Below are 72,089 nucleotides of genomic sequence, written 5' to 3'. Positions count from 1 at the left end.
TTAGTCTATTTGACATCAAAATTAAATATTAATAAAGGGTAGGCTGAAAAGGTACTGACTAATAGTATTGAATGCCATCTTTGCTTGGTACATAGCTTAAATTTGACTTTCTGGCTGGAAATGCATACCACGCCTGTTAACCCTTAGAGAAACACAACCTGCCAAACTTGATTGATCAGCGGAGTTTATATAAAATTCACAAATTAATGGGCCAGCAATCAGCCTGGGTCAGCAAGTAGCACTACACACTGCACTACATTACAGTCCACTAACTTGCACTGATAGAATAGTTTGAAACAACAATATAAACAAAAAAAAGACACATACTTTTTTTTTCCATGTAAAAATGTGTGGATTTTGTCATGTGTCCTTGGTGTACTTTTATTTGAAAAGACAGTTTTCATAGAGACAGTTTTCTCTCGTATAGGCATACAAACTATCTGTTGACTTATCACATGAGACCTATCACATACCTAAAATGTGTCAGATGCCATACTATATATTTGATGGTATTATTTCAAGATGCATATAAGGTTTTCAAGGTAGGCATTATCATTGAAGAAAAAGGAAAATGCTCAGATATTAAGTAACTTGTTCATGTTTACATATCTGGTAACTTGTGGTGTGAAGTATTAGCTTTTTTCTTTACTCACATTCCTTTTCTTCACCATCATCTCTTGATTTTTCTTTCCCTCAACATTATTTCTGTTCTTTTTTGGAAAAGAAGTAAATATGAGTGGCTGCCCGTATCAGAGGATGTAAAATCTATTACAGGTTCTTTGTATTACAGGTAATAAAGTGGATTTTGAAGCTAAACTAACAGGCTTGGAATCCCGTCTTCACCACTTATAACCTCTGTGGTCTTGATTAAGTTACTACTTAACCTCTTTGTGCCTCCAGTTACTGGACTGTAGAGTGGAGATAGTAATAATATTACCCTGAGAGCATTTTCATGAGGATACATTGAAAATATGTGAAGCAATTAGGACTATGCCTTACATGTAGGGAGTACTATATGATTATTGCTTATTATTATTGCTGTTGTTGCTATAGTGCTTCTTAATATTATAACAATCAGTAGTGATGTATGTTGGTACATGTGGCTAAGAATGCATCTGTATTTCTTTAGAGTGTGAAAAGAAGAGCCCCTTATGACATATTCTGCTCTGAGATTTTCAGCTCCAGTATTTGTCCCAGCAAACACCAAAGAGTAACTGGCTCAACAACATGAGAAAAATAAAATATCGTATAAAGCAGAGTTAATTAACCTTCTAATTTATTATCAGCTAACTAAAAAAGATACTAGAAAATCTTCTTTTTGAAGTAAATATTTTCTATAATTAATGTGTACAGCAAATCTGGAATTTGAAAGCAAAATAAGATAAAAGCCTCAAAATAATATCCTAAAGTACCTTTGAATAAATAGAATACATATAGGCTTCCTTTTTTTTGAAGGCATTCTATAGCTTCTTATTGCTCTTATGCCAAAAAACAATTTTCTAAAATTTGTTCCAAATTCCAAACTCAAGCTCTTACATAGCCTCTCCCTTCAATGCTCTTTCTCCCAATCTGTGCTGGTGTTTTTAAGCATTGTTTAAACAAAAACTGGATAATTTGGCACCAAACGTAAACCAACATGTACAACTTATGTTTCATTCATGAAAGATATATACTATTGTGGGTGTGACTGTGAGGAAGGAAATGTTTTTTTGGTTTTTTGTTTTTCTGTAAAGTTTGCAGAAGGGGCATGGTATAGGTTATAGTCAGCACCCAGTGTCCCATCCAAGACAAAGAAATACTGCATTTACTGTATAGTAACCTAAAACATTTTTTGCTGTGAGTATGTAAGAGGTCATGATCAGAGCATATGAAACAGTATTTAACCTTAACCAATAGACTGGTATGGTAGAGGTGTATTCAACTTAAAATTTTCAGTTATTGCAAATAAATAACAGTATTGTGCTATACACACAAAAATTCTGAAAATTGTAATTCTTTTATTTGAGTCTAAGAAAATTTATTTTAATTCCTCAAATATGGCTTGTCATCTCTCAGTTAGGTCTGTGTCTTAAGCTGTTTCCTTTACCAGAACTTCACGTCCTTCCTACCATGTTTTTCCCCAGTGATCCATGGGATCTGAGTTTAACTATTATTTCTTGTTGCGTATCTTCCTGTCTGCTTATTTCCTTTTTTCACAGTGCAGTATCAGGGTATACACTTTATTAATCTGTGTATTTTCTTGTGTTTTCTGCTGGACTGCATTATGTGTAATGAGAAAGTCTTGTTCACTTCTGTTTCCCCTTGATTATTATGTAACTGGTGCTCAGAAATTGTTAAAAGTCTACTATAAAAAAGGAATTATTTCACATATAGAAACATAAAGTAATATGCTAAAAACTTCTACATGGAAGCAAATATTTACAAATTTAATATGTGTATGTCCTATACATGCCTTCTAATTTATACATGCTTCACAACATAGTGCTGCCTCATAGTAATTTCAGTTGTCTAATATTTGCTAATGTTGTCAATATAATTAAAGAAAGTATGTAGATAAATTGTTCTATAATAATTTTCTTCAAACCGTTGTATTCATGTATACAAAAAATGAACTTTATTTCTATAATCAAATTTAACTCATAGGTGATTAGATTTCCTATGATTCAGATGTTTTCTCTTTTCACACTTCATTCTTGTATAGACCCGTATACATGGCCATAGCTCTACCAAGGAGTATTCAAGTCCTTAGCTATTTATTTTGTATGTGCAGGCTTAACTGTGGCATTTGTATTTCCTAATCTCTTCAATGTTAGGAAACTATTCATGTGAGTGCTTAGTAATAAACAGATATTTACATCAACCCATGGATCCATAAGATGTTTTCAGATATAGAAAAGCTAAAAGAATTGATCACAAGAGATCTACACTGCAAGAAGCGTTTACCAAAATCCATCAGGCAGAAGGAAAATTATATTGTATGGAATATGTATCTACACAAAGGAATGTGGAGTGATGAAAATGGAAAGTACATAATTAAATATGTAAATTTTTTTCTTATAATCTAAAACTCAAAGAAAATTTCTATTTAAAATTAAAATGACTGACAGCATTAGTAAAACTATCAAGAGGGCAAAAATAGAAATGAAATATTTTAAGTTCTTACACTATATATGAAGTCATCTAATAAGTTAGAGTACCTTCTAAAATATCTACTTTTTTTTTTTTTTTTTTTTTTTTTTGCGGTACGCGGGCCTCTCACTGTTGTGGCCTCTCCCGTTGCGGAACACAGGCTCCAGACGCTCAGGCTGAGTGGCCATGGCTTACGGGCCCAGCCGCTCTGCGGCGTGTGGAATCTTCCCCAACCAGGGCACGAACCCGTGTCCCCTGCATCGGCAGGCGGACTCTGAACCACTGCGCCACCAGTAAGCCCTAAAATATCTACATTTTTACTCTCCCTCCCACATTTTATGTTTTTGACATATTTTGCATCTTTTTATTTTGTGTACCACTTTTCTAATTACTTTAGATATAGGTGATTTCACTACTCTTGTCTTTTGACCTTCATACTAGCTTTATGGGTGGTGACCTGCTACCTTTACTATACGTTTTTCCTTACCAGTGAGATTTTTTTTCTTTTGTGATTACTTTTGTTTGTTTGTTTCTAGTTATGACCTTTTCTCTTGCATTAAAGAAGTTCCTTTAACATTTCTTGTAAGATCAATATAGTCATCCTGAACTCCTTTAGCTTTGCTTGTCTGGGAAATTGTTTATCTCTCCTTCATTCTGAATTATAACCTTGCTGGTTAGAGTATTCTTGGTTGTAAGGTTTTTTGTTTTTGTTTATATTTTTTCTTTTAGCACTTTGAATGTATCCTGCCAGTCCCTTCTGGACTGTAAACTTTCTGCTGAAAATCAGCAGATAATATTATGGTAGTACCCTTGTTCGTAACTAGTTGTTTTCTCTTGCTGCTTTTAAGATTCTCTCTTTATCGTTGACTTTTAGCATTTTAATTATAAAGTGTCTTGTTATGGGTCTCTTTGGGTTCATCTTGCTTGGGACTCTCTGTGCTTACTGGACTTGGATATATGTCTCCTTCACCAAGTTAAGGAAATTTTCAACCATTGTTTCTTCAAATAGGTTTTGTGTCCTTTTCTCTTTTTGTTTTCCTTCTGAGACCCCTGTAATTTAAATCGTAGTATGCTTGATGTTGTCCCAGAGGTCTTTTAAACGATGCTCATTTTTCTTGTTCTTTTTGCTTTTTGCTTTTCTGATTGGGTGATTTCCACTCCCCTGTCTTCCAGGTCATTGATCCATTCTTCTGTATCCTCTAATTTCTTATTGATTCCCTCTAATGTATTTCTTATTTCAGTTTCTGTATTCTTTTGTTTTGATTACTTCTTTTTTATATTTTCTGTCTTTTTGTAAGTTCCCACAGAGTTACTCCATTACTTTCAGAGTTTGATGAGCATCTTTATGACTATTACTTTGAACTCTTTATATGGTAAATTGCTTATTATCTCCTTTTTCTTTAGTTCTTTCTTCTGAGGTTTTGTCTTTTTTTTTTTCATTTTGAAGGTATTCCTTTATCTCTTCATTTTGTCTAACTCTCTGTGTGTTTGTTTCTATGTATTAGGTATATCAGCTACATCTCCTGGTCTTAAAGGAGTGGCCTTATGTAGAAGGTGTCCTGTGGGGCCCAGTGGTGCAATACCCCCAGTCACCAGTTTCAGGTGCTCCAGGGGTATCTTTTTTGTGGGTTGCATGTGCCCTCCTGTTGTGGTTGAAGCACACTGGGACGTGAGGCTGGCCCCCTGGAGGCTGAAGCTGGTTTGTAGGGGAGTGGATGCCAGCCAGGACTGCCTGCTGGGTAGGATGACACGGCCAGCTAGGGTGGGCAGGCTAGGCTAGGCAGAGCAGGTCCTCAAGGGAATACTGAGGCAGGGCACAGTGTTACCTAAGGTGATGGAGAGTGACAGAACTGGTGTCCATTAGCACTTAGCCAGCTAGGTGGAAGAATTTTTTTTAAATGACCCCCACCAGTGCTTCTATCCCTAGAAAAAGTTCCACCAGATTCCTACCCCTCTAGCATGAAACTTAAAATTAGTCAATGGACTTCTCATATAACTCAGGCACTTTTCAAGATGCTGCCTCTGCATTGGTACTTGGAGCTGGTGAGTTTGTGCATGAGTCCTTCAAGGGCAGAGTCTCAGTTTCTCACAGACCTCCAGCTCTCCTGGATGGAAAGCCCCTGCTTTCAAAGCCAGATGTTGTGGGGGCTTGTCTCCCTGGTGTAAACCCATCAAGCTAGGGAGCTCTGTGTGGGGCTCAGACCCCTTGCTCCTTACGGGGACTTCTGTGGTTGTGATACCGCTCTTGCTTGTGGGTCATCATACCAGGGATGTGGGTTCTGACTAGGTTGTATCTGTGCTTCTGTCCATCTCAATGTGGCCTTTTCTTTATATCCTTTTTTTTTTTTAACATCTTTATTGGAGTATAATTGCTTTACAATGGTGTGTTAGTTTCTGCTGTATAACAATGTGAGTCAGCTGTACATATACATATATCCCCATATCTCCTCCCTCTTGCATCTCCCTCCCACCCTCCCTATCCTACCCCTCTGGGTGGTCACAGAGCACCGAGCTGATATCCCTGTGCTATGTGGCTGCTTCCCACTAGCTATCTATTTTACATTTGGTAGTGTATATATGTCCATGCCACTCTCTTACTTTGTCCCAGCTTACCCTTCCCCCTCCCCGTGTCCTCAGGTCTGTTCTCTAGTAGGTCTGCATCTTTATTCCATCCTACCCCTAGGTTCTTCATGACCATTTTTTTTCTTTATATCCTTAATTGTAGAAAATCTGTTCTGATAGTCTTCCGGTTCTTCTCCAAGTTAGTTGTTCTACATGTAGCTGTAGTTCTGGTGTGTCCATGGGATCTCTGAATCTTCCTACTCTGCTATCTTGATCTGGGCTCTGACCTGTATCTTATATTTTGATAGATTAAATATGAAAGCTAAAATTTATAGGGTTATCACTGAAGTATAAAAACATTCCAGGGCTTCCCTGGTGGCGCAGTGGTTGAGAGTCCGCCTGCCGATGCAGGGGACATGGGTTCGTGCCCCGGTCCAGGAGGATCCCACATGCCATGGAGCGGCTGGGCCCGTGAGCCATGGCCACTGAGCCTGCGTGTCCGGAGCCTGTGCTCCACAACGGGAGAGGCCACAACAGTGAGAGGCCCGCATACCGCAAAAAAAAAAAAGTTCCATATTTGTAGAGAAGGGAAAAAAAGAATAATTAGGAAATATTCCCTGCAATAAGAAAAAAACACAGAAAGACATAAAAATGCACTATAAATAGGACAAACAGGTAATGCAAAAGTAGGTAGCATAAATAATGTTGTATAGATAATGGTCTTTATTTGAGGTTCGTGGTTTAAATATTAATCTTTTAGTAATTCATTTTTGACAATTAAGCTCTAAGAAAGAAGTCACTACAACCAATTCAATGGCAAGTCATTGAGTAATTCTAAACATAATAATAATAAGCCACCATATCACAGTGGTCAGCAACTGCTTCACATCCTCAGCAGGGAGATCAAGGACTGAATGAGCATTAACACTGAATACCACAATTATTCCTAAAATTGGTCCCTCATTTTTAGAGTTGACTGAGCTTTAAATTGCCTGCATTCTGTTGACTATTCAATTCTCTCAGCCAATTGATAAATAAAATACTTTAATCATCAGAATTAATCCACTTTCATGACGCTTTTATTGAAACATTAGATTAGCTCTTTTTATTTTCTGAATTTAAGATTCAGGTCAAGTTAAATGGAGTTTATATCAATACAAATTGTCAGGCATAGCCCCTCCTGGGAAATTTGAGGATTTTTGTAGAATTAAAGTCTTTCTAAAATCAGCAGAGAATAATATAATTTATGTCAGCATGTTGAAATAGTTATTTTTTTCTATAGAAAATAATTATATCAAAATAAAATATTTGAAAGTTACTATTTTATAAATATCAATAATTAGTTGAATTTAGCATGGCTGCATCATTTCTGTACAGTGACTAAAAGCATGTGTATGTATGTCATATTTACATTTAATATAGGTTACTTTATTGTGTTTGAATGTATATATGTATTTTTGGTTTACATTTTTCTCCTCCACCCCAGTAATTTAATCTGGAGGAATAATCAAATCATTCTGTTTGAAAGTCGGTAAATTATAAATTCTCTTAGTTTTCCTTCATCTGTGAATATGTTGATTCTTTCTTCATTCCTGAAGGATATTTTCACTCAGTATGGATTCTGGGTTTAGAGGGGTGTTTTGTTTATTTGTTTGCTTTCCCCAGCACTTGAAAAATGTTCTGCCACTTCCTTCTGACCTTCAGAAATACTTCTTATGAGAAATCCTTTACCATTTTTTTTTTTCCCTATAGGTACAATGTTTTCTTCTCTCTCACGGCTCTCCAGATATTCCGATTGTTTTTAGTTTTCAGAAATTTGACTATAATGTGTCTTGTTTTGTATTTCTATAGGTTCATTTGGTTGGGGAGTTCACTGAAATTTTGGGGATATAGATTTATGGGGTTTCAGCTAAGTTTGGGGAGTTATTCTATTATTTCTTAAAGTGCTTTAAGCCATCCTTCTTTTCAACTCTGATGACAGGATATTTAATATTTTTTGTATTCTCATCATTCCTAATGTTCTATTCATTTTTACATCCTATTTTCTCTTTGTTGTTCAGATTAAGTAATTTTTATTTTTTCTATGTTTAATTTCACTGATTTCTCTGCCCTTCCATTCAGCTTCTGTGTCTATCCATTAAGGGTTTAAAAATTTGTTTTTTGGTTATTGTATTTTTCAAGGCTAAAATTTCCATTGGTTTCTTCTCTATATTTTCTGTTTCTTTGCTGAGAGTCTTTATTTTCTCATTTGGCATGATCACTGAAGCAGGTTTATGATGACTGCTTTAAAATATGTGTCATAATTCTAACATTTCTGTCATCATTTTGTTGGCATCTCTTGATTGACTGTTTTCATTCAGTTTGAAGTCTCCCTGGTTCTTGGAAGGTTGAATGATTTTTAATTGAAACCTGACATTTTGGGTATCATGTGGCAAGACTCTGAAAGTTAAAATTTTGCCTTAGTTTGCTTTCTTCTGACTTGGTTCTAGTAGGATGGGTTTGGAGCCTCATTAAGCCTTTTTTTTTTTTTTTTTTTTTTTTGCGGTACACGGGCCTCTCACTGTTGTGGCCTCTCCCGTTGCGGAGCACAGGCTCCGGACGCGCAGGCTCAGCGGCCATGGCTCACGGGCCCAGCCACTCTGCAGCATGTGGGATCTTCCCGGACCAGGGCACGAACTCGTGTCCCCTGCATCGGCAGGCGGACTCTCAACCACTGCGCCACCAGGGAAGCCCTCATTAAGCCTTTTGAGGGTGGACATTTGGACTTGGTGCTCAGCCTTTGCTGGCATGGATGGAGGTGGGGCTACAGTTTTATTCCGTGGGGTTTGAATGTGCTTTTCTGAAAGTTTTCTTTCTAGGCTTTCCTTCTCCTAGTTTTTTGGCTATAGAGGACAGGCATTTGTGGGGGTCTTTTGCTGCCTCACCTCTTAGCATTTCCAGATTGCTGGGTCCTCTGGCATCCTTTCTGAGATGTAAGAGGCAGTAAGAAAACTCTGGAACTTACTACCATGTTGTTCTTCTGGTCACATGAGCCCTAGCTGGTTCACTCTAGAAGTAGAAAAAAAGTGCAAGTACTCCATTTTCCTGAAAGTAGAAACTCTTCTCTTTCTAACTTCTTTCCCTTTAGTGCAATTTTCTTTTTACTTTAGGTTCAAGAAAATGTGCAATTAATTGCTGAGGGATTTATATGGTAGCTGATTCTAAATCCTTACCAAATAATACATCATCTTCTTTTGGGTACTAGTGTCAGTTTACTGTCTTTCTCATTCAAACTGAAGTTTTCCTGACTCTTCATGTGACAAGTGTTTTCAGTTTGGACATTTTGGTTTTGATGTTAGGGGAATCTTGGTCCTATCTGAATCATCTATTTTAGCACGCAGTTGCCTTGTTTAGGTTCAGCATATAGGTTCTGGCCAATTTTATGGGATAGAGTTTGTATGATTGTTTAGTTTCCTCCCCTTGCAGTGCTATTCTCTTCTTCATTTGTCTGGTGCTCTAGGGTCTCCTACTTAGTCCTACTGGTGCCATCTGCAGAGATGGAAGGAACTTCCATGAGCCTCCTGCTGTCACTGAGCAACTTTTGGAGGGACGTGGACAAAGCCACTGGGTCTGTGTGTCCTTATGCCACTGTGTAGAGGGCAGGAAGTGGTAGGACTTTGCTGCTGCTGCTGCTGTCAGCAAATTGGTCTGCCTGCTGGTACCCCAGTTGTTGAGCCAGGTCTGGGATGGCCCACTAGGACTTTGTTGCTTGAGCTGCTGATAGATTGATCCACCCACTGGGTCTGGGTTATGAAACTTGGCCTGGGAAAGCCAGGTCTTCACTGTGAGCTCTGCTGCAGCAAGTCAGATTGCCCAGGGATGCCCTGAATTTTGAGAAGAGCTGGAATGAATTCGGTCTTTGCAGCTACCACTGCCACCAGTGGATTAGGTCGTCAGCAGCAGCCAGGTGGTGAGTCAGTGTTGGGGCTCTCTACAGGTCTTTGTTGGGCTTATGCTTTCTAGGTCTCTTAACCAGGGAAGACAGTCTTTTCTTGTTGGTTTGCTTGTTTTATTATTGTTTTGCTATGCCTGTTGGTGGTTTGGTATTACAGGCTTCTCCATCACCTGGTCCAGAGATATATCGGAAATAAAAAGAAAACCTAGGGAACTCACGATGTTGTACTTTCTCATGTCCTGGGTTCCCAACCAGCCTGCCAGCTTTCAGAATCCTTTTATCATTGTCAGTTTAATACTTTCCAAAGTATTTAGTTGTATTAAGAGGGGGAAGAGCAGGGAAAAATAAGTCTATACTGTCTCGTTCAGCACCTGAAGTAGACCAAATCATATTTTGATATATCTTTGTGGGTAATGTAACTTCAATTCTTGTAAAATCTTTACTTTGATTGTTATGACACTACTATTTTCTCCCAGGGCTGCTATTTACCCCCCAGTAAGGTAGGTATATCTTTTTTTTTTTCTTTCCTTGTTTCACATAGATTTAACCCTTAGTATTTGAAGTTGATTGTTTTGTACATGTGATAAAGGAGCTCATTAATCCATTTTCTTTCTTTTCTTCCTGCCTTCCTCCCTCCCTCCCTCCCTCCCTTCCTTCCTTCCTCCCTCCCTCCCTTCCTCCCTCCCTCCCTCCCTCCCTCCCTTCCTTCCTCCCTCCCTCCCTCCCTCCCTCCCTTCCTTCCTTCCTTCCTTCCTCCCTTCCTTCCTTCCTCATCCTGATTGTTTTCAACTTCTGTATTTCATTCCGGCTCCCTTAGGTTGTAATTATGTCCTGCACTAGGATAAGGGCCTCCCAAGTTTGGGAGATAGTCACTTTCATAATAAGGCAAGTAAGCATGAAGAACAATTATAATGTATTTAATAGATTGTAGTATGCTCTTCTCTTCACAACCTTCTCTTTTTCAGTCCGTCAATGACATCTCAATATTTCAACTTCACTGTTTAGAAAATAGAATCAGAGCGAGAGAAAATAAAAGATCTGGTTGGCCAGGGGTTAATGTTTGAGCCAGTATTTCCTCCCCATCTGCAGTAGCTGCCTCTCTTCCAAGATATGTTAAGTCTCCTGTCATTTGGCCATCAAGTCCTTTGGGGTTTTTTTCCCTTTAGGCAATTGAAGTGAGGCCCTTTGGAATTTCCTTCAATTAGTCCTGGCCACACCACACTCTTATCACAAACTAAGAAGTATTTTTTTAAAGCCCCTGGTATGATCTTTTTTGTTTTTGTGGCAAGTAGAAATTATCCTCTGTTATTTAGGGTGTTTATAATATTTATTTAAACCTTTTCCATTTACTGTAGATACAGATTTCTATTTTATATGTGTTTCTCTGTTCTTCATGTTAGGTGTCAAGGAGAAGGTCATTTTGTGAACGTAGTACAGTGTTGCATTCAGCGCTCATTTGCAACTAGTATTTATTGAGCACCCTTTATGTTCATCACTAGTGTATGGTATTAGAGTGATAGAAATTAAAACACTTGTTTGAGAGAGACATACAATGACTAAGCACTGAAAAAACATAATTACACCTACTCTTAATTGCTACTTAGGCTAGGATGAAAAATGATAACAGATAAAAATACCTGCCTTAATGAGAATAATCTGGAAAGACATCTCTGGTGGGGGGGGTTGGTGTTTGAGTAGAAAATGTGTAATGAGCCAATGTGAAGAGCTGGGTGGAAAGCTCTCAGGTAGTGGAGACAGTATGTGCAAAGTCTCTGTGCTAGGAAAGAACATGACTGGTGCCAGGATCTGCAGGTTGAAGACAGCAGAGCATTCAGGGGGATACAGTTTTAAAGATGGCCTGGGAGAGAGAACATAGGGCTCATAGACCATGATAAAGATTTGAAATTTATTTTACTAGAATTTCTACTATGCTTATTTTTGTGTATTTTTAATCTTGTACTTTATACAATATATAGGTTACATTAAAATATTTCCTGAAAGAAGGCAGAATTTTTAAAATGGCTAATGCACTAGTTAAATCACTATCTAAAATCGATATGAACCAATATTTCTTTTATTATATTTGCCTGCACAGAAGGTAGGTTTTTCTCACCAGGTTGATATTTCCATAAGGATAATTATGTCATATTCCAGAGACTAGCATGCTAATGATATACATGGTCATTATGCAGTAAAATTAAGGTATTTTAAATACCAATAAAACATTAGCAAAAATTACATTTTTTGTCATTAGTCAGATGCTGTGGTAGATGAAATGGATAAAAGATAGGATATAATCTGCACAAAACTATGATATATCAGATGTAGTATTCCTATTTCTAGCACTGTGGTTAAAATTGCTACTGAAAGCAAATATAAATCCAAATTAAATATTAAGAAAGGACTTTTTAAAATGCATCTGTGAACTGGCAAAACAGTAAGGAATACCAAGGCCAAAATCTAAATGAAGGCTATAACTCAGAGATACAAAATAAGCCATGAGGCTGACATTCACCTTGAAGGCATCTGTCAAATTTAATGAACTCATGAATAGTTTTTCACAGTATCTCAAACCTTGGGGGCTAGCAGACAAAGCTCAGGACCCATACACAGTGGGAAAACTAAGAGGAAACCCTGAAACTCAAGGACTCCAGGGAATGCCTCCTTAATAAATTTGAATTAACTCCTTATGCAAACCCCTCATCTCTACTCCCCCAACCTTCAGTGGATCACTAGAATTCTATCTTTGGCACTGACTGTGAAATGAAAAAGGAAATGAAAAAAAAATCGCTCACAAGAAATTTTCAACACAAACCTCTGTTCTTACACTAAATCCCTATAATTTATGTGGTCTAAAAAAAAAAAGAGTCCAAGTATGTTTTTTTTTTTTTTGCTTAGTTTTTTTTTTGACTTGAATTTTATATATATATATATATATATATATATATATATATACACACACACACACACACAGCAGGTTCTTATTAGTCATCAATTTTATACATATCACTGTATACATGTCAATCCCAATTGCCCAGTTCATCACACCACCATCCCCACACCCTCACGGCTTTCCCTGCTTGGTGTCCATATGTTTCTTCTCTACGTCTGTGTCTCAACTTCTGCCCTGCAAACCGGTTCATCTGCACCATTTTTCTAGGTTCCACATACATGCATTAATATACGATATTTGTTTTTTTCTTTCTGACTTACTTCATTCTGTATGACAGTCTCTAGATCCATCCACGTCTCAACAAATGACCCAATTTCGTTCCTTTTGATGGCTGAGTAATATTCCATTGTATAAATGTACCACATCTTCTTTATCCATTCGTCTGTCGATGAGCATTTAGGTTGCTTCCATGACCTGGCTATTGTAAATAGTGCTGCAATGAACATTGGGGTGCATGTGTCTTTTTGAATTATGGTTTTCTCTGGGTATATGCTCAGTAGTGGGATTGCTGGGTTATATGGTAGTTCTATTTTTAGTTTTTTAAGGAACCTCCATACTGTTCTCCATAGTGGCTGTATCAATTTACATTCCCACCAACAGTGCAAGAGGGTTCCTTTTCTCCACACCCTCTCCAGCATTTGTTGTTTGTAGATTTTCTGATGACGCCCATTCTAACTGGTGTGAGGTGGTACCTCGTTGTTGTTTTGATTTGCATTTCTCTAATAATTAGTGATGTTGAGCAGCTTTTCATGTACTTCTTGTCCATCTGTATGTCTTCTTTGGAGAAATGTCTATTTAGGTCTTCTGCCCATTTTTGGAATGGGTTGTTTGTTTTTTTAATATTGAGCTGCATGACCTGTTTATATATTTTGGATATTAATCCTTTGTCCATTGATTCGTTTGCAAATATTTTCTCCCATTCTGAGGGTTGTCTTTTCATCTTGTTTGTAGTTTCCTTTGCTGTGTAAAAGCTTTGAAGTTTCATTAGGTCCCATTTCTTTATTTTAGTTTTTATTTCCATTACTCTAGGAGGTGGATCAAAAAAGATCTTGCTGTGATTTACGTCAAAGAGTATTCTTCCTATGTTTTCCTCTAAGAGTTTTATAGTGTCCGGTCTTACATTTAGGTGTCTAATCCATTTTGAGTTTATTTTTCTGTATGGTGTTAGGGAGTGTTCTAATTTCATTCTTTTACATGTAACTGTCCAGTTTTCCTAGCACCACTAAATGAAGAGACTGTCTTTTCTCCATTGTATATCCTTGCCCCTCCTTTGTCATAGATTAGTTGACCATAGGTGCATGGGTTTATCTCTGAGCTTTCTATCTTGTTCCATTGATCTATGTTCCTGTTTTTGTGCCAGTACCATATTGTCTTGATTACTGTAGCTTTATAGTATAGTCTTAAGTCAAGGAGTCTGATTCCTCCAGCTCCATCTTTTTCCCTCAAGACTGCTTTGGCTATTTGGGGTCTTTTGTGTCTCCATACAAATTTTAAGATTTTTTGTTCTAGTTCTGTAAAAAAGGCCATTGGTAATTTGATAGGAATTGCATTGAATCTGTAGATTGCTTTGGGTAGTAGAGTCATTTTCACATTATTGATTCTTCCAATCCAAGAACATGGTCTATCTCTCCATCTGCTTGTATCATCTTTAATTTCTTTCATCAGTGTCTTATAGTTTTCTGCATACAGGCCTTTTGTCTCCCCAGGTAGGTTTATTCCCAGGTATTTTATCCTTTTTGTTGCAGTGGTAAATGGGAGTGTTTCCTTAATTTCTCTTTCAGATATTTCATCATTAGTGTATAGGAATGCAAGAGATGTCTGTGCATTAATTTTGTATCCTGCAACTTTACCAAATTCATTGATTAGCTCTAGGAGTTTTCTGGTGGCATATTAGAGATTCTCTATGTACAGTATCATGTCATCTGCAAACAGTGACAGTTTTACTTCTTTTACAATTTGTATTCCTTTTATTTCTTTTTCTTCTCTGATTGCCGTGGCTAGGACTTCCAAAACTATGTTGAATAATAGTGGTGAGAGTGTATATCCTTGTCTTCTTCCTGATCTTAGAGGAAATGCTTTCAGTTTTTCACCATTGAGAATGATGTTTGCTGTGGGTTTGTCATATATGGCCTTTATTATGTTGAGGTAGGTTCCCTCTAGGCCCACTTTCTGGAGAGTTTTTATCGTACATTGGTGTTGAATTTTGTCAAAAGCTTTTTCTGTATCTATTGAGATGATCATATGGTTTTTCTTCTTCAATTTGTTAATATGGTGTATCACATTGATTGATTTGCATATATTGAAGAATCCTTGCATCCCTGGGATAAACCCCACTTGATCATGGTGTATGATCCTTATAATGTGTTGTTGGATTCTGTTTGCTCGTATTTTGTTGAGGATTTTTGCATCTATATTCATCAGTGATATTGGTCTGTAATTTTCTGTTTTTGTAGTATCTTTTTCTCGTTTTGGTATCAGGGTGATGGTGGCCTCATAGAATGAGTTTGGGAATGTTCCTTCCTCTGCAATTTTTTGGAAGAGTTTGAGAAGGATGGGTGTTAGCTCTTCTGTAAATGTTTGATAGAATTCACCTGTGAAGCCATCTGCTCCTGGACTTTTGTTTCTTGGAAGATTTTTAATCACAGTTTCAATTTCATTACTTGTGATTGGTCTCTTCATATTATCTGTTCTTTCCTGTTTCAGTCTTGGGAGGTTATTCCTTTCTAAGAATTTGTCCATTTCTTCCAGGTTGTCCATTTTATTGGCATACAGTGCTTGTAGTAATCTCTTAGGATACTTTGTATTCCTGCGATGTCTGTTGTAACTTCTACTGTTTCATTTCTAATTTTATTGATTTGAGTCCTCTCCCTCTTTCTCTTGATGAGTCTGGCTAATGATTTATCAATTTTGTTTATCTTCTCAAAGAAGCAGCTTTTAGTTTTACTGATCTTTGCTATTGTTTTCTTTGTTTCTATTTCATTTATTTCTGCTCTGATCTTTATGATTTCTCTCCTACTGCTAACTTTGGGTTTTGTTTGTTCTTCTTTCCCTATTTCATTTAGGTGTAAGTTTAGATTGTTTATTTGAGATTTTTCTTGTTTCTTGAGGTAGGCTTGTATAGCTGTAAACGTCCCTCTTAGAACTGCTTTTGCTGCATCCCATAAGTTTTGAATCATCATGTTTTCATTGTCATTTGTCTCTAGGTTTTTTTTCTTTCCCCTTTGATTTCTTCAGTTATCCCTTGGTTATTTAGTCACATATTGTTTAGCCTCCATGTGTTTGTGTTTTTTATATTTTTTCCCCTGTAATTCATTTCTAATCTCAAAGCGTTGTTGTCAGAAAAGATGCTTGATATGATTTCAGTTTTCTTAAATTTACTGAGGCTAGATTTGTGACCCAAGTTGTGATCTATCCAGGAGAATGTTCCATGCGCACTTGAGAAGAAAGTGTAATGTGCTGTTTTTGGATGGAATGTCCTATAAATATCAATTAAATCAATCTGGTTTATTGTGTCATTTAAAGCTTCTGCGTCCTTATTTATTTTCATTTTGGATGATCTGTCCATTGGTGTAAGTGAGGTGTTAAAGTCCCCCACTATTATCGTGTTACTGTTGATTTCCTCTTTTATAGCTGTTAGCAGTTGCCTTATGTATTGAGGTGCTCCTATGTTCAGTGCATATATACTTATAATTGTTATATCTTCTTCTTGGATTGATCCCCTGATCATTATGTAGTGTCCTTCCTTGTCTCCTGTAACGTTCTTTATTTTAACGTCTATTTTATCTGATGAGTATTGCTACTCCAGCTTTCTTTTGATTTCCATTTGCATGGAATATGTTTTTCCATCCCCTCACTTTCAGTCTGAATGTGTCCCTAGATCTGAAATGGGTCTCTTGTAGACAACATATATATGGGTCTTGTTTGTCTATCCATTCAGCAAGCCTGTGTCTTTTGGTTGGAGCATTTAATCCATTCACATTTAGGGTAATTATCAATATGTGTGTTCCTATGACAATTTTCTTAATTGTTTTGGGTTTGTTTTTGTAGGTCCTTTTCTTCTCTTGTGTTTCCCACTTATAGAATTTCCTTTAGCATTTGTTGTAGAGCTGGTTTGGTGGTGCTGAATTCTCTTAGCTTTTGCTTGTCTGTGAAGCTTTTGATTTTCCATCAAATCTGAATGAGATCCTTGCTGGGTAGAGTAATCTTGGTTATAGTTTCTTCTCTTTCATCACTTTAATTATATCATGTCACTCCTTTCTGGCTTGTAGAATTTCTGCTGAGAAATCAGCTGTTAACCTTATGGGAGTTCGCTTGTATGTTATTTGTTGTTTTTCCCTGGCTGCTTATAATAATATTTCTTTGTCTTTAATTTTTGCTAATTTGATTACTACGTGTCTCAGTGTGTTTCTCTTTGGGTTTATCCTGTATGGGACTCTCTGTGCTTCCTGGACTTGGGTGGCTATTTCCTTTCCCATGTTAGGGAAGTTTTCAACTATAATCTCTTCAAATATTTTCTCTGGTCGTTTCGCTCTCTCTTCTCCTTCTGGGACCCCTATAATGCAAATGTTTTTGCATTTAATGTTGTCCCAAAGGTCTCTTAGGCTGTCTTCATTTCTTTTCATTCTTTTTTCTTTATTTTGTTCCTCAGCAGTGAATTCCACCGTTTTGTCTTCCAGGTCACTTATCCATTCTTCTCCCTCAGTTATTCTGCTATTTTTTCCTTCTAGCGTAGTTTTCATTTCAGTTATTGTTCATCTCTGTTTATTTGTTCTTTAATTCTTCTAGGTCTTTGTTAAACATTTCTTGCATCTTCTCTATCTTTGCCTCTATTCTTTTTCCGAGGTCCTGGATCATCTTCACTATCATTATTCGGAATTCTTTTTCTGGAAGGTTGCCTATCTCCACTTCATTTAGTTGTTTTTCTGGGATTTTATCTTGTTCCTTCATCTGGGACATAGCCCTCTGCCTTTTCATCTTGTCTATCTTCTGTGAATGTGGTTTTTGTTCCACAGGCTGCAGGACTGTAGTTCTTCTTGCTTCTGCTTCCTGCCCTCTGGTGGATGAGGCTATCTAAGAGGCTTGTGCAAGTTTCCTGATGGGAGGGACTGGTGGTGGGTAGAGCTGATTGTTGCTCTGGTGGGCAGAGCTCAGTAAAACTTTAATCTGCTTGACTGCTGATGAGTGGGGCTGGGTTCCCTCTCTGTTGGTTGTTTGGCCTGAGGCAACCCAACACTGGAACCTACCTGGGCTTTGGTGGGGCTAATGGTGGACTCTGGGGGGCTCAAACCAAGGAGTACTTCCCAGAACTTCTGCTGCCAGTGTCCTTGTCCCCATGGTCAGCCACAGCCACACCCCACCTCTGCAGGAGACCCTCCAACACTAGCAGGTAGGTCTGGTTCAGTGTCCCCTGGGGTCACTGCTCTTTTCCCTGGGTCCCGATGCACACATCACTTTGTGTGTGCCCTCAAGAGTGGAGTCTCCGTTTCTCCAAGTCCTGTCGAAGTCCTGCAATCAAATCCCAGTAGGCTTCAAAGTCTGATTCTCTAGGAATTCCTCCTCCCGTTGCTAGACCCCCAGTTTGAGAAGCCTGACGTGGGGCCCAGAACCTTCACTCCAGTGGGTGGACTTCTGTGGTATAAGTGTTCTCTAGTCTGTGAGTCACCCACCCAGCAGTTATGGGACTTGATTTTACTGTGATTGCGCCCCTCCTACCGTCTCAGTGTGGCTTCTCCTTTGTCCTTGGACCTGGGTATCTTTTCTGGTGAGTTCCAGTGTCCTCCTGTCGATGATTGTCCAGCAGGTAGTTGTGATTCTGGTGCTCTCACAAGAGGGAGTGAGAGCACGTCCTTCTACTCCGCCATCTTGGTTCCAATCTCCCAAGTATGTTTTTTAATATAACCTTACACTGGTGAGTTCTTGAAAGAAGCAAATACAAATCACTTTTGGAAGAAATCATTATCAAGTCAGTCATCCAAAAAAAAAAGACATAAACAAAATAACCTAAATAATTACTGAATTAATTATTATTTAGTTCATAAGGAAAAAAACCTATGACTAAAAGCATAGTGTTTTGTTTTTTTAAGATATACAATGTGATTATTTAACATATGAATACATTGTGAAACAATGAACACAAGATAATTCACCATCTATCACCTCACATAGGTATTTTTGTGTGTATGAGAACACTTATGGTCGTCTCTCTTAGCAAATTTCAGTATATAATACAATGATATTGACTATACTCACCATGATGTACATTAGATCCCCAGAACTTATTTCTTATAAAAGAAGGAAATCTTGCATTTGCAACAGTTTGTATGAGTTTGGAGGACATTATGTTAAGTGAAATAAGCCAGACACAGAAAGACAAATATTGCATGTTATCACTTATATATTGAATCTATAGAAAAGTCAACCTTAGAGAAATATAGAGTAGAATGTTGGTTCCTAGGGGCCATACATGTGGTAAATAGGGAGATGTTGGTAAAAGGGTACAGATTTTCAGTTATCAGGTAAATATGTTCTAGAGATCTAAGGCACAGCATTTGACTACAGTTAATATCAATATATTGTATACTTGAAAAAAATAAAAGCATAGTCTTATTTTATATGTAAAGCCATAGACAAATGCATTGCCACAATGAGAAATCTTATTACATCTCTAACTAATCAGGTCAATCTAATTAAAAAACAACAGAGGTATACAGCAAATGTGAAGAGTGGAATTAAATTTTTTGACCTCTTAATATATGCAAAACTCTGAAACCAACAATTAAAGAAGAATACATGAAACATTTGTGAAAATTATTTGAGCAAAGTTTAGGATTTATATGCTATAAAACATACTCCCTTACCATAATGCAATTAAATTATATGTTAAAAAATATAACAAGAAATGGTACACAGTGTAGGTTATCCATTTTCGTAACCCAAAAGTCAAATAGAAAATCATATGGGAATTAGAAAATGTTTAAAACTAAAAAGTTATGAAAATATTACATACTATAACCTTTGAAAAAGGGCAAAATAATCTAATATCTGTGGTCTTAAATGCTTGTGTTAACAAAGGAAACAGAAAGGCTAAAATTAGTCAACAAAACATCCATCTCAGGGAGTCAGTGAATGGAACAGTAAAATTAATTTCATAAGCAATAAAATTCCGTTATCTGGATTTGGTTCTGGGTAGGTGCTCCTGGGTGGGAGGAGGCCTCCTGCCAGATGGTGGCTCCAGAATTCTCTTGGTCCATGTGTCACTGCATCCAGCCAGTGGAGAGGAAAAGAAAGTACGTGGAAAGCAGATGCCCTTCATAAGTACCTTGGCCTAAAGGGGACACAGAAACATTTGTTCACCAGTTTCTGACAAGAGCTGGTCCCAATTTCCTCTCTGGACAGTTGCTCACAAGTGTTAACTCTATACTTTGGCATTTATTTGTCAGCTCTGCCACATTCTAAGGATGCAAGTTCTGTTTCTCAATATAAAATCAATTCTGAGAAACCAAATGTGAATGGATTATAAATTTCTTTATTATAATCTCTGGGTTACTATAGCAATAATTAGGAAGCTCAGGGTGAAGAAAAGGTGACTGCCCCAAATTCATGATAAATGACAGGTGCTTACGTAGAGATTCCTCTGTGCTGAGGCTGAATGTGAGTGTCTGCTTTACCTACACAGCAAACTGTAGGAGATTCTGGTACTTCCTTGACAAAGTAATAGAATGTGAAGAAATCCAGCAATATTTTGTTGAAATTTACAAGTTTATTAATAGTCAAGTTACTTGGAAAAAAGAAAAATTGGGAAGTTTACGCTAGTGGTTATTGAGACTTATAATAATAAGTTGTGGTTGTTAAAGTTAATAAAGGTTAGTGTCATATTGGCTCAAAAGAGACAAGATGAAGGATGGAATAAAACTGAGTACAAATGGACCCATGCATATGAAGACATTGGATGTAATAACAAAGGTGGACATCAGAGCAAAAAGAGAGATACTTTTCAGTGAATGTTGCTAAATCTGTTGGATATACATATAGGTGAAAGTAAGCAAACAACAAAAACAATGACTCCTACCCCACCACATATGAAAACATTAATTTTAGCAAGACTGAGAATGAAATAAGAAAAATAAAGCAATGAACCTCTTTAGAGATGATTGTTAGATATCATCTTTGTTAGATGATTGTTAGATACGACTTCAGCATAGAAAAAAGTTTACTTACGCAAGACCCAAAAAGCTAACCATTAAAAAAAAAGATAAATTAGACTCCCTTAAAACTATGAACACAGTGGGGCTTCCCTGGTGGTGGAGTAGTTGAGAGTCCGCCTGCCGATGCAGGGGACACGGGTTCGTGCCCCAGTCTGGGAAGATCCCACATGCCGCGGAGTGGCTGGGCCTGTGAGATATGGCCGCTGAGCCTGTGTGTCCAGAGCCTGTGCTCCACAATGGGAGAGGCCACAACAGTGAGAGGCCCACATACCGCAAAAAAAAAAAACAAAAACTATGAACACTGTTTTTCATGAGAAGAATTAAGAGAATGAAAAAATAGACACAAAATCACAAGGAGATAATATATATGTGACATATATAGTAATAAAGGGCCATAAGTTTGTTACAGTCAGAAATGGAATACTCTACAGCAGTGAAAATGAATGAATTAATGCTAAATATGGATAAACCTTATAAGCATAATTTTGAGAGAAAGAAGCTAAACACAAATGAATGCAAAGTGTATGCATTTAGGCATTTACAGTTCAGAAATAGGCAAAACCACTCACTCATATAAAAACCCAGTATATCGTTTGCTTCTGTATAGAAAGTAAAGGATAGAGATTCACAGAGGGCATCAATGAGCTTTGAGGGTGTTGATCACATTATATTTCTCGACCTGGATAGTATTTCCATAGGTGACTATTTATTGTGCCATAAATTTATTTTTAGATACTTTCATATATGTGTATTTTCTTAATAAAAAATATTGTTAACTTGTTTATGCAACTGAAAATTAGAGAAGTAAAGTCTGACTGCAGGCTGCTTTTGATTAGTAAATCAGTGGTGTTATAGAAGGAACACTTTTTTCCTTTTCTAATCTCCACCTGTTAATTACTGCTGTATCCTAAAAATTCATGATTCTCATATTTCTGTTAATAGCTCATCCTTCATGCTTGACAAAATGAGAGTACCTTTTTCGTAGCATACACAAAACAAATCCTGAGACTCAGAGTACTTCTCTGATTCATATCACATGCCCACCATTGAACCAAAAGGTGTGGCAAAAGGGGAACATGAAATGATTGGCTTCACCTTGCTCTAGATCTGGGTGTGTGTCAGCTTTAGCACAATTGCCTTGATAGAAATAGAGGCCTGATGGGAAGGGGTGATGGGAAGGAAAGTTACTAGAATTCAACTAACAAATATCCCATTCAGAAATTATAAGAAAACAAATTAGCTCTAGATTACACCAATTACATGCATGATGCCATTAAATGGCATCTATTGCAGTGGAAAAATTAAATGTGAGGTTAAAAAAGTTAATTCACATAGGGAACATTTAAACTCTACCAAATTAATGTAAGATTCAACATTTGGTGGAAAAAGTAACTGCATTAGTGACATTAATTAACTGTGTGTAACTAAGCTCTCCTTTCATACTAGAAAGTGCTTCTAATTTATTGAGGTCTTCAGGAATTAACCAGGAGTCACATCTTGACTTAGTCTGCAAGAAAAAAAACTGCTGGTCCTATGAGATTTCAGAATCTGGCCATGTTAAGTGATTATTATTGGTTTCTGTGTTATGAAAATATGTAATTATCTCACATACTAAGATCAAAGGGACTTTTGAGAAAATGCAAGTAATGCATATTTAAATACATTTGTGATATTTGAAAACATTTCTTCAGCAGGAAATGAGAACAGTCAATCTACAATTTCCATACAACTGAGGGGCCTGTGTGCTTCTTAGAACAATGTTTCTTGAGCCAGAAAGTGTTTTCTTCTTTCCTAGTTTTGATCTTAAGAGAAATTAATACAGCTGTAGCTATTAAGAAAATTAATAATCATTTTATAATCCACCAACATATTGAGAATGAACTTAAATTTTTGAAAAAGGTGGAATTTTATGACTAATTTTCTAGTAGCTTTTTGGACTAGAGCTTTAGTTGTGAGAAAAAGAAAGGTAACCCACTATAATTAAATCTGCTGGAAAATGTGATTACAAGAGGAAAGTATAAACTTGTTTTTCAGGTAATTCGGATAACTATGGAAAGGTGATCTGTTGTCTTACCATTTAATACTTTTATCAGATATTTTGGTTTTCTCTTTTTTTAAAATAAATTTATTTTGGCTGCGTTGGGTCTTCGCTGCTGCACGCAGGCTTCCTCTAGTTGCAGTGAGCAGGGGCTACTCTTCGTTGCGGTGCGCGGGCTTCTCATTGCGGTGGCTTCTCTTTTTGTGGCTCACGGGCTCTAGAGTGCAGGCTCATTAGTTATGGCACATGGGTTTAGTTGCTCTGTGGCATGTGGGATCTGCCCCGACCAGGGCTCGAACCCGTGTCCCCTGCATTGGCAGGTGGATTCTCTTTTTTTTTTTGCGGTACGCGGGCCTCTCACTGTTGTGGCCTCTCCCGTTGCGGGGCACAGGCTCCGGACGCGCAGTCTCAGCGGCCATGGCTCAGGGGCCCAGCCGCGCCACAGCATGTGGGATCTTCCCGGACCGGGGCACAAACCCGTGTCCCCTGCATCGGCAGGCGGACTCTCAACCACTGCGCCACCAGGGAAGCCCTGGCAGATGGATGCTTAACCACTGTGCCACCAGGGAAGCCCTGTTTTTTTCTTTCTATTTCAGATTTTATTTGTCCCGGTGTTATGAACCTGACATAATTACTCTTATCAACCAATACTACGATACTACCATTCTCTTAAATATCATTTGGATTGTGGTTTTCTTTATATTTACTTAATTGCACAGTTGTTTGTAAATGGGTTGATCAGTTATGCCAAGGAAAATAAAGAATATTCTTATAAAATTATATTTCCAATAATGTAAGCAAAATAATTTGGACCAACCCTCCAACTGAAAATAATTAAATATACTGGATTAAACAATTGAAGAACTGAGAGAATAATAGGAAATCATCATCAGTACAGAATCTGACAGGGTAAAATTCCAGATAAGTAAACTGAGTCCCAGAGGCTACCTACACACATGTACACACACATGTGGGAGAGAGAGAACAATAAAGCCAATTGGGCAAAGGTGAACATTTAGTTTGGGTAAAAGGTATGAGAGAGTTTTTCAAACTATTCTCACAACTTTTACAAAAATTAATTTAAATGTATCATTTCCAACCAAACCAAAAAAAAAAACCAAAAAACCTTTTAACATTGTCTCTGTGTTGAAGAAAATTCTTTTCATCTGGATATACTCTAAGAAATTTTGTTTTAGATGTATATGTTTTAGGTAATACTGCAGCTACTTGCTTGAATCGTAAAAAAAAAAGTAAAAAGTGATAGAATACATTAAAAAGTTTTTAAACAGTAATTGTAATGACTAGAAAAATACATAAAATAGTATATATAAATAATATTTTAAATTTCTAGATACAACAAAAATATATAAATCTGGAGGAAGATATATAGAGTTCAAATATTCTAAGGCCCTTTATTATATGGAGAGCAGGACCAAACTCTGCCTGAAGTCAGCATGGAAACCTTCTCTCATAATGTATCCTCTTAGATCACAGTTTCAGAATCTGTCTTCTTGCCCACAGTCTGTAAAGATCACCTTGATATTTTTTACCTTTTTATGCACAGCTGTTTCACTTTACCCAGATTCCTTCCAATTGCTAACCCTCAACCTTATATTTATTTGTGTTCCCTATTATACCATCTAGAGTATGAGGATAAGCCTACCATCCTCTCCCGTCTTATCTTTTGGAAGGGTTCTTGTGTGCAGAAGAGCATGAGCCTCTTGTAATTCCAAAGGGGATTTGTGCCTCCCTTTGAGGTAATTGCCTTCATTAGTATCCAGCCTTTTTTATCAAATTTTATATCAAATTTTAAAATGTTTCACCTATTATTTCTTCCAGTATATTTTTATGATCCCTTTATCTCTTCTCCTATATGGAGTTAATTTACATGTTCTAAATTGCTTGATACTGTACCATAGGTTTTGCATGTTGTGTTCATTTTTTTCATTACCTCTCTTTTTTCTCTACTTCAGTTAGGAGAGTTTCACTGTTCAGTCTGAAAGGGCACGCCTCTTTTTTTCTGTAGTTTCCAACACTCTATTACCATAGTCATTGTATTTCTTATATTAGATATTGTATGTCTTATCTCCAGAAGTTACCTTTGCATTTTTTTCTGCGTTTTCTTTTTTCTCTCCTCATCATGTTAAGGTTTACTCTCTCTTCTTGAGTACATTGAATATGTTTGTAATAGTTATTGAATATCCTTGTCTGCTAGGTTTATCATCTCTGTAATTTCTTGGGCTGTTTCTGTTAATTGATGTTTCCCCTGGTTATTAGTTTTATTATATTTTCCCTTGTTTTTCGTTGCATGATACGTTTTAATTGGGGATGGAACATTCTAAATTTTACTCTTCTGTTTGCTAGATGTTGATGTATTTCATTAAATGGTGGTAGGCTTGTTTTGGCATCAGTGAAGTTACTTGCATGAGGGTGATCATTCTGATGCTTGCTTTAAGCTTTATTAGGGCAAGTGTGGAATAATCTTTAGGCTAAGATGACTTTAGCCCCACTATTTAGGTGATCCCTTTCTGAGAACTCTATCCAATATGCTGTGTATTAATTATGAGGTTTTCCCCTCTCTGGCTACTTGCACACCTTTATTATTTCTAGCCCTTTTTAAGCTTCAGAAGCATTTGTCCTGCTGCTTTCTAGTGGTTCTTTCCCTGATGTTGGGTAATTTGTTTTGTTTTTGTAACTTTATTGAGATAATCACCATATGTGTAAATTTAAGGCTTATAGCATGTTAATTTGATGCACTTAAATTTTGTGAAATGATTACCACCATAGCTTTAGTTAACACTTCCATCAGGTCACATAATTACCTTTTTTTTGGTGAGACTATTTAAGATCTACTCTTTTACCATCTATCAAGTATAACACAGTATTTATTAACTGTAATCACCATGATGTACATTAAACTTACTAGAACTTTTTCATCTCAAAGTTTGTACCCTTTGACTAAAATCTCCTCATTTCCTCCATCCCCCAGTCCCTTGTAACCACCATTCTACTGTTTCTATGAGTTCAGCTTTCCTTCTGCACATGTGAAGATCAGTATTCTCCCAAACACCTAAGGGAACCCTCTGCTCTCTTTCTATGTAACTCTCACTTCTCTGGTCTTATTCCCCATACATTCTAGCTTCCTAAGCCTCCATGAACTCTCACCTGTGTCTCCGCAACTCAGGAATGCAGTTGGACCTTGTTTCCCCTTCTTTACTGCTTGCTGGAAATTAGCTACAGGTTCTAAGCTAAACAGTCATTGGGTTCTTCTCATTTAGTTCCCTTGCTTCAGGGCTTGCAAACATGTGCTGCATGTTATCCAATGTCTGAACATCATTGTTTGACATATTTAATCCGATTTTCTAGTTGTTTAAGACAGGAGGGTAAAACTTTTCCCTGTTTTTCTATCATGGCTTGTACGAGGCACCAAAGATAAAGTTTTCTTTTAGAATTTTCATAGTGAATTTATTTTTAGAGGCCAATTTTGTTGTAACAAATCAACTATAAGCATTCAGTTATTTGAATTCTCTGTTTTTTTCACCATGAAGAAAAATATCTGACAATGTAACATTTTCCTTAGTTATTTCTTTTAATTTTTTTTAAATTTTTTGCTGTACACGGGCCTCTCACTGTTGTGGCCTCTCCCATTGCGGAGCACAGGCTCCAGACGCGCAGGCTCAGTGGCCATGGCTCACGGGCCCAGCTGCTCCGCGGCATGTGGGATCTTCCCGGACCGGGGCACGAACCCGTGTCCCCTGCATTGGCAGGCGGACTCTCAACCACTGCGCCACCAGGGAAGCCCTCCCCTTAGTTATTTTTAACTGTAATGAAAAGTTCATCATAAAGGCAACAGTGATCATCTATCATAATGCAAGAGAGTTTTTGGCCTTATGAAATATTCTGTTTTTCAGTGAGTTTTTTTTTTAATTCATAAATCTCATTTAATAATGTAGTATTAATTTTGGAACACGTCTAGTAATTACAGTTTTTTTTTTTTTTTTTTTTTTTTTTTTGCGGTACGCGGGCCTCTCACTGTTGTGGCCTCTCCCGTTGCGGAGCACAGGCTCCGGACGCGCAGGCTCAGCGGCCATGGCTCACGGGCCCAGCCGCTCCGCGGCATGTGGGATCTTCCCGGACCGGGGCACGAACCCACGTCCCCTGCATCGGCAGGCGGACTCTTAACCACTGCGCCACCAGGGAAGCCCTACAGTATTTTTAATCAGTAATGATGAGCACATTTAATACTGTGCTCAGTAATGGCACAAAAAACAAATGTCTAATATTTATTTCTGTATATGTCAAATATGTATATGCCTGCCTGGAACATCTCCTCGGAAAAGACCAAGCAAATGATAGACTCTTGAGTAAGGCTTTCAAGTGGCCTCTTTCATACTGTAAAATGTAAATACTTCTTGAGGTAGTTCACACTTTTCCTGAGAGAGTACTTAAATGCTTTTAGAGCAGTTTTTCTTAAATTTCTGCATCTCTTTAAAATACATGCAAACATTTAAATTTAAACCTTTCAAATGGCTTTTTATGACATATTTTACCATATATTACTGCTATTTAAAGTGGAAACCAATAACATATGCACATGTTCTTGAAATCATATTTTGCCAGTTATATGAAAAAGGTTAGTTATATGCAAGATGAAAAACACTTTTTAAAAAAAACCTTACACAACAGGCATAAAAATTACTGCGTTTTGAATCTGTCCTAGATGGCTTAAAAATAAGCCTGGAGTCAGAAATTTAGAAAATTTTGAATATAATCAAACTAAAGAAACAAGAATTATAATTATTAAATAAATTGTATTATTATTGTTACTTTAGCAATAATTACATTTATATAGAATAGAAGAACTGTTTACCTGAGAACAAGATATTTGGAAAAGAGCGAGTTGGTATTTTAACTTGACAATCACTATTCTATAATTAACAAACATTATCTACCTTTGAAAACATACTTATTCATATTCTCAATTCAGTCTCAATAACGTACATCATAGGTGCCCTCCACATTGCCTTTCACAAGTTCTCCTTCCACCCCTGAAGGCCAGAGAGGAGTCAATACATGCTATGTGCAATTCCTCAGGCTTTGCATCTGCTTCGCACTCAGGACCTGAAGTGAGGTGTACTGTGTGCCCAAGTCTGGCACTCTTACATATGTGTTAATGTACCCTAGGTGTCAATTCCTTCCTCCCTAAAAAAATTAATATAAATCAAGGTGCTCCCTATTTATGTGTGGATAAATCATGGCAAATTAAAGGGGTTTAAGAAAATTTTGGGAGAAAAAAAAATTTTAGGTAGGCAATTGCAAGGAAGGTAAGGTTATATGCTTCCTCCACACGTCCCAGGGTAAGAGACTGATGCTCTGGTTTATCAAAAATACTTCACCTATACATTTTGCATAGCTGTGGATACTGTTTGCTGTTGCATTGAATCCTGGGCAGCAGTTTTGTCTCCAAAATTCATTATGCTGCAAAGCTGCACGGCCATATCAAGAAATATTTAATTACTGAAGCCATGAGAGCCTAGGCACAATGATTCTGGGATTAACCAGCAGACCTAAAAGCACCATCGTAAAGACAAAAGACATGGTCATGAGAAGTGTGGCTATGGATACCACACTCTGACCTGCTGCTATGGCCAGTGCTACATCACTATGCATGCAGCAGTTCTGACACATGAGTGAATTGCTTAGGTCATAAATTGATATTTAAAGAAACAGTACCTGGCGGGCTTCCCTGGTGGCGCAGTGGTTAGGAATCCACCTGCCAATGCAGGGGACACGGGTTCGAGCCCTGCTCTGGGAAGATCCTACATGCCGCGGAGCAACTAAGACTGTGCGCCACAACTACTGAGCCTGTACTCTAGAGTCCATGAGCCACAACTACTGAGCCAGCGTGCCGCAACTACTGAAGCCTGCGTGCCTAGATCCCGTGCTCCACACCAGAGAAGCCACCACAATGAGAACCCCGTGCACCGCAACGAAGAGTAGCCCCCGCTCGCCACAACTAGAGAAAGCCCACTCGCAGCAACAAAGACCCAACACAACCAAAAATAAATAAATAAATAAATTTTAAAAAGAAACACAGTACCTGGGAAGAATAAATAATGTTAGTAAATTAAAGCAAAATTTATAGAATACTAACACTTATATAAAATATACATGGAGTTTTAAGATGAGCAGTGTTCCACTGTATTATCTAAGTTAAAGTGGATTTTAAATATACACTGATACAGCTAACAAAGCTAATTAAATGCTGCATTATTTACCAAACATCATAATTCGGAGGACTGTATTGCTTTGGTGTAATATGTAATATAAACAGTCATCTTAGTCACATTGTTTTAACTGTAGAAGTCTTTAACATTTGTTTAATTTAATTAATGATTTTTTGAAATTATTGAGCCAAACCACTGCATGAGCAGTACTTGTTAAGGCAGGCAGTAATTGTCATGTCATTGGACTTGAATCAGATGTGAATTTTTTTCCCAGTTCTTTCAACAACAGGATCTGCGTATGCCCTTACTTTCTTCCTTCAAGAAAAATGTTGGTATCAGTTGAAAAATATTCTTTGGAAGAAACTCACAAACAGAAATGCAGCCAATCTTCTTCTATCCAGTGCTTGAGTTGGATGAGACTTAGGCAATTTGGAAAGCTTCATTAAATGTTTTAGGATATACGGGCCCCACTAATGCTGTAGTGTGCCAAATAGCACTTTGGTGGCCTGGGACAGTTTGTCTGACTGCCCAAGCTGGGACAGATTCCTCACATGCCTGGCAGAAGTTGTTTTCTGAATTTGACTTTTTTGAACTATATGAAAATGTTTTGCATAGTTCTCTATTTTGGGTAGAGACAGATATGAAAACAGTTTAGTAGTAGTACTAGTAGTAGTAGTAGGAAGCACATTTTTATATAGCAATATGTTTTTTCTTCTGTTACAGCTACCACTTTTAAATGATATTATTGTATATATAGTTTACTCTTAGTATTTTTTCCTAGAAATTAGTAATACATTCAAGAAGGTATGAAAATTATTATTCAGATTATTATTATTATTATTCAGTTGACCCTTGAACAGCCTAGGTTGTTTCTGTGTCTTGGCTATTGTGAATATTGCTGCAGTGAACATGGGAGTACATATAACTCTTCAGGACACTCATTTCATTTCCTTTGGATATACTGTATAGCTCTCTCTTTTTCTCTTGGTAAGTCTAGCTAAAGGCTTTCCAATTTTGTTTATCTTTTCAAAAAAGTAACTCCCAGTTTCACTGACCTCTTCTATAGCTGAAGGGCTACCCCAAATGTGCACACAGTGAGGGGGAGGTCAACTTCAGAGGTCTAGGCTGTTATCTTGCACTCATGCAGTCACAGAGGCTAGGGCTAGCTTCTGGTATGGATTCCAGCTCTGGAAGGGGATAGGGACATTGGAAAGGGAGCAGGGAGGGATTCAGGTGGCTCCTGTCTACTAACCGGAAGACATGTGGGGATAAAACCTCAGCAGTGGAATCTCTATGGGCTGCCCTGGCCCTTGGTTTCTTCAGTGGGGAAAGCTGCTGGGGTCCTATGCAGGGACCCCAGGAGAACAGCCATCACTCCCACTGTGTGGCTGCTAGTGGTATCCCTTGCCTTTCTACCTTTTTCACAGCTGTCTCTGTGTCTTATCATTGCAGGTCTCTGGATAGGGTGAGACCGAAGTGGGTCCTTCACGCAGTGTCCCAAAAGGCTATGGAAGCTCTCCACTCATCCTGCCTTCCCGTTCCTGACAGAGGAACTCTCTTGAGCTGAGAAGTTCTTTCTTGGCGCTGTGCAGTGTTGACCGCAGGCATGGGATGATGCAGGTAAGATGAAGTTGGTCTTCCTTCCTTTTTCATGTGGTTATTCTCAGGTTTTTTTTTCCATTGTATTGCTGAAGTTTCTTCAGTGGACTCCTGTGCTCTCCCAGAGTTATTTTTGTTTGTGGATAGCTGTCTAATTGTTGGTCTATGCTGGGGGGCAGAGGCTGGAGGTTCCTAATTTGGCCATGATGGTGATGTCCTCTATATCACATTTTTAATTTTTGCAAACTGTAGGTGTGAAATGGTAACTTACTGGGAGATTGTAGATTGAAACTGTAGTTAACATTTTTCCAGAAGTACTGCATACTTATGGAAAAGTACAAAAGTCAGCAGCGTACAACTAATTCTAACAAAGTGAACACACCCAGGGAACAGGCAACAATGGCAATACAGGGAGCAATAACAAACTTCCAGAAGTTCTCTTATACTGTTTTTCATTAGTACATACCAGCCAGGAAAATAAAGAAACACCTGGATCTGAAGTTTCAATAAAAAAAACTCCAGAACCAAAACCAGGTAAGTTCAGAATTGCAGTGCGTACTAAGGAAATAAAGTAGGCGAATGCTAACAAGTTGTTACAGTTGGTATGAGAAGTATGAGTGGCCCGACTTGATATTGTTGTCTGAAGTGGGAGCGATCTTGTCAGACTAAGCCCTTAACCTATGGGATGTGCGCAAAGTCCAGATAGTTAGTGTCAGAATTGAATTAACTTGTAAGACACCCAGTTGGTGTCTGGAGAGTTGAATAATTGGTTGATATGGGGAAAAACTCATATATCTGGTGACAGAAGTTTGGCATTGTAAAAACACACAGATAGTAGTACCTGTACTATGTAGTGATGAACTATTTCATAAAATTATATCCTTCTATAACTTAACAGATGAAAAATGTACATAATAAATTTTTGGATTTGGATAAGAAGTTCTCCAGATCAGCTATCAGAAGCTGATTCCTTTTAATTGAATAGTATAAGATAGTACAAGAAAGAGAAGTGCTGAAAAAGAAAAAAATCTGGTGCAGTTTACAAGAGGGGCCAGAACTTGATAGCTTAGAAAGATAATAATACCCTGGGTTAGTATAATACACTAAATAAAATATGGGCCACAAAATACAGATCCCACAACCATAGTGTTGTGAAACCCTTTGTCATGACCTTTTAAAAATTTAAGGCAGTGCCTCCTAGACACTTTCAGCTCTCTCAGAAGAACTTCTCAGAAGCTTTAGTTCATAGCACACAGAAGCCTCACCTCAACATAGTAGAAAATAAATCCAGAGAGGGAGATAGAGCAAGAAAGTAATTATGAGTATGGCTTTCATTGTATGAGTTTGATTATAATCAGTGGGTAATAAAACAACGTTTTTCCGAAATAATATTGAAAAAGTTTTCACAGTCTAAGCTAAACAGGACTGAGTTTGCTTAAATTATTATAAAGCAAATCTCTGGGCCTCCAAATTTTTATTAGGAAACAGGCTGAGAAAATTCTGCAGTATTTTCCAATAGTATCCAGGGAGTGTAGAGGAAAACAAACAATGTCCAAGGAGGTGAAGTCAAGAGAAGTGGAGGAAAATGGACTGAGAAGCCTACTGCTGTGGAGTAGAGCAAATGTCTGTTGAAGGGGTACTTCCCACTCCCAGAGCAGGCGCTCAGACAACTCTAACCTGGCAGGATTTAAAAACTGCTAAGGACAGGCTCTGTACCTCTTATTATTCATATCTATTTAGAATGAAAGTGTTCATTGTGGTTATTCTGCCTCTCTTTCATCACTGCATACTTTGGGCTTGTTGGGGAGAGATGTCTTTTGGGTTCATAGTTCCCCAGATTAAGATGAGACTCATTTGGACTTTATGTTGATCTGATCAAATGGAATGTTGTTGGTCTTGGTAAGGAATGAGCGTATTTTGCATGTAAATGTAATGTGAATAATTGTGGCCAGAGGGCATGGTGGGATGCAGTCTTCATTTCGCCGTGTATCCATGTCTTTTGATATGTTGTGTTGTAGGTCTTAGTAAGGAATGAGTGTATTTTACATGTAAATGTAATGTGAATAATTGTGGCCAGAGGGCATGGTGGGATGCAGTCTTCATTTCGCCGTGTATCCATGTCTTTTGATATGTTGTGTTGTAGGTCTTAGTAAGGAATGAGTGTATTTTACATGTAAATGTAATGTGAATAATTGTGTCCAGAGGTCAGACTATCGTAGATTAACTTCATTGATGGGATGCAGTCTTCATTTCGCCGTATATCCATGTCTTTTGATATGTTGTGTTGCAGGTCAACTCCCTAGGTTGGTGGAGTCTAATTCTATCACAGTTTGATTCTGAGTTTGACCATTTGACTTTTTGGCTAATGGGATCTCAGCATGTGTGACATAGGCAAAAGCTTTCACTTCTGTTTTTCAACCTCAGCTCACACCCTGAAAGTATGATTAGACTAGCCTGGAAGATGAAAGACAACCCTATAGGCCTAGTCATCCCTATAGGCCTAGATGAAACTTAGTTTATCAATACAAGTATGTGACTGAGCCCAAACAAGCAATGAAAAACCACTCAGCTGAGTCTCATGTACTTAAGTGGTCTATAAACACATGAGCTAAATAAATACTTTTTAAGCCCCTGAGTACTGAATGATTTATTATACAGCATCTTGCAATAGGTAACTGATATATAAGGCCCATATCAGGATATGGCATTTTGAGCAGAGACCTGAATGATTTTAAGGGGAGCATTCTGGTAAAGGAAAACAGTGTCATGAGAATAGAGTGTGATCCTTCTGAGTAGGAGAAAGAAAGTCGATATATCTGGAGTAGAGTGATTAAAGACAACCAGTAAAACAGTAGATTGGTTAGTTAGGTAGGAGCCACATCATGTTGGTTTTACAAACAGGTAAAGTGCTTCTATTTTCTTTTAAGTGTAATGGGACATTTTTGGAACCTGTCAAGCAGAATTTAATATGGTTTAGATTTTAAAAATAAATTTTCTTTGATTTTCTATGAGGAATGGATTTCAAGGGAGCAAGAATAGAAGTAGGGAAACTAGTTATGAAGCCAGAACCCAGATGATTATAACTTGGACTCTTCAAGTTGTACAGTTTGTGGCATGCCTTCAGGAAAGTGGAAAGTGAAAAATATCTCAAAAGATAAAGCCTAATAATGTCCCTGGAAAACATAAGCTGTTGTGTTACCTTCTATTTATATTTTTCATCTAAGAAGTCATTCGTTGGGAGAATATTTATGATGTTGTTTTGATTTTTTTGGATCTTAACCAGATCCAGAGTCTCAAGTATCATAGACATAATCTCCTGAATTGTTACATTTATTTCTTTAATTCTGCTTCTAAATATTTAAAAACATTTCTTGCTTACATATCACATATCTATATATCCTGTCTCTTTGTGTCTGAGACTCACTTGAATGGAGTCCACAACATCGCTGTTTTAATGATTGAATGTTGTGTACATATCTTTCCCACTGGGTACATTCAGACTGATTTGACTCCTTCATGCCATTAAATATAGTCAAATTCTAAATTGTTGATTACGTATGACTTTATTAAATTAGGTTAATGTTAATATTAAATTAGAATAAAATCGTCATGATGCTTCTCAAATAACAAGGACATTTTCCTCACAGTACCTTTGGAAGTAGTTACTGTTCCTGGCAGCAATATTTAACTGGAGGTTGTTTGTAAGAACTTAGAAACTTGCTAAAACGTATGGACTTTGCGCTTAATGGATCATTCATTCTATATCTAAATATTACCAAAAATTAAAATTGCATCACTGTACTATACTTTAAGAGTTAATTAGTCCATTCTTTCCTTCGGTGTGATGATCTTGTCAAACCATGAGGGACTTACCGTACTTTCAAAGACTTATTGCATTTAGGAAAAAAAAAATCTAAACTGTCCTTATTGACCAGAAGACCCTGTTTCCTCTTACTTCTGCCTTCCTCTTTTAGCCAGGATGTCATTTGCACATGCTGTTTCCTCTACTCAAAACATCCTTACCTCTTACACTTTTGGAATATGGCATTCCTTCTGGTTCTTTTTAATTGTCACCACCTTCGGGATTATCCTCTGCGAAGTCAAGGCCAAGACAGGAATAGACATTCAAAGGAATTTATTGAGGAAAAACACCTGTGAGGGAATAAAAGGAAGGCGAACTGAGAAGTTGGGAGATCAGCCAGATTGCAATGCAGGCTCACCTACTATGGGGGTGCAGAAGAAGGGTGATGGCAAGACACGACTGCAGTAGATACCCATTACCTGCCTGAGCCCCACTTTCTCACTTTCATATCTTACTTGGCTTTTTAAGCTCCATAGTCCCCTTAGAAAGACTGGTGCTCTCCCCTAATGTAGCTCCTGCAGTGATGCAGTGCCATTTTCCTTATTTATTTTTTTTTCACATTAACAGATTTTCCAGAAATATATGTTGGGATGTTTTATCTTTTGAGCTATCCATCCTGGTTTCTATTTTATAGTAAGTCCTATTTCTTAATTATTAATTCTCATTCAACTAGAATAAATAGCTCATCAGTTTTTATGTAATCCAAAAACCTCTGAATATTGGAAGGAGGATAGGAGATATTCACTTTTTTGCATGCTATTTCTTTCAAACTTGCAATATTTTCGTCATGCATTTTTTATTTAATTTTAAAGATTTCCTTTTACATTTTCTCTTTTCTGAGCAATCTTGTCAATTTGCTCTACCTTTTGTGAATTTTGTCTAATTTTTCTCCATTAGTGGTTTAAACTTTATATTTCATATGTTACTCTATCTAATAGTTGCCCTTGGTACATATTAAACGATTACTTTTTCATTATTTTCTAGAAGAAACATTCTAGAAAGTCAACATATCTCTCCTGCTTTCACTGTTACGCCATATTCTTCCACATCTCTCATGTTGAAATCATCAATGTTGTTGGGAAAGGGAGCCATGTGGCAAGGACCTGAGGGTGGTCTCTAGGAGTTGCATGTGGACGTGAGTCACAGGATGGCAAAGAGATGAATTCTGTCAATAACCAGTAACTAGGAGAGGATGTTGAACCTTAGAGGAATCCTAGTCCTGGATGACTTTTGATTTCAGCTTGATGCGACCCTGATCAGTGTACCCTGCTAACCTGGGCCTGGACTCCTGACCTAGAGAAACTGTGGGATAATAAATTTATGATGTTTTCAGCTACTAAGTTCATGGTAACTTGTTACACAGCAGTAAAAAACTAATTCACCATCCTCATTTCTTGCCTGGGTTCTTAGAACAGTCTCCTAACTATTCTCCATACTACTACTGTTGCTTACTTACTGTCTATTCTCCTAAGCAGGCAGAGCAAACCTTTAAAAGTTAACTGCAAACATTTTACTTCTCTCCTGAAAACCATCCAATGACTTCTAACTTTAGTAAATACAAAAGTAAAAGTCTTTACAATGTGTTTAAAATACTGTTTTGTGTCCTGGAAAACATTCTGCCTCACCCACGGTTCTCCCTGCTCTGGCTACTCTAATCTTTCTGTCTGTAGTTTTAACACAGTGAGCCCATTCCTGCTTCAGGCACTTGCTTTTTCTCTTTACTTTATTTGGGATTTTTCCCTAATATATACATGTGTAATTGTCTCAGGAAGGCTTCATGAACACCCTGTAGAAGAAAAAATAAAAAATAAAAAACTCCTATATTTTGCTAATCTCTTTTTGGTATGCTGCTACATTTTAACCCATAACATACATCACTGCTTACATAATGTGTAATTTCTTGTTTGTTTAGTTATTATTTGTCACCCCTAAGAGAATATAAGCCCCATGCAGATGGGAACTCTGTTGTGTTCATTGCTAAATCGCCAGTACTTAGAGAATAGCCTGGAAAATAGTAGACATTTAAAATATATTTGTTAAATAAATGAATAAGGAAAGGAAGGAAGTTTTGTCAGTAACTTTGTGTCTTATTTTTAATTTCTCTCACTATCTTATTGGAGCTCCATATCAATTTTGGACTCTGCACTGCTTCGTTGTCTAAGGCCATCATGGGTTACAGAAAATAGTCCTTAAGTTGATGTACAGGATGCAGAGTTCCTGTATCTTCGATCTTCACTGCATTTGGGAAGGGACCAGATCTTCTGGTGTGCTGCTTTTTTGTTTGGTTTGTTTATTTACTAATTAACCATAATGATTATTCCATGATTATATACCACTCCTACTACAACTGAATCTAAGATTTGTGTTTGGTGTTTTTAATTTTTTCTGGGGCTTTATAGAGATGACATTTCTTCTCCCTGTGTGTTAATCCCTCTCTCTCTCTCTCTCTCTCTCTCTCTCTCTGTGTGTGTATGTGTGTGTCTCTCTCTTCTTTCAATGTTCAGCTCTCTTCACCTTAGAAGAGCACTCTGGGCCCCAGATAACGTTGTGGCCCTAGTCTCAATATCTTCTATTTCTTTTTGTCTCAAGATTTTACAAATTTTTAGTTTCATTAAGTAGTACTTATTTACATTTTTGCAGTTAAATGTATGCTGTTTGGGATCTAGTTATGTCAGTTGGATCAGGCCACATTACTACTTTCTGGGCTTGGCCTTTGGGCATCCCTTTCTCCATAAAAATATTAAAAATCATATTTTCAGATCATGTTGATATAAAGATTAATGTATTAACATTATATATTAAAATATTTTCTTTAACTTAAAATTTATTTTCTCTTTTTTCTGATTTTAAAAGAAATTTTAGAAAAAGATATGGTCATTAAAACTATTGTAGACCCTAAACACTTTGCATATTATCTAATATCTAACATAAATGTATTTTTAATAGGAAGAATATGAATTTCTTCAATCTGCCATCCTGATAAAACATTTTCTATAATGCTATCATAAATGTGAAAAATAATGTTGATAATTTAGAATTCAAATTAATTACCATTTGAGAATTTAATTAAATATCACACAAGAGCACAGCTAGCACTATATGCCCAGCCAATACTGTGCAGTCTCTCACTAATTATTTTAAACCAATTTATTGAGGTATGATTGCATAAAGAAAGCTGTCCATATTTAACGTATAACTTGATGAGTTTGGAGATAAGTATATATTCGTGAAACTATCACCACAATCTATACCATAAACATATCCAAAAAAAAAAAAATCCATCACCTCCAACAATTTCCTCCTGTGCACTTTATTATTATTTTTTTGTGGTAAGAACACTTAACATAATACCTAAGTTTTTAGCAAACTTTAAAGTATACTACAGTGTTGTCAATAATTTTTAAGTAATGTTTTTAAATGTGTTCATTTTTCTGTATGATTTCAAATAATTAGTTGTTTTGAATGTTATCTTTATCAGTATAGTGTGAGTTCTACATATATTTTGTGTTTGTGGGTAAAATATAAAGCAGTGCATTAGTTATGCCATCTGATGTCTCAGTGTCCTTGCTGAACTTTCTTCATAATTTCTCTACCTTAACATGTTTCAGTCACTATTTATAATCCAACAATCTGACTTAGCCAGAAATCTGGGAGCACATTCTTCACCCTTTCATTCCTCACTTTCTTAATCCTTTCTTTACCAGGATTTGTTTATTTTCCCCCCAGAACAGTTATTAAGTCCAGAATTTCATTTCTACTGCATTAGATTAGTAAAGCAACCTCTTAACTTGCATCTCTGCTTGTAGTCTTATTCCCTTTCAAGATGGCCTTCACTTTTTTAGGTAGAGTGATATATTTTACATATATATGTGTATGTGTGTATATGATAAATAAAATGAATAGATACTTTATTCTTTATACCTTATATATATTTTTATATATGTAGAATAATGTATATGTATATACACACAAACACAAAAAATAGGTGTTAAGGCAAATAATCCTAAAGAAGAAAATTATATTTTAAAATAAGCAGTGTTGTACAGAAAAATTAAATTCATATTACAAGAGTTATATTTATATAAGCATTTTGGAGGTTAAAAGAACTCTTTCCAGGATTCAATGATTATTATTATATAGATAATAATGCCTTCTTTTTGTAAAATTATTATTGGTTATAAAAATGTAAAATAGAGATCTTGGATTCCTCCAATGACAAAACCCATGTTTATTTCTGAAATTTATTTTATCTGTTTATCACTTTTCTTCAAGTTGAAAGTGTGTTTTCTGCCTAAATGTATATTTACCCTCTTAGCAAACTTTTGCTTTGAAGATGAAAAATGAGAAGAATGAACATTATTTAATTTATTTTGGAGTTCATTACAATTTGTAAACAGACTCCTATAAGTACTATAAAGTTTACTACTTACATTATAAGAAATACATTTATGCAATTATCTTGATCATTTCATTGAATATGCTAGCTTCTCACAATATAATATAAATCATGCATTGACTTACTGTACTACATGTTAAAGTTATAGGGATTTTATTCAATATGACAAGGAAGTTTGCATGGTTTACAGATTGAATTTTTAAGGCTTATATATATTTTTTTTTTTTTTTTTTTTTTTTTTTTGCGGTATGCAGGCCTCTCACTGTTGTGGCCTCTCCCGTTGCGGAGCACAGGTTCCGGACGTGCAGGCTCAGCGGTCATGGCTTACGGGCCCAGCCGCTCCGCGGCATGTGGGATCTTCCCGGACCGGGGCACGAACCCGTGTCCCCTGCATTGGCAGGCGGACTCTCAACCACTGCACCACCAGGGAAGCCCAAGGCTATATTCTTAAAATGTAATACTAAGGAATATTAAGTATCTTATAAATTACTTCATTTACACTCACCTGAAGCTGTCAAAGGCAGTCTGTCTCTTTATATAAAAAGAGGAGTGATAAAATTCAAGGGAGATTTGTTTGGAGCTACTTAAGACATTGGAAGATCATAAAAGACTCTAAGATGATATTTAAAATAACTTCTTGTTTGACACAGTAATTCTAAATTTAGACAGCTTTAAAAAGAGCTAAATCCTTATGTAAGTTATTGACTAGACATTGATTGTAATATAAATCTTCAATCACTAGAGATACAATTTAATTCATGTCTTAATTTTCTTGTTTATTTTTAGTTGCTTTTTTAAAAAAAAGAATTGCATTTTGTCAGTTAGTAGAGGTTTACAATGGAAAAAGTGAAGGCAGTTAGGAGACTCATGGAGGAGGCCTTGGAAGAGTTATTGGTCACTTGTGTTTTTCCTGTGGGAGTGGAGATGGATGGGAGCTGACAAATCGAGGATATGCTGTAGGTTAGAATTTACAGACGTAGATTATTTTCAAAACCTAAAGTCAGGAACTAATGTGATATCACATGGATTATAAATTTTAAAATCGACATCAAAGTAGATATCAACAGCACAATCAGACTTGTCTTCCTTCTTAACACTCAAGTTGTGCTCACAACGTGTTTTAGAAAATAAAGGCTTGGACTTCCCTGGTGGCGCAGTGGTTGGGAGTCCGCCTGCCGATGCAGGGGACGTGGGTTCGTGCCCCGGTCCGGGGGGATCCCACGTGCCGCAGAGTGACTGGGCCCGTGAGCCATGGCCGCTGAGCCTGCGTGTCCGGAGCCTGTGCTCTGCAACGGGAGAGGCCGCAGCAGTGAGAGGACCGCGTACCACAAAAAAAAAAAAAAGAAAGGCTTATGTTCTTGACCCCTACAGAAAAGAAAAAATGGAACTGTAAAGAATATCTGCACCTCAACGAATAGTGCAAGCCAGTGTGCAGTTTGGCAAATACAAAGGAGTTGTTTGTGTCTTAATTTCAGCACACCCTAACCACATGAACTCATCGTAGGCCTTTAAACAACATGTACTGTTTCCTTTTTTCTATAAACTGTCACATCAGTAATAACATCTACTTTAACAAACCTCTAGTTTATTCTGAAGGTCATGTGAAATAAATGGGATACAGTGCTTTGTGTCTTATGCTATTTGTTTTGCTGTTGTTACTTGCTGTAGTGGTAATTGTAGTAGCACAGGTGAGGCTAGCTGTCACAGAGTTTGAAAAACGAAAGAATATTCTGTTGACATTTTAAAAAATGAGTATAAATTTTTGTGCAGGTTAAATTTGCTTAATTATATTTCTGTGTTAGTGTATCAAAACTGAAATAAGTACAAATTACTGAGAAGTACTTAATACATACCTAATATAACTACAATTGAAAAGAACTAGAAATGTAACTTTGGAGGTAAAAGATCATTTTATACTTCTCTAATTTCCTTCCTAGGCTGAAATATTGATTTTAAGTCATTATTCCACATCCTTGATGAGTAATTATAGTTACTTTAATTTTGTGTATTGGGTACTATTTTTGAAGTATTTAATCAGGTTTTTTCTCTTTTAAAATTTTCTCTAAGTACCCTATGTCCTTCTCATCTGAAACAGAAGAATTTTTACATAGTGCTCAGAACAAGGGGTAAAAATAACTAGAACTTAAAGTGTCATAGCATATATACAAATAAACCAGTTTGAACCTGAGTATTCATTTAACAAATTTGTTGTTGTTGTTGAATGTCTGCTGTGTATCAGACAGTTTTAAGTGTTGGGATGCATCAGTAAACAAAACAGACAAAATTTCCTGGCCCTGTGTTATTCTAACTGAGCAGAGAAGCATATATTGCCAGTAAACAAAAATAAATTACATATATCACAAAGTCATTTGACGTACAGAAAAGATAAAAATTCTTGCAGTATAATGGGGATTGAAGTGTTTTGAGGGTGAGAAGTGTGATTGCATTTTTAAATAGGGCTGTCTCCAGTGAAAGAGATATCAGAAAAAAGACTTGACTATAGAAGTGAAATAGGCATCTAGTGAAAGAAAAATTTGGAAAGAGAAACAGCCAGCACAAAGTCTTTATGGTGAGCATGTGACTGCTGTGCTCAAGAAAATGTAGAATTCCAGTGTGTCTGAATAGAGTAGTCTCAGTGTGTAGAGTAGAAGGGGATGAGTAAGAGAGGTAATTGGCTTTTATACTGGATGAAATAGGAAGCCATCGAAGAAGTTTTAAATGAGTGACAGCCTTTGGCATATATATACACATACATACATACACACATACATATATATATAAAATCTGATTCAACGTTCATAATAGAAAATAAGGAGGCAAGATTATAATTAGGGGAACCGGGCAGAAGTGTGTTTCAGTAATCGAGTTATGAAATGATGGTGGCTGTAATCAGGATTAAGGAGGTAGAGGAGTTTGAAGTGCTTGAATTGAATATATATGGAAAATAAAGGCTTGTAGATTTGCTTATAGATTAGATGTAAGGTGTAAAACAGAAACATGGAAATCACCCCATATTTTTTTGACTTCAGCAACTGAAGGGACAGAGTTATCATCAACTGAGATAAGGAAGTTGTCAGGAAAGCTACTTTTGGGAGAAATATTAAGATATTAGTTTTGATGAAAATCAGATGTCAAATGGAGATGTTAGGAAGTAATTGGAAGTGATTTACACACCACCATTGCAGTATTCCAGTATTCCGTATCTGTCTATATATTTACCTTTACCAGCGAGTTTTATACATTCGCATACTTTTGTGGTTTACTTTCACAACCTTTTATTTCACTTGAATAGCACCCTTTAACACTTTTGTAGAGAGATCTAGTAGTAATGAGCTTCTTCAGCATTTTTTTTTTTTTTTTGGTCTGGGAAAATCTCTCTCTCCTGCATTTTTGAAAAACAGTGTCGCTGGATATAATATTCTTTTTGGCAGGTTTTTTTTTTCTTTCTTTCAGTATTTTGAATATATATTCCTACCACCATCTGGCCTGCAATATTTCTGCTGAGAAATCCACTGGAAGTCTGGTGGGGTCTCCCGTTTATGTAATGAATCATTTTTACTGCTTTCAAAATTCTCTTTGTCTTTGAATTTTGACCAGTTGATAATAATGTATCTTGATACACACTCTTTGGGTTGATCTTACTTGAGATATTTTGGTCTTTGTGAATCTGAATGTCCATTTCTCTCCCCAGATTTGGGAAGTTCTCAGCTACTATTTCTTTAGATAAACTTTCTGGCCCTCTCTCTCCTCCTCTGGGATACAATTTTAGCCATTCCTCCAAAAGTTAAATCTTCCTCTGAGATTCTCCCTTTTCCCTCTGGAAATAAGAGAATAATGCCAGTTAGAGATGAAAACTTGAAAGACAGAAAAATATAAATGTCAGTTACAGTCATTAGGTCAGACTAGATTATTAAGAAAATGTGTGTAGTTAGAGAAGAGAATGAGAGACTGAATCTAGGGGACTTCATCAAAAGTAAACTGAGAATTGACCACTGATTTAGCAACATGTAAGGTAATCAGTAACTTTGTCAGGAGCCGGTTAGAAGGAAATTCTTCCATTAAACTGGGCTTAAAAAAGAATAAAAGACTACAGAATAGGATATATTTTCAAATCTTGATAATGGACTTGTATCCAGAATATGGGAACTCTTAAAACTGAATGATAAAACAAATAACCCTATTAAAAATGAGCAAAGGATTTGGATAAACTTTTTGCCATAGATGGTAAAATATTCTTAAAACGTATAAGAGAACAAGAGGAGTGGGAAAGTGAGTAAAAATTAAAACTCTGAAAGGGAGTTTTGCTTCGTAAAGAGCAAAGCAAAGGGGCAGTGTATGGAGGGAGAAGTTCAGTCAGGAGAAGGTTTATTTTTGTTTTCAAGATTCACTGTTGGTGGGAATGTAACTTCATACAGCCACTATGGAGAACAGTATGAAGGTTCCTTAAGAAACTAAAAATAGAACTACCATATGACCCTGCAGTCCCACTACTGGGCATATACCCTGAGAAAACCATAATTCACTTTGTTGTGGAGTGGAAACTAACACACCATTGTGAAGCAATTATACTCCAATAAAGATGTTAAAAAAAAAAAAAAGAGAGACATGTACCACAATGTTCATTGCAGCACTATTTACAATAGCCAGGACATGGAAGCAACCTAAGTGTCCATCGACAGATGAATGGATAAAGAAGATGTGGTACATATATACAATGGAATATTACTCAGCCATAAAAAGAAATGAAACTGAGTTATTTGTAGTGAGACGGATGGACCTAGAGTCTGTCATACTTCCTGACCTAGAGTCAGAAAGAGAAAAACAAATACCGTATGCTAACACATATATGTGGAATCTAAAAAAAAAATGGTACTGATGAACCTAGTGACAGGGCAGGAATAAAGACGTAGACATAGAGAATGGACTTGAGGACATGAGATGGGGTGGGGGAAGCTGGGGCGAAGTGAGAGTAGCACTGACATATACACACTACCAAATGTAAAATAGTTGGCTAGTGGGAAGCAGCCGCATAGCACAGGGAGATCAGCTCGCTGCTTTGCAATGACCTAGAGGGGTGTGATAGGGAGGGTGGGAGGGAGGCTCAAGAGGGAGGAGATATGGAGATGTATGTATGCGTATGGCTGGCTCACTTTGTTGTACAACAGAAACTAACACAGTATTGTGAAGCAATTATACTCCAATAAAGATCTATTAAAAAAAATAAGATGGAAAATGAGAGATATTACTAGATAGGAATGATGAAGTACAGCTTAAGATATATAATAAACAGATATTGCAAATTTAAAAGATATTATTTTAATTCAACCTATTTAATCTATCGATTTATGTTTAATGACAGTATATGCTTCATTGAAGCAGTGCTTTCCAGCTAAACAAAAGTAATTAATATTCAGTGGAAAACTTTCAATGTCTCTGAATTGAGGTTCATTTGAATATTTCTGACTACTTTCTGAAAGTATAACTTTAAGCAGTTCTTTCAAAGAAGGTTTGAATTATATGGTAATATTCAGAAGTTTTGCTTGTCTGGAAAAATATGTTACTTCTACCTTTACATTAGATTACCATTGTGTAAGAGGGGTATGACTCACATAGGTCTCTCTTCTGAAGAGGCATTCTTATAAATACCTAGTGTGTGTTTCTGAAAACTTACACACTGTGCCTTTATACATTTGGTTACATGGTAGTAATGGAATACAGGTACCTTCAGATGCCAGAATGAAACGGGATTTTTGCTGGGTCATACTCATTCAGGAAAACAAAAATCTTAGATTTTACCACATGCAAATTTTCCCTGCCTGTATGTAAATTCTTAGATTCTAGTTCCTTTGTCTCCTCTGGTTAAATTCCTGATGTGTTCCTCAGGTCTGCTTTTATGTCTGTCTTTTCTTCTGGTGGAACTTATTTTGTCAGTACCTTCTTACTTGCAGGCTCCTCTGTGAATATCCTGGTCAGTATAGCCTCATCTCTTCCCATTCACTCTTAAAACTTTTTAAAAACATTGAACTACAGATGGCTGCCAACCCATATACACCAACTCATGTTATCCTGTTATATGTGAGTAAACTTGTCAATTGAGCTTTTCACACACATGCCAAAATACTGTTCACTGATGTAATTCATTTCCTAAGTCAGACTGAATAAGGCATATACTTTAAAAATAGAGTTGTTACACTAATAAGTGAATATTCTGGGCTTCCCTGGTGGCACAGTGGTTGAGAGTCCGCCTGCCAATGCAGGGGACGCGGGTTTGTGCCCTGGTCCGGGAAGATCCCACATGCCGCGGAGCGGCTGGGTCCGTGAGCCATGGCCGCTGAGCCTGCGCGTCCGGAGCCTGTGTTCCACAATGGGAGAGGCCACAGCAGTGAGAGAGGCCTGCGTACCGCAAAAAAAGTAAAAAAAAAAAAAAAAAAATAAGTGAATATTCTGTTACATGAAGATGATGATGATGATGTGGAAGAGGAGGATAATGATATGAATAATTTATGCTTTGGAAATTGACTTCCAAGAAGTAATAAACTATTGAAAATAAGGTATTCAAACAAAGATCAAATGTGTATCAACTCTTGGCAACCCATTATCTCAGATTTCTGCCTTTTGGGTTATATTCTCATGATGAAAGTTTAAAATTCATATTAGTTACCAAAAACAATGGTTTTATGGATTTGAATTTCTGGATTTTTATTGGTTTATTTCCAAAGTAATAACAGTGGATACTGACAAACTTCTACAAAGTCTATATCTTTATAACAATGTACGTAATGAACTTGTGTTATAACTTTATACTTCCTTGCACAGGCAAGGAAAATTGAATTTTTTAAAGAGACAGGAAAGAGAACAGGCAATGTTGTAGATATTGTCAAAGCAAAAACATCACTGGGCAAATTTCAACAGGTAAGAAAGACTTTATCCAAAGCTATTGCAATAGGGGAGAGATACTAAAACTCAGTCTGAGCTCAACTCCACTGAGATAAAAAATCCAGAGAGATTTTAAAAGCTAGGATGGGGTGAGGGACCATAGGCCATCTCTGATTCATAATTAGACTTACCCAAAGAAAAAGTAAACTTTCTCTTATCTTCACTATAGGAAGTTGTTTTACAATTCAGAGCAAGGGCCACTCTGAACTTTAGCCTCCTGCCCTCCCACAAAGACTGGGAAATAAAGCTGCTATGTTACTTGCTGATAATCTTTCAAATGGATGACTCCCAAGTCCTTGAGAAAGACAGTTCTGAGTTATAAAACTATCAGAGGTTTTTAAAAACATTTACATCATGAAGGGGCAGAGAAAGAATTTTCAGTCACACATTCTCTAAAGTAAATATGCTAAGGAAAGGGAGGAGGAACCTCTATGGTTAAGCTATCTCGATTCTGTAAGAGGGTGAGAGGGAGGTCATCAGCTAAGAGTCAGGAAGAAGCATGTGTAAAGTTCAGTCAAGCTGAGGAAAATATTAAGATCAATAGACATCATTTATACCAGTGTCCACAGCAAGCTATGGGAGAACAATATTGTCTTTCCAATTCTTACATGAATCTCAGTGGTTTTAAGAGATCTGACAAAATTCATAAGGTATTTATGGTAAATCCAAGATTCAAACTTAGTTCTACTAACTGCAAAGTATTTTTTCCTAATCAGAATTTTTTTATTATAATCAAAAAACATTGCTGTCTGAATTTTCATGCTTCTATTTTCTATGCCATCTGAAGCTAAATTATGAAAAAAATCCAGGAGAAAAAATGAGACACTAATAGACTCAAAAACCTGTAGAATTTCTAAGAGAGATTTGAAAGGTTAGGAATCAAAGACCTTGTGTTTTCAAATTGCACATCATGTATGCCAAATCATCATACTATTGAGTTCCCACTGGAGAGTTCACACTAATAGAAAAGACTTTTCATATTACAAATGTAGAGTCAAATTTTCCTAATGCATTTTCTTTTCGTGTTGGAAACAGTCTTAAGTCATTAAGGCTATAAGAGCATTAAATCCTAAAGCTGGCTCTCTTTAAACTGATAATTTTATTAAAAACATGTCTGCCAGGAAAGTTTATTGTAATATGAGATACTCATACCTAAACACATTTTTCCACTGTCACATTCCATTACCATGGGGGATGTGCTCCACTTGTAGTCTAGCTTATATGTTTTCCATGTATATTATGCTGATATACCAGTGTACTCTCCAGGACTTCGATCCTCCTTTCATGCTAATCCTCATAACATGCTAGCCCTGTCTTACTCAGTGAGGTTCAGTGGTGTACAGCTATTAGTAATGGCCTAACCTTTCTTCAGATGCGCTGTTATGTGTAAAGCTAATATATAAAGCAAACTAAAACAAACTAAAACTTAGTATCTCTGTTTGGAGAGGGATTTGGACTCAAATCCTCATGTCTATGGCCAGTACCTTTTAGTAAAACCCCTAAGGCACTTTTGCAAGAATATGGTATTCCATGGAAATCATTTAGAAAATCAGTTATCTGATATAATCTCCACATATTTAGATAAGTAAACTGGAGGAAAAAAGATAATAGTCCACATCTTGCATTTTACAAATAGTACAAAATAAAGCTTTAACCAGGCTAATTCTTGTCCTATGTGATGTCCAGGTTTACTACTTATCAAATAATTAGAAATCCATATAGAGTTAAAATTAAATTTCAAATTTGAAATGTTCAAGTACAAAAATATGTGTCTTCCTAGACTTCACAGTTCAATAAAGGTCATTTATTTTATTTCCACATGCCAATGTTTATTACCACATTCATTAAAAATAGAAACTTATAGGGCTTCCCTGGTGGCGCAGTGGTTGAGAGTCCGCCTGCCAATGCAGGGGACACGGGTTCGTGCCCCGGTCCGGGAGGATCCCACATGCTGCGGAGCGGCTGGGCCCCTGAGCCGTGGCTGCTGAGCCTGCGCGTCCGGAGCCTGTGCTCTGCAACGGGAGAGGCCACAAAATCTAGAATATTATGTTAACAGGAAACCTGATCTCAAAATTGTCATTCCACTTGTTATTTATCTATTAATTCAATTCCAAAATTACTTAGAGAGACAACTGATCCTCTCTCTAACAGTTCTGTTTTTTTGGCCTCACTTGCTGACTCCGTTAATTTACAGTGTTACACCAATCATCATTATCACTCTATCAAGCAATATAGTAGGCATTAAGGTTAATAAAAGAAACATATGAGTCACAGATGTAGCTTTCTAAATTGAGCTTCCTCTCTAACTGGAATCTTCCTTAGTTAGATCCTCTTGTTGTGGTCCCATGTTTCTCTCACATTCCTCGGTTCCTATGTACCTGCCCACTCCTCACATAATCTTTCATTGGTGGGTAATATTATCCAGGTTGTGATGATAGAAACTCCTCTACTTTAAATGTCTACTCTCTGGGAGACAATCTTTGCCTCCCTGAAAAACTTAAAATGTACTTCTTTTGCATCAAACATTTTGAGATTTTCTCAATAATCATATCCAAAAACGTTCTACCAGTAGATATACAAGGAAAATTTAAATGATTTGTTAAAACATCTTTCTCAGTTATTTTAGGGTTAAGTTCATTTTTTTTGTTCATTTTTTTTGTTCACTTTCTAATCCTGTAGTGCATTTTTAAGTTCCACAGCAGAATAGGTCTTTGATAGGTGAAGTTAATAACATTATGAAACAAACTTGATTTTCACATCTATGCTATATTTTCTGAAAGTTAGTGATAAAATAAGTTTTGCCCAACAATTAAACAATATATTCTCATGGTTAAGATCTTAAACACTTACAATATATAATGCTGATGAAGATGTCAGGCAACAGGAACTTGTTCACTACTGGTAGCAATGAATAGGTGCAACACAAGGGATTTTTAGAGTGGTTAAACTACTCTATTTTATACAGTAATGGAGGATACATGATATGCAGTTATCAAAATCAGTAAAACTATAAGACACAAAAATGATACCTAATGTAAATTATAGACTTTCATTAAAAATAATATATCCAGGCTTCCCTGGTGGCGCAATGGTTGAGAGTCCGCCTGCCGATGCAGAGGACACGGGTTCGTGCCCCGGTCCGGGAGGATCCCACATGCCGCGGAACGGCTGGGCCCCTGAGCCGTGGCTGCTGAGCCTGTGCTCTGCAACGGGAGAGGCCACAATAGTGAGAGGCCTGCGTACCACAAAAAATAATAATAATAATAATAATGTATCCATATTTATCAGTTGTAACAAGTGTATCACACTAATGTAAGGTGTTAATAATAAGGGAAATTGTGAGCCTGGGAGAGAGGGAATAAATGAGAATTCTCAATATAGTAAAGCTATCATTTCTTTCCATATTGAGAAATACAGATATATAGTTATATATATGCCGCAATTCCTATCAAAATGCCAGCAAGATATTTTTAGATACAAACATGGTTACTTGAAAGTGTATATGGAATAACAAAAGAACTGGAATAGCTAAAACAATTTTTCTAAAGAAGCATAAGGTGGGAGAAATCAATCTGCCCAATTTCAAGGCTCAATATAGAGTGACGGTAATTAAGACCTTGTCCAGGTTGTTTTGAGGAAGGTTGGAAACAAAGATAAATGAAACAGTATAGAGTACGCAAAAATAAACCCTGGCAATTATGCCCAATGATTTTTGACAAATAAGCAAAAGAAATTGAATGCAGAAAAGATAACATTTTTAACAAATGGTGCTGGAGCAATTGGACATCCATGGGTGGGAAGAAAAGTAATCTTGAATTAAGTTTCCCTTCTTATAAAAAAATTAACTCAAAAGTTTTGGATCTTGAGCTTATATAAAAATGTATAACTAAAAAAAGAAAAGAAAATATAAGAGAAAAAATTTATAATCTAGGCTAGGAATAGGGAAGATTCTTATACTTGACAACCAAAGCCTGATCGTAAAAGGACAAAAATGATAAATTTGACTTCATTAAAATTTAAGTTTTTTGTCCTGCAAAAGACCCTCTCAGCAGATTCAATAACTACTGACTGGAAGAAAATATTTGCAGACTGCATATCCAACAAAAGACTAGTATCTAGAATATTTAAAGAACTCTCTAAACTTAACAGTAAAAACAAATTAGAAAATGAGCAAAAGACATTATTTAACATTTCACCAGAAAGGGTATACAGATAGGAAACGCAAGAAGAATATATTAAACATCATATTAGGAAAATGTAAATTAAAACCACATGGGTGATCAGTGTGCACTTAAATAAGGACATCAGCAAATGCAGGTTATGATTGAGAAAGACCTTATCACATACATGTTTGGCTGGAATCTAAAATGGTATAGGTGCTCTGAAAAACTGGCTGGCTGTTTCTTAAAAACTAAACATGCAACTATTACGTCACCCAACAAGTACAGTTCTGGGCACTACCAAAGAGAAGTGAAAACCTGTGATTGAATGTTTGTAGTAGCTTTATTAACAGTAACCCAAAATTGGAAAAACCAGAGATGTAAAACCAGCTATAGTAGGTCATTTCTGGGAATACTACTCAGCAATAAAAGGGAATTAACCAGTGTTACACACAAAAATCTTTGTGACTCTCCAGAGAATTATGCTGAGTGAAAAAAAGCCATTCCTCAAAATTATGCGGTTGCATACTGTATGATTCCATTTATATAATATTTTTGAAGTGACAAAATTGGAGAAATGTAGAACAGATTTGTAGTTGTCAGGGATTAGGGAAGAGGTAGATGTAGGAGAGAAATAAGTGTAGCTAGAACAGTACAACATGAAGGATCCTGTGTTGATGGAAAAACTCTGTATCTTTCTCTTCTTCTTGTAATTTCTCTTCTTTTTGAAAAATTATTTCCTATCTTGACTTTCTCAATGACAATATCCTGGTTGTGATATTCTACTATAATTTTGCAAGATTTTATCATTAAGGGAAACTTGGAAAACCTTAAAACTGTAAATTTAATTTAGCACAGTTTATGAGTATCATCAAAAGGAATATATCAGTATAATGGCTACATATTCTATATGAAATTTATAGTCAACCAATATTGCAAGCAAAAATAATTCCTGAGTTATTTAGAAATATATACATACATATGTATATTTGAGATACTAAATTTTAAAAATTTATATTAGGGAATATACACATTTTGGTATTCTAAGATGTATTTAATATTTTACTTGGAGCGTGTGTAAGAATTATCACTTTGATTTTAAATATACACTCAATTAAAGTAACTTTATGATAATAGCTGAAATCTAATTTCTACAAAATATGGAAATATAAAACAACTAACGGTGTATAATGTGTGTTTAATTTGTTGGACTTATGTTATTTGGCTACTTAGGAATGTTTTATTTCTATGTTAATTGAAATACGGTAAGGAAATGAAAAAAAGAATTTAGTATGTTAACACTGTATATGTTAGGGAAGCCCCCTATTCAGTAAGCTTTTAAATTCAGGTTACAATATATAGTCAAGCAAGTATTAAGAATTACATTTGGGCTTCCCTGGTGGCGCAGTGGCTGAGAGTCCGCCTGCCGATGCGGGGGACACGGGTTCGTGCCCCGGTCCGGGAAGATCCCACATGCTGCGGAGCGGCTGGGCCCGTGAGCCATGGCCGCTGAGCCTGCACGTCCGGAGCCTGTGCTTCGCAACAGGAGAGGCCACAACAGTGAGAAGCCCGCGTACCGCAAAAATAAATAAATAAATAAAAGCTTACTGAATATAATTTTACTTGTAATTTAATTAATTAAATATTAATCTTTAAAGTTGTAATGCATTTCTGAATAGTCCTCTCTGAATGCACACATACACACATTTAAAACACATGTAGCAGAGTCAAGGAAAATTCAGCTCTGCCATATCATGCCCAATGGAACGTCACAGAAAGCTCCATAGAGAAATATGAAGTTAAATGTAAAGTAGCCCATGCTAACATAATATAGGGGGGTAATAAAAGCAGAGTATGCAGCATATGAGGGATTGGCGGAAAATCAATTTTAGAAGAAAGAATAGCTAGGGAAATATACTAAAATTCACCTCATACATTGCATTATAATATAAAATTCTGAGATAAGATCATTGTAAAAAAGAAGTCTGATGAGGCAAAAATGAACTTGGAAGAGTTAAAAAAGTCAAAGATTGAGGAAGCAGGATTAAACAACTAATACGTAATACATAAATTACAAACAAAATAGACATGGCGATAATTAAATCATTGAGATTGGGGAAAAAGCTAAGAAAATTATAGTGAGTCCAGAAGAAAAAGGAGAAGAAAGATTAGAGCTATTAAATAGATAATGTAATGCATATGAAAAACAGACATAGAATATAAAACATTTCGAGAGTTGAGGTTTCTAAGGTAGAGAGCTCCACTAATGGAAAAGCAAAGATTCCAATATATGAAGGAATGTTTTCTTGAGATGAATTAACAAATGAATTCATACATTGAGAGTATAGACGTGCACACTGATTTAGAAAAACAACCTAACCTGGCTTAAATCATTGAATTTCAAGGATAAAGAATAGAATCTATAGGTAAACACAAAGAAAAGAAGCTCACTTAAAATAGTGGAAATTCAGTCTGGATTCTAAATTCTCTCTATAACAATTTTCAAAGCCAGATGGGACAATATATTGAAAGAAAAATAGTGTATCTAAGAGGGCTATTCTCAGCTCAATAGTCTTAAAACTGTAAAGGCAAGAGAGAAAATCTTAATGATACAAGGACTCAAGGAATCTAATGCCCATGAACTTAGGTTGGAGAGGAAAAACACAACTTACTGACAAAATCCAAGCAACCAATAAGTGAAGAAATAATAAGTGAGATGTCTGTGGCAAGCTCTGGATAAATCTAATGTAAAACTAAAGCTAAGAAAGAAAATTACAGCAAAAGCCTTAGTATAATATTTATTAGCTTTTACAAATAAAAATATACATATTTAGTTGATATGGAGACATGAAAGCATAACTGAGTATATTAATTTCCTCTTTTGGAGGTGACTTAATAAACAATATCTATAGATAAATGAGAAATAAAGCCATGCTTGTTTTATTTATTTAGAGAACTGCTATTAGAAATCAACAAAAATGTAGCCAAAAGGCAAATATAGCAGCTTTCTAAATTGGAAACACCATCCATTAAAAGAGCTGCATGCACTTACACTGACAGAAGAGGGCACTCTTGAACTAAGAATCTTATAAACTACCCCAAAGTACCAACTCTTAAATGTAGGGGTTTACATCTATACCAGAAGTTGGCAAACATTTTCTTTAAATGACTAGATAATATTTTCAGCTTTGTGGGGCATATAGTTTATGTCACATCTACTCAATACTGCTGTTATAGTATGAAGCCAGCCACAGAAAAGACATAAATAATAGATGTGACTTTATTCCAATAACTTTATTAACCACACTGGTGCCAGGCCTAATTTGGCCCATTGATTGTAGTTTGCTGACTCTTATTCTAGTCCTATGCACTATACAGAGAAAAAGGGAAAGAAATATTTAGGTCAATGAAAGCCTCCTCCCCAAATAACACTACACTTATCAGAAGGAAATTAAACACAATACTCCAAAATGAAGTAAATGTCCTTGAACAAGTATTAAAAAATCACCATGAATCCTAAATTCAAAATGATTAAAGAAATGGACAAAGAACAGGAAAATGAAATATTGAAATCAGGAAGAAAAATACCAAAGTTAGCTGTGTCTGAAATGAAAGTTACAAGGTGGTCAGTGAAGAATAAGTTCCAATGAAAGTTTAATGAATTGCATTGAATTAAAAAGAATAAGAAAGCAAATATAAAATAAAAGAGTAAAAAGTGTCAAATAGAAATTGGTTGAAATGAAAGAGAGGCAAAGAGAAAAACAATTATAGATGAAATTCTTATAGTACAAAAATTAAACAATGAAAAAGAACAATGTTTACATCTATAATCTAAAAAATTTTCTGGAAATAAAGGAAGACTTGATAGGGGTTACAAGTACGTAGGATAATTTACCTGCAACAAGAGACTCAGACAATTGCTATTAAAACTATTCAATTTTAATAATAAAGAAATAAAGGATGACTTTAATGATGACTAATCCTCAGGGTTTCCAGCCCTCCATCTCCCTCCCCCACCAAAAAATGAAGTTCAAATAATTTACACGGAAAAGAGAATTACACCAGGATAAGAAGCCTTCCTAAACACAACATACAAAGTGAAGTGTATGGATGAATGGATCAGAATGTTCAAGGCACCTAAGGAAAGGATGTGTAAACAAAGGATGAGGTGTCCTCTTGAAATCGTGCACCAATTATCTAGGGAACAGAAAACAGTTTTAAATATAAAAAGACTCAAAGAAGACTATCCTTAAGCATTTCTCGAGAAGAAAATCTTCATCCAGTAGAAGGATAACTAGAAAACTTTAGGCAAAGAGACTGAAACATCAAACAAATAAGTAAATATATTGAGAATAATCAGAGCCAGGTTACTTACTGTTGTAGAAGAAAGCTACAAATATGAAAGGGAAGAAGATTAGAAGAACACATGTGGCTTTGGATTTGAATTGTATCTATCAGTATGAACTCACAGTGTTTGTACAGAGGGATAGATGATAGATAGATAGATGATAAGTAGATAGGCAGACAAACAGACATGTGTGGGGGGGGTAGGTGGATGGGTGTGAAAGGTATGTAAGTAAACATATATTTATTTCCTAGCTTTGTTCTCTGAAGAGCTTAGCAGCAGTGCCACCCAGTAATAATAAAACATACCTAAGACTCAGATCCTAAATTCTATTTACAATCCTCCCATAAAAGACCGGGATTCCTTGCAAAAAATGTTGATTCCAGGTTTGGACAAGAAAAGTACAACATGAGCCTAGAATATCTTATTGTATCAGAAAGTAAGAATGTGCTGAAAGAAAGATGAGGAACTGTCAAGTGATAAAGGAGATAGATTGAAGTGACATTAAATTAAAATAGATACAATTAAAAGATCATAATCCATAGAATAAAATAATCCATGAGCCTAAACTGATAGACATGAATACATAAATAAATAAGCAGGGTAGAAGAAAAAGCTCAATACAATATAATAAAAAAAAATACATGTAGAAGAATGATGGAGTTGAGAAGTCATTATTTGAAAGCCATCTTTGTAATAATTATTTCATGAAAAAAATACTCAATGGGTGAAATTTTGTTAAGATATAAGACATTTATATACTCTCAGAAATATATACCCATAAATTACTTATTAATAGCAATGGAGCGAAGTAGTAACTTCACAGAGTCAAACCTAGTAGACACTACATTAATCAAGTAATAAAAGTAAAATCAACTGAAAAAGGACAAATAAAAATCATGTGTCATCTGTTAGAATGCAAAGAGATAAACACAGACTCAAGTTTGTTTTTATTGTTTGTTTTGTTTCTCCAAAAAGGGTAGCCTGAAATTTACTACTAGGAAATATCAAACTCAAAATGATGAATATTTTGTAACATAAAAGGTAGCTTAAAATGGCATCTCGTGGTTTTCAACTTCTATTTTTTCTATCTATTACTTATGAAGTAGACCAAAGATTTTTATGTCCATTTAAGTTTCTTCTGCAACAAAATACCTGCAAATGCAAAGTTAAATAAACTAGCTTCTAGCAATATCATTTATCTTGCTCTATTGTTGGAGCAAAAAAAATTTTAGACAGTGAGTACATAAAGTAATATTTTTGACAGTTTTATTGTGCAAAATCAAAACAAATAAAAGCTAAAAACAATGTTTAAACATTATTCTTACATATCAATCTACATATTTTTCCCAGTACAAATTTGATTAGATCTAAAAGATAAATATGCATATGACTTTTCATATATTTAGCTTGCGCTCAATGGAGCGCTGTGCCTAGAAGCATGATTATTTATGTTGCACTAGCCCTTCTGAACAAGGAAATGGTGATGATTGTTTATATCCCAAAAGTAAAAGCACAGCACACGTTTTGGGAACTCATAGTCTTATTGCTGTATTTCAGAGGTTCATTAGTCACTGCAAAGCACAATTGCCCCCATTTGGCTCATATTAAAATGAAAGCCTGAAGGAAATATCAGCATTATGCCACAGAGTCAGCAGGAGACAATAAATGCAACGCTAATAGAGGCAACTGAAAAGAGAATCCCCATTCAGCCTGGAATCTTTGCATCATTAGGGGGGATTTCTTCACATCCACCAAGAGCAAAGTGGCACTTTAGATTTTAAATTTATAAGATTTCATGTCAGTGTAAAAGTTGGCTGGACAAAATGGGAGAAAATGTCATTTATGAAGATCACAAAGGTGTGTTTTTATACACAGTAGGTCTTCATAACACTAAGTACATTCTTTTGAAATTATTAGAGAAAATATTTGGAAAAATAATGTGAAATTATTTTGGAGGAATTGCATAAAAAGCGTCATATGCTCATTATCCAAAAATAAGCAGTGGTAATATTCTAGATGCATGCCCTACCTTTGGGAGAGAATTTTATATTATTACAATATTATTGTAATTACATTGTCCCTGTAAGTTTGTAGCCCTTAACCCCTTCACCTATCTTGCCTGCTCCCTAAAACTGTTCCCTTCAGTTTGTTCTCTGTATCTATGACTCTTTCTGTTTTCTTTGTCTGTTCATGTTTTTTTTTTTTAGATTCCATATATAAGTGAAATTATAATAGCTGCTTTTCTCTTTCTGACTTATTTCTCTTAGCATACCATCTACATCTATCCATGTTGTCATAAATGGCAAAATGTCATTTTTTTATGGCTAAGTAATATTCTAGTGTGTGTGTGTGTGTGTGTTTGTGTGTGTGTGACATCTTCTTTATCCATTCATCTATCAATGGACATTTTGGTTGCTTCCATGTCTTGGCTAATAAATAGTACCACAATGAACATAGGGGTACATATATCATTTTGAATTAGTGTTTTCATTTTCTTTGGATAAATACCCAGAAGTGGAGTTGTTGGATCATATGTTAGTTCTATTTTTAGTGTTTGAGGCCCCTCCATGCTACTCTCCATAGTGGCTGTACCAATTTACATTCCCACCAACAGTGCACAAGTGCTCCCTTTTGTCCACATCCTTCACAACACGTGTTATTTCCAGTCTTTTTGATAATGACTATTTTGACAGGTGTGAGGGGGTATCTCACTGTGGTTTTGATTTGCAATTCCCTGATGAATTGTGAAGTTGAGCATCTTTTCACATGCCTGTTGCCAGTCTCTATGTCTTCTTTTTAAAAAACCCTATTCAGGTCCTCTGCCCATTTTAATTGTTTTTTTATATTGAGTTATATATGTTCTTTATATATTTTGGATATTAACCCCTTATTGGATATATCATTTGCAAATATATTCTCATATTCAGTAGGTTACCTTTTTGTTTTCTTGATGGTTTCCTTAGCTGTGCAGAAGGTTTTTAGTTTGATGTAGTCCCATTTGTTTATTTTGTTGTCTTGGCTGAGGAGACAGATCCAAAAAAGAAAACACTGCTGTGAACAATGTCAAAAAAGTGTACTGCCTATATTTTCTTCTAGGAGTTTTAGGTTTCAGGTCTTACATTTAAGTCTTCAATCCATTTTGAGTTTATTTGTGTATATGGTGTAAGAAAGTGGTCCAGATTAATTCTTTTCCCTGTGTCTATCCAGTTTTCCTCACACCATTTATTGAAGAGACTGTCTTTTATCCATTGTATATTCTTGCCTCTTTTGTTGTAGATTAATTGAACATATAAGTGTGGGTTTATTTCTGGGCTCTCTATTCTGTTCCCTTAATTCGTGTGTCTTGTTTTGTGCCATACTATACTGTTTTGGTTATAATAGCATTATAGAATTGTTTGAAATCAGGGGGCTTGATACCTGTAGCTTTGCTCTTTCTCAGTATTGCTTTAGCTATCTGGGGTGTTATGTATTTCTGTACAAATTTTAGGATTATTTGTCCTAGTTCCATGAAAAAAGACAGCTTTACTGATAGGTATTGAATTGAATCTGTACCTTGCTTTGAATAGTATGGATATTTTCACAATACTGATTCTTCCAATGCATGAGTACAGTATATTTTTCCATTTATTTGTATCATCTTTGATTTCTTTCATCAAGGTCTTATAATTATCAGAGTACAGTTCTTTCACCTCCTTGGTTAAATTATTTCTAGGTATTTTATTCATTTGAAGCAATCGTAAATGGGATTATTATCTTCATTTCTGTTTCTGATAGTTCATTTCAGGTGTATAGTAATGCAACATATTTTGTATATTAATTTTGTACCCTGCAACTTCACTGAATTCATTTGGTAGTTCTAAATTTTTTGGTGGAGTCTTTAGGGTTTTCTATATATAGTTAACTGTGTGTTAACTGTGTGTTCTATATATAGTTAACTGTGTGTATTCATTCTTCCTTAAATGTTTGGTAAAATTTACCTACAGAGCTGTCTCATCCTGGACTCTTGTTTGTTGGGAACTTTTCTTTTTTAAATAACTGACTCAGTTTCAATAATGGTAATTGGTCTGTTCATCTTCTGTATGTATTCCTGATTCAGTCTTGGGATTGAATATTTCTAGAAATTTATCCATTTCTTTTAGGTTGTCCAATTTGTATATAATTGTTACAGTAATTTCTTATGATCTTTTGTACTTCTGTGGTGTTGGTTGTAACTTATTTTTCATTTCTTATTTTATTTTGGGAGGCCCACTCTTTTTTTTCTTGATGAGTCTGACTAAAGGTTTGTGAATTTTGTTTGTCTTTTCAAAGAACCAGCTTTTATCTTCATTGATTTTTTTCTACTTTTTGTGTGTGTGTGCGTCTATTTCATTTATTTTCTCTGTGATCATTATTAACTCCTTCTTTCTACTAGCTTTGGGCTTTGTTCTTTTTTTGTCATTCCTTTATTGTATAGTTAGACTGTTTATTTGAAATTTTTCTTGTTTCTTGAGGTCAACCTGTATCACTATGAACTTCCTTCTTAGAATTGCTTTGCTGCAACCCATAGATTTTGGAAAGCTGTGTTTCCTTTTTCATTTGTCTCATTTGATTTCCTCTTTGATTTATTTTTTGACCCATTGATTGTTTAGTAGCATGTTGTTTAGTCTCCATGTGTTTGTCTTTCTTCCACTTTTATTCTTTTAATTATTTCTAGTTTCATATCATTGTGGTCAAAAAAGATGCTTGATATGATTTCAGTCTTCTTAAATTATTGAAACTTGTTTTGTGATCTCGCACGTGTTCTATCCTGAAGAATATTCCATGTGCATTTGAAAAGAATGTGTATTGTGCTGCCTTTGGGTAGAATGTTCTGAATATATCTATCAAGTCCACTGGTCTGATGTATCATTTAAGATCAGTTTCCTTATTACATTTCTGTCCTGTTGATGTCTCCACTGATATAAGTGGGGTATTACTATTCCATACTCTTATTTTATTGCTATCTATTTCTTCCTTTATTTCTCTTAATATTTGCTTTATATATTTAGGTGTTCATATGATAAGTGCATAAATGTTTAAAAGTATTATATCCCTTTGTTGGATGGACCCCTTTATCATTATGTAATGCCCTTCTTTTTCTTTTGTTACAATCTTTGATTTAAAGTCTATTTTGTCTGATATAAGTATTGCTACCTCAACTTTCTTTCATTTTCATTTGCATGGTATAGCTTTTTCTGTCCCTTAACTTTCAGTCTGTGAGTGTCTTTAGGTTTGCAGTGAGTCTCTTATAGACAGCATATACAAGGATCTTTGATTGTTTTCTTTAGTGCTAGGTTTAGATTCCTGTCTCTTTGTCTTTTATGTATTTATTATAAGTTTTTTCTTTGTGGTTACTGTAGGTTCACATATACATCCTATGTATATAACAATCTCTTTTAAGTTGAAAGTAACTTAATTTTGAACATATTCCAAAGTTTTATATTTTTCTTACCCCCCATGTTTTGTATTTTGATGACACTTTACATCTTTTTATTTAATGCATCCCTTGAATAATTACTGAGTTTTTAATTTATTTTATTGCTTTTGTCTTTTACTCTTTATACTTGCTTTATAAGTGATTGATTTATTACCTTTATTATTTGTTTACCTTTTCTAGTGAAATTTTTACTTTCACTTATTTTCTTATTATTAATTAGTGCCTTTCCTTTTTAGCCTAGAGAAGTCCTCTTAACATTTCTTGTAAGACTGATTTACTGGTGATGACTTCCTTTAGTTTCACTTATCTATAAAACTTAATCTCTATCAATTCTGAATGATCATCTTTCCGAGTATAAAATTCTTGATCGGCAGTTTTTTCCTTTCAGCATTTTGAATATGATAATTCCACTCTTTTCTAGCCTGTAAAGTGTCTGCTGAAATATCTACTGATAACTTTATGGGGTTTCCCTTGTACCTAATAAGTTGCTTTTCTTTTGCTGCTTTTAAGAGTCTCTCTTTATCCTTAAGTTTTACCATTTTATTTATGTGTCTCAGTGTTTTTCTCTTTGAGTTCATCTTATTTGGAACTCTCTGGACTTCCTGGACCTGGATGTCTGTTAATATTAGGGAAGTTTTCGGCCAGTATTTCTTCAAATAATTTTTCTGGTACTTTCTCTCTCTCTTCTCCTTCTGGGATCCCTGTAATACAAATGTTATTCTGCTTGATTTTGTCCCAGAAGACCCTTAAGGTTGATTCATACATAGGTGTATTTTGCTTGTATCCATGGGAGGAGTTTGAACCAGAAATTTCTCCCTTCTTATATATCCTAACTAGGTCTTTTATTCATTGTAGTATTTTACTTTATTTCAACAGCCTAATTTGTAATGTCTAATCAAAATTGTCTTTCATTTGGTGACTAAAATACTTAACTCACCATTTCATCATTTCCAAAGACAATAACATTTTATACACTTAATCAAGGTCAATTTGAATCCTGGAGGAAAAAACATCACTTTCTGAGGCAATAGACAAAAAAGATAGAGATAAAACACAACTTTTGATAGTTCAAATGTAGTTAAACTATTATTTGTGTTGAAATCAATTATTGTGATTTAATTTGGATTTGGATTTTTCTAAATTATTCTTTAGAGAATGACTTTTCAAGTGTATTTTTCTAGAATGTTAACCAGATGTACTTTAAAAAAATAATAATAATACTGATCTTTATCTTCCTGGAATAATGTTCAACATCTAACCACTTGAAGTGATAAATAAACCTATCTTGTAGTATAGAAAAAACAAAAGAAACCTGCCAGCTAATAAATGAAGAGTTGGTTGACCTTTTTGAAACCTTAGTCTGAAGTCAATGATTTCTTTAAAAGGCAATCAAACATAGTTTAAAGAGAACATGGGCATAAAACTAAAATAAAAATAAATACGTAAATAAACATCAGCTAATTTTGTTGCTAATAAAAATAATTGCCTAAAATGGTATGCCTGTTCCCTTCAGTGTTTCAATATAGTAATTTTAAGGAAGGAAAATTTCTACTAAATATTATTTTAACTTTTTTTCTGTAATTGACACCAATTTTTGTATGTCACACTTATTTTTATTCTTGATTATAAATTATATAGACACACTGAATTAAAATAGGGTTTGAAAGGCCTTGGAAATCCACTGTAACATAGAAAATTTGTCCAATGTAGGAGAATCTTTACTATATTTGATCTGATTCTTCTGTCAAATCCTGAAGATTATTTATGAGAATATAGAACTTTGAGAAGTCATAATATGTAAATAATCAAATGAATCACATGTAAGAATTTTTTTAAAAAGGTTCATTGGCTGGGCTTTTTCCCAAGACTTTGTATAGAGTATTCAGTTAAATTTCATATGTTTTGGATTTATATAGAAAATATTTGTTTCCTGTATTTCTACTGAGTGGATTTTTGCTTCTACTGATGTCATTGAATAATTTTCCAAATTGAATATTAGGTCACAAATTTAAATGATATATTTTTCTATGTCATTTCTCCAGGAAATAGATATATACACTTTAACAAATGACTTACCTCCATGAAGAGCATTTATTTTAACAGATAAACAAATTTGTTAAAATAAACGCTCTTCAGAAATGTTGTTCTTTAGCATATATTCAGACAGGGCATACGTGTCTTCATTATTTCTGACAATTAAAGAAGGTCTACTCAAATACCTGTTCCCCTGACCACTTTGTCACTATTTTCCCTATTGTGACACGTGAACACCTTAGCCAAAGCCCATGAAGCATTACAGACATGTACCTCTGCCCATATTTTCTAACAGGAAAAATGATCTGCCCACTGGGGAAGACATGGTCCAGTTTCAACAGATAGTTGTTCTTGTGTTCTGTTTCCATACAAGCTCATATCAGCGCTTCAGAAGGATTGACTGATGTGTCTTTCACTGAGCTTCTAACTAACCCTTCAGAATCTTCACTTCCTTATCTCCCACATTTATGTCCAATTTAATTCCTATAAGAAACCCCTTTTCCTATAATATTTAGTGTCTCTCCTTCCCTGAATGAACTCTGACTAATATAATGATTAAGGCCATTTATTAGTTCTCTGTACTCATCTGTTCTGTTTTTAAGATACATGCTCTCAGTGATGGTTGGATACGTTATTAAATAATACTTAAAAGTTATTTCTAAGCATCCTTTCCAGTAAACACATCTCATATGCTGCTTAGAAATATACAAAGAAAGGAATTTGGCATTGATATTGACAAAATAATAAGTTAATTCAGATATATATTGTGCTCCATATATACAAAAGACATAATTCCTGACATTTTAATAAAAATATATACTAACTTTTAAGGAGAAGAAAAGTGATAAAAATGAAAAACTTACACATTAAAAATTTGTCCAAATATTTGCATTTTACAATTTTTGTTTACTTACCTAAATTACAATACTTAACATCATAGCAATATAGCATTGAAAATAAAAAGGCATGAATTCTAAATTATATAGACATAGACAAGCCCCCATCCTTGTACTAAAGTTGGAACTGCTGATTTTCTACAAAATCTCTGCTCTTCACACCTCTCCATGTTTATTGATCTAAATATTTTTTAAATTTTTTACCAATATGGTGTCTTGGTTAGCATGCTTATCAGTAACCAACATTTAGTGCTTTTTAAGTAACTTGCCAGAATAACTGTGCTTTTTAAAAATATATGCATCGGTAGTTGGATTAATTTTATGAATTTTAGGTTTTGGAACTATGCATTCAAAGTTTAGTGCAGTACCTTGGGCAGAGGAAGATACTCAATAATTGTCCAAAATATTTTAAATATATGTTATGTCTTACTCAGATTTGAATACACCATTTATTTTAGTAGACTAATAGTCCCTTTTGTGCTTTTAATCAACTGTCTGCTGAGTTTCTACAACACGTTTCACATTGTGCCAGTTTATCTTATTTCTTTTCCTTTATGCATCAATCTATAGCTCATTATTAAATTAGACATTGGAATTTCATTCTTCAGTTTATTCAGATATCATACTAAAACCAGACATTGTGGAAAAGACAGATGGATTATTTAATTAGTTCATGCTGTTTAATTCTTACAGAAGTCTAGTAAAAAATACTACAAACTTAAATAATCTATAAATAGTCAGTTGGTTTTCCCTTCCATGTAGGATGAAATCAATGAAATACAAATTTTTAACATTATGTCCTTTTAGAAAAAGTCAATGTGTTTATAGCTGCACTCTGTATTCACACAGTAGTGACGTGTTTTGAAATTTTTGTTAATGAATATTTTTGATAGGTTGCCTTTATTTTTCTTTATCATTTTGTTTCAAGAGTTGGCAATGTGGGGACCTATTTTGGTCATTGTCGGTTTTTGTTTTTTGTGGTACGCGGGCCTCTCACTGTTGTGGCCTCTCCCGTTGTGGAGCACAGGCTCCGGATGCGCAGGCTCAGCGGCCATGGCTCATGGGCCCAGCCACTCCGCGGCATGTGGGATCCTCCCGGACCGGGGCACGAACCCGTGTCCCCTGCATCGGCAGGCGGACTCTCAACCACTGAGCCACCAGGGAAGCCCAGGTCATTGTCTGTTTTGTCCCTAGTCTCTGTAAACTTGAATTTTTTTGCATTAAAAATAGTAGTATGATTATGATATTGTTCCAGTTAACATGTACATTTTTCTTAAAAATATATACAAAGCTTTTACGAGGTAACAATTTCCTATTCTTATAACATGAAAAAGTACTTTATTAGCCTGGCTAATTACACTCCTGTAATGAGCCATGTCCCCATCCTGCCTTGGGTCTTTCACTTACATTTCAGTGTATCCAGCAGAATTTCAAATTCCAGTATATGTAATTTTGTTCCTGAGAGCTTTTTCCAGAACTAAAGATGGTTACTCTACTCTAGCATCTTGCAAGTCTGAAAATAATTAGAACAACCCCAGGAGCAGCCATCATCCACAGATTCTGGTCAATCAATGTATAACTATGCCAGCTCTTGCTCCTTGGTGGGATTATTCTGAGTTCTGTGTTAATGCCATTTCACAGAATTTCACAGCAGGATTAAGCTTTGGGCTCTCGCTGTGGTAGTTACCATAACACAGGTTTTATTAATGGCATCCATTCGCTACCAGTGTTCTGTGCATGACACAAATACACTTTCACAGGAATACTTCTGGGAGAACCCTAACTGAGCCAGAACACATCCTGTTTACTCTTCTCTTTCCAGATCCCTTTAATTTGTTAAACTGTACTCATATTTCAGCATCAGCTCAAACAAAAATTTACAAGGAGATTCTTCTCTGAGTCTAGTTTATGCAAGTTCCAATGTTACTCGTTCTCATAGAATCTTTTTTTTTATGTTTAAAAATTCTTTTTCGTTATGGTTTATTATTAAATATAATTCCCTGTGCTATACAGTAGGACCCTGTTTTGTATCCATTCTATATAAATTAGTTTGCATCTGCTAATCCAAAACTCCCAATCCATCTCTCCCCACCCCCCTCCTCCTTGGCAACCATAAGTCTGTTCTCTATGTCTGTGAGTCTGCTTCTGTTTCATGGATAAGTTCCTTTATGTCATATTTTAGATTCCACAGATAAATGATATCATATGATATTTGTCTTTCTCTTTCTGACTTACTTCACTTAGTATGATAATCTCCAGGTCCACCCATGTTGCTTTCCTGCTAGGCTTTTCTGACTCAGTCTCTCATGACAAAAGTAGTGATCATTCTTGTCCACTGATCATTCCCAATTCCTGACTTTTGTTTCTCTCAGTCTTCCTGTGCATTGGCAAAACTTCTCATGACAAGAACTTACATGTTTCTAGGCCTGCACTCTCTCTAGTGACCTCTCTACCCAGAATTCCTTGGGAACCATTCATTTATTCCTTCTCCTACTCAATCTCTGGGAGTCCAAATTAATCCCAGTGCAGATTTTATCTTGCTTCTGAGGGCCTCTTTAGCTTTCTTGGGTTATGAGTCAGACACCACTATTTTGTCTTCCCACTGGCAGAAAACTCATTTAATGCTTCCCAGCTGGTCCTGTAGAATAATCTGTCATTCAGTTTGAGATGAAGTTGATTAAGTCTTTCTTCCCTGATAGGGAGGGGAGAAAGGATTGAGGTTCATAGCACAGAAATACATTTCTCTAAAGAATTTTCCTCCCAACATTTGTTTTAACCATTTTATATTCTTAAAGTAAATGAGACAATTAAAGATTCATTGAGCCTATTTTTAATGACATTCCTTGAACATGTACATTTATAGCTGGCAGTTGAGTTTGAAATTACATATATGTTTTTAGTTGGCAACTATGTATAAATAAATTTTGTTATTTTAAATACAAAAGATATAGAAAATATTACTTTTATTATAATTTATTTTCTATGACTTGTCTAGTCTATCTTAAAACTTGGTATCAGCATTTCATTTATAACCTAAAAATATTTGTTAAACATTTAGGGATATTCATTCTGTAGTCACATTGAATTTTTTTAGAATATGTAATAAAATAATATAGGAATTACTGAACATTTACATTTCAAATTTTGTATGTAAATGTAGACATTTGTTAAATTTTATTTTGACCTTCCTCTCATAATTTAATTTATTTTCATTGAGAGTATTTGATATTTCATTCCTAATCTCATAATTGTTATCTCATGCATAATTAAGGAAAACACATTTTTAATATTTCTAATGTTTCATGGATGAAGGTGATGTTCATTATATGGCTTTCAGTGAACACAATTAGATAAGTAATTTTGAGAATTTAATCCATTTCAATTGGGAAATAATAGTTCAGAAATTACAGAAAGGTGTTGGAAAACAATCTTGTTCTTCCTCAGATTGATTTTCATTGGACAAATCTTTGAACAGATTACAGAATCTCAAGCACAGAAACTCAATTTCATGGCTTTGCCAGGCATACTTACTCTGAAGATATTCCCAATATTTATCTTATTCATGAGAAATCTTGTTAAAATCAGACTTTTACATCTATCTGCCTGCTTTTCATTTACTTTGATAGTCCCGTTGGAATTGTAAACACATAATGTTAAAAAAAAAAAGTCATCATCGTGCTCTTTAATATGGGCTGCACTTTCCTCTTTCACTAAATACATCATCACTCTTCAGATACCTAAACAAGAAATTAGTTGTGATTCTTGTAGATGTTTTCTCTTACACCTATGAAATTTAGTAAGTTAACATAAGATTGGATTCTATTTTTAATATATTTCTCAGTAACTTTATTTGCTCTAGTATTATACTATAAAAATAATCCCTTTATTCTTTCTTCCATATCTGGACTTGCCACCCTTGACTTCATTTACCTTATATCACAGAACCTTATAAAATGTAAATATGAGCATATCAGTGCCCCAATTAAAACCATCCAAATTACCTTCTAAGGAGATTTTCTCCCTCTAGTTATATCCCCCTAAAACCCATTATTTACATTGCAATTAAATTGATATTTGTAGTCTGCAAATCTGATATTATACTTTCCTTGCTTACAATAGAATTGTAGAATTCTCTTGTAGAATTGTTTTAAATTTAGTTCTTCTAGATTACTGAAATATCTGAGAGAGAGTTTTTCCTGGTAATACCATCACTTAATGATAGCAACATAAGTTGCAAGAGCCCTTCAATAAGTATTTGTTAAAATAAATTGAACTAAACCACTTGACACAGAAAGGAATAATCATTGATGACTTCAGCATTTTATTTATTAAGGCTGCTATTATTTACAAGAAAATTGCAAATTATTCTTTATGTTATTGTTAGTAATAATAACCACAGTTCTTTATCATAGGTTGCAAGTAATATTGTATGTTTAATGATATGTATAAATAGATATCTCTACATTGAGAAAATTGAAATACCGTCCGTGGATATATTTACCACTCTAAGCCTCAGTAACGAGCTTTTTTTATGCTTATTCCCAGATTTGTTTAGGCTAAATGAAGAAGTCCAGAACTACTCTGGAATCTCCATATAGATGATCTCTAGATAAGGCACGTCATAGTCAGATTGTTCCAAACTTATCATTCCACAGAAATCTTCTCCTTCTGCTGAGTTTTTTAATTTATGAAAGAGAATATTACCCACCCTGTTACCCAAACCAGAAGTCTAAGTATAATCTTAACTAGATTACTAAAACAACCCTCTAACTGAATTTTCTTCCTTTAATCATATCCTCCTAAAACTCATTACTGCAGTTAAATTGTTTTTTGTATTCTACAAATCTGGTACTATAATTTCCTTGCTTTATAATAAATCAGTCATTGATCACATGAGTACATAATAGTCCAATTGCTAGACAGTAGGTTATTTTATGGCATCAGACTAACTTGCAATCAAAGTCTAGATCCTGCACTTGTGTGATTTTGGAAAAGATTACTCACCATCCATCGTCCAGTTTGCTCATCTCTGAAATGGGGTAAGAATAAATTGTGATTAAAATGTAAAGTACTTAGCACAGTGGGTCATAAAAATAAATATTAGGGAAAAGTTAGTGGTCTGTATGGTAGTGGCATGTGTTATAGTATTATTTTATTTTTATTTATTTATTTATTTATTTTTTTTTGCAGTATGCGGGCCTCTCACTGTTGTGGCCTCTCCCGTTGCGGGGCACAGGCTCCGGACACGCAGGCTCAATGGCCATGGCTCACGGGCCCAGCCGCTCCGCGGCGTGTGAGATCTTCCCGGACCAGGGCACGAACCCGTGTTCCTTGCATTGGCAGGCGGACTCTCAACCACTGCGCCACCAGGGAAGCCCTATAGTATTATATTAAAATGGATTAGGTTAGCATCTTTTCTCTTCTGTCATCATCAAGTACATCACTTGACTATCTGCCTTTAATGAGCTTGGAACAATAATAAAGCTTTATAAACATTGTCATTTTCTATAGGGCTATTGTAAGGCATTACTCAAAAAAGTTATTGAGAGGATAAAATGAAATATTGTATGCAAAATTCTTATATAGACAATGAGATAGCCTCAAATGTGTCATGAATATGAGATTTAAAGCTAGACCTTGGTTTTTTGAAATTGTTGCTTGGCCCGTGAACCTTAGCTCATCTTTTTGAATTCCAGTATACTCATCAGTAAATGGGAATGGTAATATTTTCTACTTAGTGAAATAATACATGTACTGTATCAATTACCAGGGCAATTCTTATTTTAAAATCTATACCTTCATGTTTAAAAAAAAAAAACCTAGAAATAAATAAGAAAAATATTTGCGTTGGTATTCACCAACGCAAATACATATGTGTGTGTATATATATATATATATATATATATATATATATATATATTATATGTCCTGTAAAGTAAATCAAAGCAATTTTCTTAGACAATAATGTTTGTTGTAAGATGAACTTTTTATACTTAGGATATAAAGGAAAGTAGTGATCTGTTAAAATTTAGAATAAATTAAAACTATACCTAGAAAAAACAAGCCTAATTTAAAAATATTTGTTTAAGGGACAAGTGCGTGTAAATATTCTTTTAACCATTACATTCTGGCTTTTATGAACTTTAGTTTACTTGGATAAAAGCCTTCATATTTTATAATAGGTAATTGAGCAAGGTATTTTTTCCCTTGGTTTTGTATATTAAGTGTACAATAATGAGAGCATTTTTCTCTATCACATAAAGATCACTGTAGGGCTTCCCTGGTGGCGCAGTGGTTGAGAGTCCGCCTGCCAATGCAGGGGACATGGGTTCGTGCCCCGGTCCGGGAAGATCCCACATGCCGCGGAGCGGCTGGGCCCTTGAGCCGTGGCCGCTGAGCCTGCACGTCCGGAGCCTGTACTCTGCAATGGGAGAGGCCACAGCAGTGAGAGGCCCGTGTACCAAAAAAAAAAAAAAAAAAAGATCACTGTAAATTATCTTTTCAAAGTTCAATGTCTTGGAAAGTACTTCTAACCAAAATAAAATAAAATAAAATAAAATAAATTTTGCAGTAATCTGTTTCTTGCAGGGTTTTTTTCTTTCTCAAGAACTAATGCTGTGGGAGAGTTTTAGTGTTCCCTTCAAAAATGAAAATGCTTGCTAAATTGCTTTCTAGGCACTAAGTCAAAATTCTTTTAGATGTGAATTACATTAAAAACGTAAGAGCTTTCTTGAAAATCATGTATTGTAAGCATTTTTATAAAAGAAACCTTGCGATTAACACAGGAAAGTTAATTCTCCTTGACAATTTAATTGTCTTGATGGTCAGATGAGTCTAATATTTCTCAAACATATGTTTGAATTATAGATGTTCCCTGACTTATGATAGTATGATTTAATGATTTTTGGACTTTACAGTGGTGCAAAAGTGATATACATTCAGTAGAAACCATACTTCAAATTTTGATCTTTTCCCACCACCTATTAATATGCCATAGATACTATTAATATGCCATAGATACTTTCTCTTAATTCTGAGCAGCGAAGAGCCACAGCTCCAAGTCAGCCCCATGATCATGAGAGTAAACAACCAATACACTTACAACCATCTTTCTTTTAACTTTTAGTACAATATTCAATAAATTCCATGAGATATTCAACACTTTATTATAAAATAAGCTTTGTATTAAATGATATTGCCCAACTGTAGGCTAATGTCAGTATTCTGAGCACGTTTAAGGTAGACTAGGCTAAGTTATGACATTCTGTAGGTTAGGTCTATTAAGTACATTTTGGGGTTAAGATATTTTTAACTTACGATTGGTTTATCAGAATGTAGACCCGTTGTAAGCTGAGGAAGAGATCTGTATAAATGATTCAGGTAGTTCAACAAACAAAGATTCATAGATTATCTCTAGGAGCATTATATTCAAAAGTAATTATATAATTTTACAAATTATGACTTTGGAATCACAAATCAGTAAGCTGTTTTGAATCTTCAGTGTGCATACTTGCTTGTACAGATCTGTATCATGTTTGTGCATTGGCCAGGCTCAATTAATTCTATATATGAATATTGCATATTTTCTCAATTTGATAAATCCCAAATCATTGAGTGACAGTCAATGTTTTCTTAGTTATGAAAGGCTCTTGAAAAAGAATGCGCCAAATATTTGAATTTTTAACTGTAATGCACAGAAATAGATTTTAGGAATTAAGCTATTTGGGGGCTCTAGAACTATTGGGATTAGAAGCATCAGGACAAAACATCCAGCAATTCCCAGCACCCCACCCATTTCCCTAGCTATTTAGCAGGAACAGACATAAAAATGGAAGCTGGAAGAGAAAGATAAGAATAAAGATGAACTGTATTGAGATAATTTCTCTCTTAATATGCTACTAAATTTTTTAAAGCACGTCACACATTTTATATGTGCTTACACATAATTTGGAGATCTCTTTAAAATGAAGATCCTGATTCAGTAGGTCTGGACACAGATTGAGCCTCTATATTTTAAACAACCTTTAAAAAGTATCAATATTACTGGTCTCTGGACCACAGTTAGTGAGAGGAACTGTATTGATGATAACAGACTATCCCTAAGACAACATTGATTGGTGCAAGGGTGGAATATGACCAAAGTCAGACCAATTGGAGATCTTTTCTGGGTTTTATATAATGAAAATGGAAGAACAGGTCTTTCTATCCTTTAGTGTAGCTAAGCAGAGACTACGTAAAGCCTACTCATTTACAGGAACATTGCCAACTACGTGAAGGAAGCCATTAGAGAAGCACTAAGAAATATCAAGCCTACCAGCACAAAAAAAAAGAGATCAGTGTTGGAGAAATTACAGGTGGGGATAAATTAATCAATTAGTGATGAATAGAATTATGAGAAAAATTTGCACTCATTTTCCCTTAAATTTTTAAATTTTAAAGGCCTTTAGGGAATTCCCTGGTGGTCCAGTCGTTAGGACTCCACGCTTTCACTGCCAAGGGCGTGGGTTCAATCCTGGGTAAGGGAACTAAGATCATGCAGTCTGCGCAATGCAGCAAAAGAAAAAAAAAAAAAAACTAAAGACGCAGACATAGAGAACGGACTTGAAGACACAGGGGAAAGGGGGAGCCGGGGTGAAGTGAGAGAGTAGCACTGACGTATATACGCTACCAAATGTAAAGTGGATGGCTGGTGGGAAGCTGCTGCATAGCACGGGGAGATCAGCTCGGTGCTTTGTGATGACCTAGAGGGGTGGGATAGGGAGGGTGGGAGGGAGGCTCAAGAGGGAGGAGATAGGGGGATATATGTATATGTATAGCTCATTCACTTTGTTATAACTCAGAAACTAACACAGCATTGTAGAGTAATTATACTCCAATAAAGATGTTTAAAAAAAACTAATAAAAATAAATAAAAGCCTCTTTATGAATACACTCTCAAATACATGTAACAAATCATAAGTGTAAACATACCATGCATGTGACTCATTCTTTTCTTTATCCACTGGATTTCTCTCTTCATCTACTCTTTTCTGCTCCTTCTCACTCTTTCTACACATAGTTGCTTTCTCTGCCTTCTCAGTATATTTTAACCATGCTCATATAATCAGATAAATACACACATGAACATATATTCATAAAAATATTTACATATATTTTTATCTATGATCATTTTTATAAAGCTGAATGTTCACTTTGCATATATTACTGTACAACACGTCTTGAATTTCCTTCCAATCCACTAGTAGAACTCCCTTAATTTGCTTCAGTGTTGTTGATTATTTATGCATATTTTTAACTGTTGATGATTTTTCCCCTTTTTTCCAGGCAATATTAAATTTTTGCTAGTAGGAACCATA

The sequence above is a fragment of the Orcinus orca genome, chromosome 18, assembly GCF_937001465.1.
Source record: "Orcinus orca chromosome 18, mOrcOrc1.1, whole genome shotgun sequence".
Lineage (NCBI taxonomy): Eukaryota > Metazoa > Chordata > Mammalia > Artiodactyla > Delphinidae > Orcinus > Orcinus orca.
Note: the sequence above shows the minus strand (reverse complement) of the source record.